General features: G+C 38.6%; 1 protein-coding gene and 1 pseudogene across 2 annotated transcripts; both read left to right on the top strand.

Moving 5' to 3' along the window:
• Positions 1-25,475: 25,475 nt before the first annotated feature.
• LOC143629696 (polygalacturonase-like) lies at positions 25,476-28,608 on the top strand (annotated as a pseudogene). Its single transcript, XR_013153012.1, has 9 exons — positions 25,476-25,777; positions 26,150-26,280; positions 26,505-26,672; positions 27,047-27,067; positions 27,171-27,378; positions 27,484-27,565; positions 27,677-27,785; positions 27,891-28,007; positions 28,135-28,608. The product of XR_013153012.1 is annotated as a polygalacturonase-like (transcript).
• Positions 28,609-52,450: 23,842 nt separating this feature from the next.
• On the top strand, positions 52,451-58,723 carry LOC143629776 (villin-2-like). The gene is made up of 22 exons (XM_077098955.1): positions 52,451-52,622; positions 53,131-53,260; positions 53,374-53,473; positions 53,575-53,643; positions 53,732-53,968; positions 54,047-54,224; positions 54,315-54,447; positions 54,528-54,687; positions 55,561-55,714; positions 55,800-55,900; positions 55,985-56,143; positions 56,219-56,287; positions 56,361-56,429; positions 56,494-56,631; positions 56,711-56,839; positions 56,922-57,080; positions 57,156-57,296; positions 57,375-57,500; positions 57,562-57,630; positions 57,711-57,963; positions 58,035-58,264; positions 58,338-58,723. The coding sequence occupies exons 2-22, from the start codon at positions 53,205-53,207 to the stop codon at positions 58,449-58,451; spliced, it is 2,844 nt and encodes a 947-aa protein (XP_076955070.1). The 5' UTR covers positions 52,451-52,622; positions 53,131-53,204; the 3' UTR covers positions 58,452-58,723.
• Positions 58,724-72,089: the final 13,366 nt, after the last annotated feature.

The following is a 72,089-nucleotide window of genomic DNA, read 5'->3' as shown; positions in this document are numbered from 1 at the left end:
GCGTGCCTTGCCGGAGGAAGCTTTAGTGTGGGCAGGCATGAGTCGTTTGTGGCCAACGGAGTTCATGGAACCCATTTTTGCGGATTTGAATGAGCGTAAGTTATCTTTTATTGTCTCTTCTCTTCCTTTAATATCTTTATGATTAAGTTTCCCTCTTTTTCAGGTCGGAGTTCTATGTTCAATGCTCTCTTTGAGGACAGGGGTTGTGTCCGTAAGAGTATCCGCGAGGCGGGAGATCAACCTATTCTTGAGAAAACCAACTCTCAATTTCTTTTTCCGAAGAAGGTTCGAGCTGAACCTGTAATTTCGAATGCCACCTTTGAAACAGGTGCGTATGTTCTAAACCCTCCTCCCCTTTACTGCCATTACTCCCGACGGAACGATTGCCATCTTATCGTCAAGCGATGATGATGGCGATGCTTCTACGTTTTCTGCTTCTGAAGAGGAGGGAGACTTTGATGCTTCTGAACTTCCCTCTGTCTCATCTTTATTGGCAGAATTGGAGAAAAAGAGAGCTTTCCTAGTTTCTCAAGCGGGTCCAATAGGTGTGAAGGCTGCGGATACTGAGGCGGGGCCGTCGAAGAAAAAACGAAAAATTCACCGCCCTAGGAAGCCGCAGTACAGCCTTGATGACCGCATTGATACTGTCGAAGGTGTGTGTGAACCTTTAAGTACATTTTATTATTTTATATATATATAGGAGTGTTTGGCTAAGTATAACTTTTTATCCAGATCCGTTAATCTTTAGTTAAGACATATATGAGAAGATGCCCGCCTCAATTCCTCATATCGAAAAACAATCATCTCCTCCTTCAAGGGGAGGGGCGGGAGATAAACCATCTACCCCGCCTAATGTTGCTGATACGGAGGACCGGCCGACTTCTCCCCTAATTGAGGTTACTGTAGATGAGAGGATGCCGACTCCTCCGATTGGTGCCTCGACGGAAGGTCCCGACGACCAGTCTAATCGTGATACTCGCTTCGACTATCTTTTTCTGACTGGGAGTGTTACTGGGGATCAGCAGGACAACTCCTGCTGTTAATGAGGAGGATTCCAGGACCGAAGAGTTTCCTTTTGGACCCCCTCCACAACAGCCTTCTTCCACCCCGGCTCGTCTTAAACCTTCGGGTTCCCGTTACTACTGGGATACAGGCCTGGGTGACAAACATGAGCTATTTGTCCCTCCATGGGGCATTACTAACTGGTCTCGGTTTTCTCAACCTAGAACCTGTATGGAGTTCATCGAACATTGTGCGCCACCTGCTGAGATGTCGTATCAACGTGACCTTTCCCGCCATGACCTTCATACGAATGTAGCTTATCATCGAGCTAATGCTTTGGCCGGTAGCCTGGAGGTCTTAAGTGAGTGGCGTACTCTAGGCGGGAAGGTGGGAGAGGCTCGTCGGGCCGCTGAATCTGCAAGGAAAAAAGCTGAGGAATATCGTATTGCTGCCCAGACTGCTAAATGGAAGCAAGCCAACGCGGAGAATGCTCTTAAGAGTGAGCAAGATCGTAATGCTGACGCTGCCCGCTGATGGAAGGAAGCTTGTGAAAGGCAAAATTCTGTTCTTGAAGCTGCTCGGGCAAAGGCTCAAAATGAGAGAGATGATTTAGCCCGGGCTCAAGAAGCAAACTCGGTTTTAGAAAATCAAGTGACCCTTCAGGGCGCTCGAATCCAAGAGCTTGAGGCGGAATTAAAGTTGCAGAGGGAGCAAACTGAGCTTAAAGACAAAAGTGTTGTTGAGGTTCAAACTACTTATGACTCCCTCTTGCAGGCTTATGAGGAAAAGGCCGCGGAGTCTCAAGCTTCTCAAGTGCGAACTGAACGCGCGGAGCGGGATTGTCAGTGGTTCCTCACTCGAGGGGTTGATGCTGTAAGTTATACTTTGACGCTCGTTGCTTAATTCTCATTTTTGATAATGAAAACTTATATTTTTGCCCTGACAGGTCATCCGCCATATCAAGGGAAGTAAGGAGCTTAATGACAGTTTTGCCAATCTGATGGCTGCTTCTTCTTCACTTGGGCGTGTAATGGGTTTTCATGAAGGGATGAATTATGCTCAAAGCAACTGCACATTTAAGGATCATCCGCTCCATGGTTTAGACGTCAAACAAGATCGTGCTAAACGGGTTAAGGAGCATGACACTTTGGTCTTCCCTTTACAAGATATGCTTCCGGAGTTTGCTTCCGCTGATGACGGCGTACAACATTTGAAGAATTATCTTGGTGAAGAATCTGAGGATGATTCTTCGGAAGACACGTCCTTGAAGGCTCCGGAAGACCAAACGGCTTCGGACCCTTAGAATAATTTAGATGCTTTTTGTAATTTGCAATTGTTCTTTCTCCTTTTGTAACTGTTTTCCGGATAATTAATGAGAATGAGCTTTTTGTCTTTTGTGAATATTCTACTTGTTTGACGAAAATATCTTTAAAAGATTATTTTGAAATTTACAACGTTTTATAGTGTTTGAAAATTTGGATAACTATGTTGACGTGGCGGAGAGAGAAACTTCTTGAGGACAACTGACAAGACGTGTATGACACCATTGACAGTCTGTTTGCACTATCTTGAATTTCCCGCCTGACGTGTCGGTCATCTAGTGGTCCGCGGTTTCTCTATCCTCTGGAACTTTATTGATCGCATTAATTGCGATGGGTATAAATATACCACTTATGATTTCCATTCAACCTTTATCACTTTCAGATTTCCTTTCTTCCAAACACTTAAGACTTTACAATATTTTCTGAGATTTCATCATCTTCTTCTACTTAAATGGCTAAAGAAAAGAAAGGTGCTCCTACTATCAACGAAGTTGTCGTAGCCCTTAAATAAGAAGATTTTAATGACGTTGTTCACGTATATGGGTTGGCGACCGAATGGGACCCAGAACGTCCGGCTAGTGGTTCCATTGCTACTAGTCCTCCTCCAAAGAAAATGGCTGTATATGTAGACCATTTTACTACAGGGAACTTCCGGATTCCGGTGACGAAGTTTGTACAATCAATCTTGACGACTTTTGGGATTCATCTCTCACAAATCCATCCCTTTGGGATGTTGAGGATTCGACATTTTGATTGTCAAACTCACAACTTTGATCCCTCCGTTGGCATGTTTTTCGTGTTCTATAAAATGACCTTCCGCGACGGGTGGTATAGTTTTGCATCTATCGAGAAGTGGTCCATAGGCACGGAGTGGATCTGTAGCCTTCATGGCTGGAAGCCAAAGTTTTTCTGGATCCGAGAGGATGTCATTCCTTTCACGATGACGAAACGCAAGGCGGAGTCTCCCATGCCTGTGGTTCCTGCCTCCGCTCATGAAGGTCTTCCATGTTTTAAGATATTGACTTCTACCTCAACTCCCATGCGTCCCATTCACGAGGGAGCGATGGTGAGTGTGAAGATGAGCCGTTTGTGGCCATTCCTGAGTTGGAACCGTATTATGAGAAGACCGACAAGAGTAAGTTTGTTTATCTTTTTCTTTGAGAACGAGTAATTTCTGACTTGTTTTTTCTTGTTTATATAGATGAAGGTTCTGCCTTCAACACTTTATTGGATCATGAGGGGGGCATGATGGTACGTCGTCCGATTGAACCGAGAGATGGCCCCTTTTTGGAGAACTCGCAACAATTTTTTGTTCCTACTGCCATTCGTCCGGAGCCGGTGGTCTCCGAACCGATGTATGCCAAAGGTGAGAAGTACATTCAAGAAGCCATACTCAAAGGTGAGGGCATTCTACAACCCCGACCTGTAACTGCCATTACTTCTAGCGGAGTGATTGTACTCTTTTCTTCTAGCGAGGAGTCATCATTTTGTGAAGAGGTTTGTTAAACTAATGCTAATAAAGCTGTGGACTCAACTGCAGGTCTTACCCGTCAATGAGCCACGACTAGTCAGGCCGCGGGTCAAAATGATGTTGATACTACTGCGGAAATTAAGGGTCCGGGACCTGATGATGTTACCGCTGAGGACAAGCGTCCAGTTGTTGACGTGGGCATTTCAAAGGTGGCGGGCAAGCGCAAGGTTAATCCAGTCAAGATTTTCTCAAAGAAGAAAACATCCAAGAAAACAAATCCTGCCACCTTGGAAGCTCGTTTGGATCAACTTGATGCAGACGACCCTTCATTAGGTATGAAACGTCTTTTTTATTTGTTAGATGTTGTGGGTTAGAATATTTCTAACCCATTATTAATGTTTTTCAGTGAACCTGGACAACCTTTCTGAAGGTGTTTCTGGTTTGAAAGATTCACCTCTTTGTCCGCCACCGCCGCCTCCTAATACTGCTAAGGATCCGGGTATTGTGGCGGATGACTCCCCTTTGAAGAATAAGGATGCCGACACAACTGATCATGCCAAGAAGTCGCCTTCTTATTATATTCATCACTTTAGGGATCAAGGGGGTATGAGCATGTTTCCCCATGCTCCACGAACCTCCCCAGATCCTCTGGAGGAAGATTCCACTCCGCATCAACCAAATTGTTCCTTACGTCGGGATTCTACATTCCGCGACGTGGATCTCTGTTCAGAATTTTTGCGGGAGAGTCTTCCGCACGGTGAGAGGGAGAGACGTCATCGTAGTATTCGCCAAGAATTACTGAACTCCAATTCTTACTACGTGGCGAATGCTATTTCCACTAACCAGGACATAACCAGAGACTGGTTAGCGATGAACGAGCAATGGGACGAGCTGGAGGCCGCTGCATCTGATGCTAAAGAGGGGGCTCTTAAAGCTATAAATGAGGCTAGAGAAGCCAGCCAGGCTCTGGAAGCGGAGAAGGTTGCTCGGTCCGCTGCTGAGGAGACCAGGGTTGTTCTTCAGACACAATTGGATGAGCAAGCCAAACTGGTGGAAGCCCTTCGAGCTGAATCAGTGGCCAAAGGACAAGCGTTTATCTGACCTTAACGCCAAAAACCGTGACCAAGCCTTGGAGTGTGCTTGTCACAAAATGGAGCTTGTCCGGGTAACAGCGGATCGAAAATGGCTACTAGCGGAAACCATCCCCAAGGTATGTATCTTACTCTTATCATAAATAATCTAAGTGTTTAAGGTTATTAAAGCATAATTGTTTTAACATGTCATCGCCGATGTTCAGGCTAGTGATAAGCTTGAGAACTGTGTTGCTGTTCTCTTAAAAGCTTCTAAATAAGCTGGCCGCCAACTGGGTTTTCAAGAAGGTTACCAGTTTTGCTCGACTTCCATGCTCCCTGAGGAATATGTCTTGGCTGGCCAAGATACTGCTGCCATTCTTATACAGAAATCAAAGGATTTTGATTCTTTGAAATTTTCTTTGACGGAGCAGATATCCGAGCTTTCCGACAAGGAGGACAACATTCAGCAGTTAAAATTCCATCTTGAACTTTATGAAGAAGAGAAGAAGAAGAAGAAGAAGAAGGTACTGGCGGCGAAGGTGCAGGGCATAACGATGTCGCGCCATAGATAGATTTTTCTTTTTCTTTTTAGTTAAGCACTTCTATGTCTTGTAATCCCTTTTTGTATGAATGAAGAAGGCTTATTTTTATATCTGGTACACTTTGTTTATTTTTCATAATATAAGTGTTTGGAGGATCTTCTTTGTGTACTAATAAAGGATTACATAACAATACAAGATTTAAATGACTGAAATAGAAATTTCTATAACTGAGGCATAAGTCAAATTACAAGAAGTGAAATTACATAGGTTGTGAACGTCTAATTAGGCACGCAGGCCAAAAAGGAAGAACAAACTACATGTAGCACTTCTTTAGTTGGGCTCCATTCCAAGTTCTGGGGATCTCACTCCCATCCAAATTTTCTAACTTGTAGGCACCTTTGAATAAAACTTTTTGGATTTTATAAGGTCCTTCCCAAGTTGGGGCCAACTTGCCCGGGGGCTCTTGCCCGGAAGCTTCGTTATTGCGGAACACAAAGTCTCCGGCGTCAAATTCACATATTTGGATCCGCGAGTTATGATATTTTTGCAATTGGCGTTTATAATTGTGCTCGCGGATCGATGCTAACTCCCTTCTTTCCTCAAGGAGGTTGAGGTTCATCCGGAGTTTATGATCATTATCCTCGATCATAAGAACTCTGGCGGATGGGATCCCAATCTCGGCCGGGATCATGGCCTCTGTGCCATAGGTTAAACTAAAGGGGGCTTCGGAATTACTGGAACTCTTTTGGGTGCGGAAGGCCCATAATACATGGGGTAATTCATCGACCCACCCCGTCCTTTTAGTTCCTAATCTTGCCTTAGTTCCTTCTTTAATGGTCTGATTAGTTCTCTCAACTTGACCATTTTCTTGCGGGTGAGCTACAGAGGTGAAGATTTGAGAAATATGTAGCTCTTTTAACCATTCTTGTAACCCACTGTCCGCGAACTGAGTTCCGTTATCGCTAACGAGTTCCAGAGGAAGACCAAACCGGCATATTATGAATTCCCACAGGAATTTCTTAACACTTGCTGCTGTTATGGAGGCGATCGGTTTAGCTTCTACCCACTTTCTGAAGTAATCGATGGCTACTATCAAGAATTTGACACGTCCGGGGGCTTCAGGGAAAGGTCCCATTAAGTCAATCGCCCATTTTTGGAACGGCCAAGCCGAGGTGACTGGAACTAACTCGTTTTTTGGTTGTAGCGTGTTAGAGGCATGACGTTGGCATGAATCACACTTTCTGATTTCTTGCACAGCATCCAAATGCATTCCTGGCCAATAATATCCGACGTTCAATAATTTTGAAACGACCATGCGCGGGCCAGCGTGAAGACCACATATGCCTTCGTGAACCTCTCTGATCAAATAATTCGCGTCCTCGACATCCACACATCGAAGTGGTGGTCCGAGGAAGGAACGTCGGTATAAAACACCGTCATGTATTTGATAGTTCAAGGCTTTGTTTTTTATCTTCCTGGCTGCTGCTTTTTCTTCTGGGAGGATTCCGGATGACAAATAGGCTGTAATGGGTGTCATCCAAGATTCCGCTCTGGTTTGAATTACCAAAACTTGGTGTTGTATAACCGATGGACGATCTAACACTTCGACACGTATGTCTTTAGCAAAGTGTTCGAAGTTTGTCGAAGCTAGTTTGCTAAGAGCATCTGCCGGTTTATTTTCGCTTCTCTAAATATGAATGACTTTGCATGAGGAAAATTGATGCATTAAATCTTTCGCCTGTGATACATAAGAAGCCATGACATCATTTTTTGCTTCATATGTACCATTGATCTGTCCCGCAATCAACATGGAATCCACCCGGGCTTCCAAGTGGTTAACCCCAAGTTTTTTTGCTATCCGTAAGCCTGCCAGAAAAGCTTCATTCTCTGCCTCATTGTTAGTACTTTTAAAGTCTAACTTTATGGCGTATGTAAATTCATGGCCTTCGGGATGACTAGCCTGAGGCCTGCGTCGGATCCCTCACTGCTCGAAGCTCCGTCCGTAAATAAAGACAGAATCTGTCCCAATTCCGGAGGTACTTGGGGTTGCTGCTCAATCAAACATTCTTTTTCTTTGTGGTGTGGGACTTCTGTTACAAAGTCTGCCAACACCTGCCCTTTGATTGCTGGCTTAGGGTTATATTCTATTGCGTACTCACCTAGCTCGATAGCCCATTTGGCCAATCGCCCAGACAGTTCCGGTTTACTGAGAACGTTCTTGAGCTTGTATCCGGTTAAGACATTGATGGGATGCCCTTGGAAGTATCTGTGAAGACGTCGGGTAGCATATACCAGTGCCAAAACAAGTTTTTCGAGCATAGAGTATCTTGTTTCTGGGTCTGATAGCGTTCTGCTGACAAAGTAAATCGGCGTTTGAACATTCTTTCTATCTGTCAGAAGGACAGCCCCGATGGCAATGTCTGAAGCCGATAAGTATAACGTTAAAGGTTCTCTCGCATGAGGTGCTGTTAACGTGGGCAATTCCATCAAAGATTTTTTAATCTCCAAGAAAGCTTGTTCCTCTACCACGGTCCATTTAAATTATGCTTTCTTGAGGCAGTTTCTTAGTGTTGAGATAAAAGGATGAGATTTGGCTGCATGGTTTGCCAGGAAACGATTCAAAGCAACCAATCGACCATTGAGTGTCTGAACTTCCTTGAGGGAAGAAGGAGAAGGCATGCATTCTATAGCTTGAACTTTGTCTGGGTTAGCTTTGAAGACCGCACCCGTGACAATTACTCTAAGAAACTTTCCTTCCTCCATTCTGAATGAACACTTGGCTGGATTTAGCTTCATGTTAATGCTCTTCAAGGTTTCAAGTGTCTCTTCAATATCTCTCAACATATGGTCTTCCTCAACACTTTTAATTAAGAGATCATCCATGTAAACCTCCAGATTTCGACCAATTTGATCTTTAAACGCTATATCCATTAATCGTTGATATGTGGCTCCCGCATTTTTCAGTCCGAAAGGCATCATTTTATAACAAAAGGTACCTTGATCAGTACGAAATGTTGTTTTGTCTTCATCGCCCGCTGCCATGCGGATCTGATGATAGCCTTTGTAGGCATCCAGGAAGCATTTTAATTTGAATGGTGCCACAGCGTCAACCTTGAGGTCTATTTCCGGCAGAGGATAACAATCCTTAGGACATGCTTTATTTAGATCTTTAAAATATATACACATCCGCCATGTCCCGTTGCTCTTGGGGACGATAACTGGGTTAGCGACCCAAGTCTGATTACGGATTGAACGGATGATCCCAGCTCGTAAGAGGTCTTGGACTTGCTCATTCATTGCCTTTGTTTGTTCTGGACCCATCTTACGTTGTTTCTGAACAATTGGAGTAAACAACGGGTTTACCCTTAATTTGTGTTCCACAATATTCCGCGGGACGCCAGTCATGTCCGCGGATTGCCGTGCAAAAACATCAATATTTTTTTATAACAACTGTTTCAGGAAAGTCCGTACTATCTCGGAGATAGCAGGTCCAATTGTTACAGTTTGATCGGGAAATTCTTTGTTCAAAACCCATTTTTCCGGTTCAGTCCTCAAAGTTTGTTTTGGAATCTTGCTGGGCTTTGAACTCTCGGTTGCAAAACAATGTCGATTGACATGAATTATTGCTATGCCAGTGCAAGTTGGAACTCCAACTGCACCGTGTGCTGTGGATGGATGCGCATTGAAGTCACCAATCGCTTCCCGTCTGAGAATAATATCGTGTTTCGATGTTGCTGGTAAAACCAGAAATTCGACCTCCTCGGTCCTCGAATGAATTCTGTCACTTAGGGTAACCGGGAATGAGATTACCCCTCACGGATGCATTATTTCTCCTCCAAACCCTGATACTGGAGCATGGATAGGTTTTAGTCTTTCCTTATCTTCTTCGTCAAGCTGGTCGAAGCATTGTTCATACATAATATCCGATGTACTACCGGCGTCGAAGAAGACATATTGGGAGCGATAGTGTCCAAAGAGGGCAGTGATGATCAAGGGATTCTTGTTGTTTGGGCCCCCCTTGATTCGTGGGAAAATCACTGGCTCATTCTTCCACTCCTCATCATCAGATTCCTTCCTCTTTTTCCCTTTATCGCACCCGCCTTGTATCATGTGGACGTTTAAATATTTAACTTGCTTTTTGCTCGGGCCCTGGTTGTCCCGAACGGGAGCTTTACCGTTATCAGGTTTCCCATTTTCACCAAGTGCCCGAGTTTTCCAAACTTTACGGCTGCCTCAATTTCACTTTTTAATGTTCTACAATCGTTCGTATTATACCAATGTCGTTATGATACGAGCAATGCTTCTTGGTATCTAAGAATGCCCTTCTAGTCAGTGGCTGTGGTTTTCTAAAACTTATATTTTCTGTAGTGAGAATTTCAGCGGGAGTATTTGAAAGAGGAGTCCAGTTGTTGGGACCTTGGTTCGAGGGTCCCGCTTTGTTCTTGTTGCCTATGAGGGATCGTGCATCGAATGGTTGTGACACTTCCACACTTGGCTGAAGTCTTGACCAGATAGGCCCTCTCGCCTGTTTATTGGGTCTTGGTGTCTGAAACTCGACTATAAATTTTTGTTTTGGATTACCATTCCTCTAAGTTTTTTCAGTATTAGCATACAACTTTGTCGCAGTCATAAGATCGTCCCATTCTTTCGGCATTCCATCTCTGCCAGTAAGTATGCGGACTAGATCATCACACTTGACATTCTTGCGGAAGGCACCGTGAAGCATGTCTTTGCTTATTCCGCCAATGTTCAGAATTTCGTCGTTGAATATGGTGATAAAATCTTCTATAGATTCGTTATCGCGACGAACGACATCTAAAATTTCTGATTGGTCGCGCGTATGTTTCTTTTGCTAGCTAAACTGTTGAGAAAACTTTTTTACAAGGTCATCCCAACTAGAAATTTGACCATCAGGTAACTTTTCAAACCATTCTCTTGCTGCCCCTGTTAGTGTCAATGCGAACATGTGACACCAATAGGGGAGCGTCCAACCACTGAAACCACCTACTGCCACGAAGTTTTGAAGATGATCACTTGGATCAGTCATACCATTGTATGTACCCACCGATGTAGGTATTTTAGCGTTAACAGGGAAGGGTTCTGTAGCAATACTTGCTATGAACTCTGATTTTTCGGCGAAAGCCGCCAAACGATACGGTTTAGTAAAGTCTCGTTCGCATTACTATGGTACTCGGTGTGGCGAACTATGTCCTGCGGACGACTGCTTCTCGCCCGGGAGTTCATCCTACTGTCACCGGTATACATACTGAATTCTCCCGGTTGGTAGGTTGAATCATAACTATCAAACTCTTCCAAGTAAGATGGCATCCGCAAATTTATGCGAGGACGAGGGCGTAGCCTTGGTAATTCGCCAAACTCTGGCTCCGTCTGTTGGCTGTGACGGATCTGACTTCCTTTCATCGTCGATGGGGGAAAAGGAGATCTCCGGGGAGATTCTTCGTAAGTCAGAGTGCGAGCATGAAATTGTTCGTTTTCTGCGCTCGCACTCAGCCACCAAACTTTGTTGTTGTGCGTGGAGCCACTCTTCAGGAGTTAGCTTCCCTCTAGATCTGGAATTACGTTGATGAGACCTCGCCATGTCAGAATTGCCTGAATCATCCTCCAGGTCCAATACTGACTGGTTTCGACGAGTCTCTTCCGTAATTCGTCTAAGATTGCCCAAATTGGAACCTTCCGGTGTCGAGACACGTCCCATGTCTATGGGAGTGGGACCGGTTGGTGTTGTAACATTTTCTAGGGTAAAACTCCCAGGTGTTACCTAAGTGATTCGTGACCCCGGAGCTGTGACACGTTCAAGAGTACGGCTACTTTGAGTCGTAAAACGTGCAAAAACACTAAGACCTGGGGGTGCTTCTGTGTTAGTTACACGTGAATCAGGTGCAGGGGTTCCCGTCGGCCCTTCAGGAAGTTTACTCATATCGAACGAACCAAAAAACCAACGAAAACTATTGATGTTCTAACACCAAACACGGATGGCGCCAATGAAGAAACACGGATCCGTTCCCCGGGTATGGGTCCTAGATCCGATGAGTCCACAGGGTAAAATACGATAACTACTACCAAACTATGAGTACAACTTCCCGAAGTCCAAATACCAGAACCTGCAAAACAGACACCGTGAGTCTCGTTACAGGAAGGACAAGAGGGGGAGTCTTCCTGTAACCACCCTCCGGCGTGAGAATCAGTAACCTTCGTAAATGGAGAAAGTACTGAAGCAAATAGACTAAGTGTAGTCAGAATGTAGGTGAGTGAATGAATACCTCATACCGTTTGACAAGGTATTTATAGCCGAATGATGTAGGAAGGTTATTGGGCCAGCTGCTCTCTTCTAGAAGTTCTTTGGTAACTACCTGGATACGTGTCTTCTCATGATAGGTTGAGCTATACGTCCCATGTGCATGGGTATAACAACCTGGACACGTGTCATCCAGTGATAGGATGGATCGCACCCTGGCCATGTGCACGGTTATAACAACCTGGCCAGGTGTCCTTCGTTCATTGGTTGATATGTCACGTATTCCCCAAGTAAGAATCGTGATCCTCCTTCTAGAGAGTAGTTTATTGGTGACAGCTGTCCCGCTGGCATTGTTTTTCAGTTGTTTAGGCAGACATATGTCTTGTCCTGCGGATGTCTTTTGAGGGTGTCAGGATGCTTCGGCGCGTGTAATGAGTACGTTCTTCCTCTACCGTGATATGCGGGTGATCCATATGTCCCGCGGGTGGCCTATTAGAGGTTCCTCTGTGGCCCGCGGGTGGTACTTAAGGGTATTTGGGTCTTTTTGGTACCCTACCTCTATAACAGCGAATCCAGGAATTTTAGCCAACGAATGCCAAGAAAGGTTAACCTAGAGTGGGTCTGATCAAATTAAAATTGCATCAACCCAAGATGGGTTAGGTCAAACAAAATGGAGCGGGTAATAAAAGGTTTACATTAAATAAACTATGTATAGAAATTTAGGCAACAAATTTCATTAAACATATAAATAAAATACATATTCCAATTGACCTTTACGTGATTATATCTTTTGAAAACAGTCAATTATAGCCTCTTTCATAACACTTGAAAGTGTTTTTTCTCATCATTTAAATAGTTTAGAATTATTAATCATTAAAAAATGATGCTCATAATAAATTCATATTCCGGACTAATTATTATAACAGTCATATTAGACTCTAAATTAGCTAGAATGTTTTAAAATCTAGAACCCAAATTATCGTTTCTCAAATGACAACAAAAATCTCATGGCTTTTGAATTTTAAGAAACACATAAAGAATTAAATCAAAATGAAACCAACAGAAATTAAAATAAAAATTTAAACAATTGATGAGCGCGTCTTGTATTTCAAAACAAAAACAAGAAACTGAAATCACAAAAAAAAAATATGAACGTCATGTACCTGATCAGATGTGAAAACCTTTTCATCTCTCACCCTCGTATAACTTGCGAATTCCAAATTTTCAATTTATGATGTGGTTGGACAATTAAGCAATTTGGGCTTAATTGTTATTTTTCAAAACAAAATAGAATTTATGCTTGGAAAGTTGAGCTCAAAGGTTGGGGTTGGGACACTGAAAATAATAAGGATGGTGCACATGGGTCGTTGTGCTTACTATATTAGAAATTTATAACATAAACAAGAATTTGAGTGGTTGTCTTCGCTCCCCTTGGCGCAACACTAGATCCGCCCCTGGATATACTCGTATTTCGATCTGTGAAAACCCCTCACATGTGGCCAACGCCTGTGAACACCCGCTCGAAGGCACGAAGTGCGGAGAGATAAAACTTGTTCAGTTCAAGAATTCAACTACTGAAAGTCACCTACACGTCTAATCTTCCATCATCACTCTAGTGTCTCTGAAACTAGATACTAAAAGCAGTAAATTAAACCGTGGTCACACCAGAATGTTACAACATGGAATACCGATACTCTCAATTGCCACTCCACTACTAGGCTACTAGCTAATTGACGGATAATATTTGTTTTATTGTTGGTTTTGTAGTCGTGTGTTCACATATTATTATTTCTGTATTTTTAAAAATTGGCATAACCTTGTGACAATCTTGTCAAAGGCATAAATTGTATATTGTATTTGATTTTATTAAAATGTGAGTGATAACAGAAAACAATATATTGATTTTCAAATTTTACAAAATGGCGTAACCTTGTATCAAACGTATATGGCCCATTTACATGGCCGGGGCTCGCCTTGTCTGATATGGTAGCATCGAAAACCCAGCCTGCACGATACTTAATTTTATAAGCCCATCTCAATGTGAATCAGTGAATGTGCTATTGACAATTGACTTGTACATTCTGTTAATGTTATAGTTATTGTACCTATTTAAAAGATGGTTTATCACTTTATTGGTAAGAGGGATAAGAAAGATTCATGTTCAATGTTAGGCTATGCGTAATGGACGGCAATTGTGAGTGAGAAATGACGATAAGGGTGCTGGGGTGGAACACCGCCCCCAGACGACAGAGGGGGCCTAGTTTTTGTGGACGGTTTGTTTGCTTGGAATATTATTATGTGTGATATATAACTTTCCTACAATAAAAAAAAATAAAAGTTCAAAGAAAAATAAATATAAGAAACAAATTATATAAAACAACCCTTCCGTAATACGGGAGATAAAAACTAGTATATATATATTGGGCTATAAATCGTCTCATTTTGTAAAACAAAAATTCATCATTTGCTGACTAGGCGTCACATGACACAAATCGTCTCATTTTGTAACCCATGCACTACACATAGCTTTAGAGATGGTTTATGCCTGGTTGGACGGTAAATGAATGAAAAAACTGATGTAACACTGATGTGTTAGAGAAAGAGCTAATGTGAAAGGCACACCCTAGTCCCCACACTTAGGGTGCAAGAGAGGAGATCAGGAGGGACAATCGGGATGGGTTTCTGCTAGGTTCAGCTCAACGAATGTAAAGGCCTATATCAATATAAGATTTTGAGGCCTTTTTAAGACAATTATTAAAAAAATAAAAAAAATTGGTTATTACAAGTTTTGAACTCATGAACAACTTTAGTAACAACTAAGCATACCATCACACCAATATGTTAACCTGAACTTACTTTACCATTTATAATATATCTACATATAATGTTTTTTGAACTTGAAAGCCTTAATTATAAAGTATGAGCCTAAATCTCTAACTTGTTTTCCCTGACACATGGCCCTAGTTTCAGCGCCCACGTGGGTGAGACGGAGACGGCGTGGAGGGAAAATCATGAGTGAAGAAAAAAAGAATACCAAGAGTTCAAGGATGGCCATAAGTTGGTAACACCAATCCATGGATGTGGCGACAACAGTAGTAAAGAAGGTGGGAAATAAAGTGGCAACGACTGTGGTCGTGGGGGTGGTGGCAGAGATATTGCGGCCGGGATTGCAGTGGAAGTGGTGGTTGTGTTGTCGATCGTTGTTGAAAGATTGTGGTGATACATGATGAGGGTAGGCGATGCTTGTCTACTTAGGGTGTTTGGGATTGCTTATTTTTATCAACTTATAACTTGTTAACTTTTTAAAAAGTAATAAGGTGTTTGGATTTGCTTTTGGTATGAACGGGAAAAGTTAATAAGTTACACTTTTATAACTTATTAATTTATTAAAAAAGTTATAAGGAGATTTCATAAAGAATCCCAAACACCCCCTAATACTTTAATAGATCCAAATGGATTCACTATGTAATTTTTGTCCCATTATCATTTTAGGATAAATATAGTAAGTTTCATTCTTTGAATCAAACTTGCTATCTGGTTGGTATTCCTATGTGTTTCAAACCTACGGGTCCATGTTCAACAACTTTTTTTCCCCCTTTAACCTATGCTATTTAGAATTGGTTCTGATTTAATTTAACCACACTGACAAGCCCTTGTCAATAATTCTTTTTAGATATTATATATATACTAATTTTTAGGTATTCTCTTTCGTTTTAAATCACTAAATAATTTTTTTGTCATTAGATTTTGATGTAGAGAGCCGTCATTGCAATGAATGAACGCACGTATGTATGTAATCTTTTGATCATATCACCACTTTATATTTTAGGGTTTCTTTTCCCATAATGAACCTACAGGTTTAATCAACATCGACCGAGTTCCCATCGCATCCCCACCACAATGCGCGGTACGTGTAAGAAAGTAGTTATCTTTGATATGCAAAACTTTGCCCTTACCTGGACATTCTAATATTAAGATGTATTTCCTACATCAACATAGCGATGATTCGAATCATAGAAAATGTACAAAAAAAAACATGTTTCACGCATCTCGTTTCTTCATTTTCAAAAATTGAATATTAATATATTATATTTTTCTTTCTTAAACAGTTAACCAAGAAGTGAGATCTGAGACTCTTTAGAGGCTTCAACTTGGACTAGAGGCCAATCCCAGATGCTGGCCCATTTTGAAACATGTGACATACGACATATTTGCAAGAGATCCTTAAGCTGGCCCCTTTATTGTTTATAGTAGAGGTGTATAAAACCGTTTTTTTTTTTAAATTGAACCGGTTTGGACAAAACCAGTTTGACTTAAATCGGTTCAGTTTAGAAACCGATTTAGGAGCAAGAGAGGTTGACTTGGTCCAGGGGAGGCTCGGAGGGTGTGCGAGCTGCACCATCGGCAGAGGCACATAAGTATCGGAGCACAAACTTTTCTTATATATATATATATATATATATATATATATATATATATATATATCTCTTTGGTGTAAAAAATAAGGTTATTTGCAATGACTTATGAGATAATTACATGCTCAGAATGGTTTCTGCTTATAATAAACCGGTCGATAAAAGTTTTATCCATGTACGCTAGCGAATAAAAATTTTTCGTTAAGGCATGCGGGCCTTTTTATTTTGGCTCGGCAGAGGTATATAAATTCTCGGAGACGGCCCTGACTTGGTCCAGCTTTGTTCAGTTCGGTTTAGAACCGGTTTTTCCTCAAACCGGTCCGGTTTTAAAACCAGTTTGGTTGTTCAAAAGGGAAACCGGTACCAAAACCAGCGGTCTAGGTGAAACTGGTTTTCTTGTCAAACCGGTTCAGGTCGGTTTGCCATGATGATCGATGTCGAAAGGTCAATCAAAAAATTTTATAAAAACTACCTTTACTAGCTAGGGCAAGTAAGGTGTCGAATCTACAAAGAATCAGTGGAAAATGCTAATCAAGTTTATTGTTTAATAATAATTATGTTAGGTTGACAGAAGATGTCAAGCGGTTTGATTATTGATTTGTTTGTGAAACAATTAGAAAAACTGTAACACACTTCAGGTTCAAGTAATGCAATGAACTGACCGAACAAAACTTATACCAATTGGGGAATTACAGAGACATAATTCATTCATTGTAATAGGCAAATAATTACTAGACACTTTAGTTTGGTTATGATGATTCACAGAACCTAATCCGACAAATTGACACAAATGAATGTGGTCTACCTAATTACTAGTTTGTTAATATAAAACCTGCTAGCATCTATAAATGATTAATGGTAAATGGTTCAATGACGATAAAACTTATCCTAGTTATTAATTAACACAAACCAAATAATTGATGACAAATGTAAATCCAGAAACACAGTTGTTTAACCGATTCAAACAAACATAAAGGTTCAATCAACCCAAATATTAATCAAAACCAAATCCCAATTCTGTTAACAATCATAAAATATTCAGTTTATATGTAAACCTTACACCTGAAGTGGTCACGAGTGATATAGCCTTGCCACTGCATCACGATTGACTCGAGTATGAATATGAAGGATGGAACCATGGATGATTTTGGTGATTGATAGATGTTAAGATGGTAAAGAATTGTTCCCAAATCATCTAAGGTGGCTAGGGTATGAAGGATAATCGACTTTAGGGTTTTATGGGCTTAAATATAAAAAAAAAATCAAGAAAAAAAGAATTCCCGTCAGACCCAGTCGTAGCCTACAACTGAGAACCGTAGCTTAGGACGAAGTCGTAGGCTACAACCTTCTGCCTTTCTTTTACTCCCTTACGATCACAAGTCATATGCCAGAACCATAGGCTACGGTCTGGGAACCGTAGCCTACGATTGCTACAGTACCAGAACATTATTTTCTTTATAAAATCTTCATTCCAACTTCGTTTTTCTTCCCGTTTGCGGCTACGTCTTCGTATTTCAACTCTCTTTCATATCATACATCAATACTTTCATTTCCACTCCATTTTAAATGCTACAAATTAGTTTCTTTAAGCTTCAATCACCTACAATCATAAAATCAATAAAAACTACTTGTGTTCAATGCATATAAACAATTAACACACATGAAATTAGACATTTAAAAAACATTCTTTTACTCACAGATCATATAAATCAATCTTAAACCGATTCTTTGTACACCTCTAGTTTATAGGCTACGTTCTTTTAACCAACAAAGAGTACCAAATTATATTATAATATATATATTTTAAATGATACTTTTGACTCATTAAAATTATGTCACAAAAGTTTAATATATATTTTCTGGTCGACAACTTTAGTTACAAATTTTGGTTCATTGGATTTTTGTAATGAAAATTTACATGTATACTTTTTGGTCTCTCAATTTTGATAATGAAATTTTCTCCATTTTAACTTTTAAATTTACTTTTTGACCTATCAACTTTTGTAATCAAACTTCTGCCATAAAACTTTTATGGTAACGAATTGAACCGACACCGACCAACTTTTTGTCGTGTATACGCCACAACGCAGAGTATCCTTCTAATATGAAATGCACTTAAGCAGCTCTGCTTTAACGCGCGGATAGAAATACTTGATGAAGTATATATTCATTGGTGAATATGAAAAAACAAACAAAGCAATAGTGCTAGATTTTTATCAATTGATACTGACCTAATTTGTGTCGACTCACCGCTTTAATACCTGATTTTACCGAAAAAATAAACATTGTTTTAATACATTCAATCTTTGTATCATAAGCTATAACTATAAGAGTATTTTGGGCGTTTACTAATTTATCTTTAGGGTATTGTATCAATATTGTAATGAAGCTAACAGATACCAATCGTTTCGTGTCGCTTTAATCATAAACTTTGTTTTTTTAATATGTTAATTTTTTTATTCTAAGCTATACAAATGTCGTTGTATTATGTTTTGATAGATTATTTTTTTTTCATAATATCAATGGTTGATACCAATCGTTGCACATTAATGCACTATTGTAACGTGAGGGTTGGCAAACAAAAAGTTTTATTATGTTTAACAGGTTGGTGATAAGTGATAACGTGATTAACACATGTAATAAACATGAATACAACGCTTTATATCCAATGTCTATAACATAGTTATATGTTTTATGTATCAAAAAGGAGAAAATGATGGACTCCGCGAACCTGCTAATTTTAATTACGGTATTTAATAAAATATTGAATTACATAGTCTATATTTTATTTAATTGTGTCTTTAACAAATTAGGAATGCCAGCTGTACAATGGATACAAACCTGCATAAATGACTCTTTGTTGTGGTCAAAATTAATATATTTGAATGATGTTTGAGCTCCATAAAATCTCTACCACGTGCAAAGAGCTCGAGTTGCATTTTTTAGTTTCAAACTCTAATCTACGATGGCTCACGACAGAGTTCAAAATTTGTTTACAATAACCAAAGTCAAATTAAGTTAGCAATGTTTCACAATCGTTCATGATTGTTCATTTGTTCACTATGAATATTTCTCTTGACATGATATACTCGTACACGACCTCCATAACGATTATCATTGTGCTTGAGTAAACTTTTACCATGTAACCAATAACAAGTTAGCATATGTCGTGGTTGAAGAAAAACATTCCCTAATGGTTGACGTGTACAATATTTCCTAGTGAAATATAGGTAATTACAGGACATGATATTACGTAAACGTTACTATAATCAAGATACAATTATTTGAGCCAAAAATGATCACATTTAGTAAATTAATTACGTACCCTTGACTTGACCACCATCCCTTAAGTATCAAAAACTGGAATAGATCACACATCGTCTCTTATCAAAAATAGTAGTGTTATATAATCAACTGTTTCTACTTTCTACTCAATTTTAAATACATCAACCATATTGATGTGATGAGTTGAAGTCTAAATGTTCACAATTATGAAGTACAAAGAAATTGATTAATTTATTTTTGTATTATTAATTTATTTATTATAAATGTGGTTTCCCTTTTATAGTTGTATTTAGTTAAAGGTGTATAATTATTATATATTATAATTTATAAAGGTTAGGGAAATATTAAAGGTGAAAAGGAAGAAGAAAAAAAAAGATAACCATCGTCTGGCTAGGTCATTCTTTGAAAAAGCTTTGAATGATTCATATTACGTGTAACAGTTGTTTCGAATCTCATGAATAAGTCGATAAAAGGCTAAATACAATATTTACTTAAAGAAAACGTATAGAATAATCTTAATACATCATTCAACATAGTAATCATAGTTATCGTAATGTAGAGTCTTTAACTTAACTTCTTCAAACTTGTCACGATGCTTTGTTCCCTGTCATGTCTCTAAGGTGGTAGATCATTTTCTTAAATGATTGATTGCATGATATTATCTTGTACCTGCTTCATGCCTAAGCCATGTAAGTTTAATTATTTGGAGAAAAAAACTATCCTATAATTTTTAGTTAATCAGCATATGATAGCTCATGAATTTACAAAGAAAAAAAATTATACACCGGTTAACAATTAATTAGTATAAGAATCATGATTAACACTTGTCGTGAAGATCATGCTAGCTTAACACGTAGTCAATAATCATGATTAACACTTGTCAATTAGCATTCCACTTAACAGAACCAATTAGAGATCATAATTCTTAAAACCGACTTTATTCATACAATTGAAATGACAAGTTGAAAACTAACTTAAAGTTACCCAACTTATTTACGACTCGTCATCTTTCATAATCAAGTCGAAAGGTTTTCCTTTTGATGATGGATTGATATCTAGAACATTAGAACAAGAAATTGGTACCTTGTAGATAGGAAACTTTAACTAATTAAAATTATCGGCAATGTTAACAAATAAAGAAATAGGTACCTATTTGACATATGTGTCATTAGACAAAACTCATGATTGTATCAAAATGATAATACGTATAATCTTATCTATAATCACTTGTGTTAAATGTAATAAGTGCCGCTATGGTGTAAGCAAGCCGAACCGTTGGTCATCTCACGTCTTGATGAGATCAACTCGCAAAAAACTAGAATCAAGTTTAGGGTAAATGAGTTTGAGCTAATCAAATTAAGACTAAATAGAACACATTTTAACATACAATCTCAAACATGAGCTCAAGTTAATTTGATTAGGCTAAAATTAATATACACAAAATTTGAAAACAGTCAAACTCAAGTTTGAGCTCTCTTATTTTCAACAAGATGAGTTTGTGTTTAGTTAAACTCCCTTGAGCTTGACGGTTCATGCTCATACATCCCTTGTGTCGCCATATGTATCGTACGTCGTTATCTTGTTTAGTTAGACAGGTGAATGTTTTCTTGATAAAACATCTTTATCAGTTTATACTATACATATTCACTTAATTATCATACACTGTGTATAAGTATGAGTTAACACATCATTTACTTGATAATACTTGGGTAGCTCGACTAGCTTTGTCATCGGCCCGTTAGCTTCGACAGACTTGATTCTATCCGATGTATACTGGACCAACTAGGCTGGTGGGCTAGCTATGGCCCAAAGTGTCGAGATAATCATTAAATGGCTTGGATGTTTCTAATAATTAATAAATCAAACTTAAAAACAGTATTTGAATCAAAGGCTTTTTGACCCCAGTATATGAAAGTTTTATCTAGCTGTGAATTCTTATTTCAATGTAAATGAGTTTCAACACACACACACATATTATATTTGATTATATGTATTATGTTGAGCTTTTAACAACCGTTATTCTGTTTTTTGCTTGCTAGAAGTTTGCATTTGTTATGTTCTCATTCATTAAACATATTTGGCTGTAGAGATCTCCCATCATTCGAAGTCAAACTGTATTTGAGGCGAGACATTTTTATTTTTTAGTAAACTTATCATCTCTCGTGTCTACGGTCGGTGTGAGGTTTTATATAAGTATTGTTCGCACAATCCAAGTGTGGAATTGTTGTTAATACAGGTTAATCTGTAGTTAAATTCAAAAACATGTCATTACATATTTAAAATAATTCAAAAGACACAGTTAGAATAGATATATATTATATTCATTCTGAAACTGTAGAAACTGATATAATATTTGACACGATCATGAAAGAGATTATCCAACCAACATAAACATAAACATCATCATTCACATATATAGTTGAAAATTTAATAAAACTGATTTCTCATAACGAAGTATTTATACCATAAATTTCTAAAACTTTAATTGGTTTATGTCTTAATTAAGTTATGCACTGATATATCTTTTCGACATAAACCTATAATGATTGTTTCACGACCGGCTTGTCAGTAAAAAAGGAAAACAGAAAAACAAAGCTTGTGATCCCAGTCTATATGACAGTAAGAACAAAAGTTTAAAATATTTAAAAGGTTTTTTTTCCCACCAAAACCAGGGGCGTCTTCGAGAATTTATATACCTCGGCTGAGCCGAAATAAAAAGGCCCATAGACCATAACGAATAACGAATATGTAAGCTAACTATTTTTTTATAACGGGCAGTTAATGTTATAACAATAAACATAGTAAAAATATAGTTGTAATATAATGCCCCAATTTTCGAAACCCTAAAATAAAATGTTTATACAAATTATTAATACAGAAATTATGAGAATTAATATTGTTATTTTAATAAAAACTTAAGTTTTTTAAATTGTTTAAAGGATTACAGAAATTGTTTGTTGTTGAAATAAAAGTAATTAAATTAAGGGTGGGCATAACTAAAACAAAATAAAAGGTGGCGGGTATGTAAATAATAAATATAATAATGAAATAAGGAGCATATGCTATTTTTGTCGTTCTTTAAAACTTGATTTTGAAGTCCTCTCTACTCGATTTCTTTTTTGGATTAGTAGGTTTAGGAAAAAACTTATGGATACTTGGTGTACGGATGCGTTAATGATAAAAACTAGGTATTTCGTCATCTGAAATGGTGGAATATGACACTTTATCATGTTTTAATGTTTTCAAACTAGTAATGTTAGTAAAAAAACTATACATGAATCAATATTATCTTTTAATTTATAAAGAAACAATAATTGCACGTCAATCGGTTTCAAATGTCATCCATTTTAGTGAGGATTCATAAGTAAATATTAGTTACAAATCTATTTTATTACTTTTTTTATAAATCAAGTACAAGGGTTAGTTAAACTTGAAGGTTAACACCTTTTTTTGTTTAATTAATATTTTTTGTATGTTAATATTAGAAATTAGTATTTACTTTATGTAAAAAAAAGATGAAAACACTGTATGTCGAGATTAGAGATGAGTAGATGACAATATATTATAATATTAAAAATTTAAAATAAATCAGGGACCAGTTTTGCCATATCCTTTAACTTCATTTGAAACAAATTACATCTTCACATGAGCCTTCGTCGTCTCCGGCTCTCTAATATTCCGGCGCACATGAAGTTTTCCGGCGAGTTTTAGACTCCATAATTAACGACCAATCGACCAATTGATAGCGTTGTTTGATTTAGGATCATTTACCGATAAGTATATATATACACATAAAAGAATTTTGGCCCCCGAAAATTACGTGCCTGAAGAAACACTAAGTGACCCCGGCAGATTACGGATAATCTTAGGGTCAAGTAGATGTTTCCCATGAGGGTTATGTCCGGCAAAGATGGTTATTCTTCTGATGACCTGCAAAACAGACACCGTGAGCTCGTCACTGAGAAGGGGGGTACCTCCTTGTGACCACCCTCCGGCGTGAGAATCAGACTAGATTGCTCTGAATATAAATGTATATTAAGAGAAATAGCTAGAGCAGATAAGATATGTGATGGTATCAGATAGTATATGATACTGTTCCAAGGTGTTGGAGTATTTATAGCCGAAGGTAGGTTTCCAAGCAGGTACAGCCAGCTGTATAATATTCCTTTTCTACCAACTGTGGGCTACGCACGTGCCATGCTGGTGGTTGGTGGGTAGGCAGCGGCTGATAGTGACATGGCCGGCTGTGTACTATTCCTTTTCCACCAACTGCAGGCTATGTACGTGCCACGACAAGGGTTGGTGAGTAGGCAGCGGCTGATAGTGACATTTTGTACTAGAGCGTGCTCCTCGTCGTACTGTTGTCAGTGAGCTGTCACCCTGTGATTGGTTCATGGGCTGCTTTGGTCAGATCTTGTCTATTTTGTCCATACCTTGGCAGGTATAGTACAAAAGATCCTCCAGAAGCGTACGGATTGGCTCATTTGGGCGGGAGTATTCCCGCCTTGCTCATTCCTTCTTCAGGTGACATTACTGAATTATTGAGAGTTAGTGCCTTGTGCGTGTAGCCTTGCTATTAGTGCGGGTAGCCTTCCCTGATGGCTTGTATTCGCAGCTGCGGGAACAGGCGGGGTACTTCACCATTGGGAGGCTTTTCCTGCGGGAACAGCTGGCGTACTGCGCGTAAGGTCTTCATCTCTCTGAGCATGGTGGGTCCTGCGGAACCAGTTGGTCTTTGCGCAGACGTCCCTCTTCAAGGTGAGTCTTGCGGGTCCAACTGGGCCCTGCTGGGACATACCTCTTCATTATCCTTGTTAATGAAATTATGTTTTATTAAACTAATTATTAAGCTGTTTTTAATTATGAAAAAAATGTTTTTCGCTACACAAAATTGTGAAATGTCAATGTCGTCTGAACAACATCAACAGCAACAATGGTATTAGTGATGAACCGAACCGATGTTGTCTGAACAACATCAAAATCGGTATTAGTATTATCTGAACCGCTACGGTATTCGTTTTTATTGTTTTCGATCAATGTAAAACATGTGTCGGTATTCTTTTGAGCATACACGACTTTATCTTTTGAAATTCGCTTTTGGTTGCTATATCGATCAAGTGTTATTATTGCACCAGCTCGAACCTATAGCATAACGGGAATTTATTTTTTGTGTTGTTATATCGCGTGTCTGTATCGTACCGGTACCATAATAAACTGAATCAGTATTGAACAAATATTTGCCACATAGTGCATGGATATCATATCCGCTAGATATAATAATTGAATGTGGTCGTTTAGAGCTATCAAGCAATCCAACATCAGTTGAAACTTTTCAATTGCATATATACACAAGCTAGCTACCAATAATAACCAATATAACACCGCCACCCGGTCCCACCCAGGGGCGGACCCACATAGGTCCGATCGGGGTCCCGGGACACCGATGTTTTTTAAAAATTACTTAGAGACGGTATATTAAATTTTGTAAGGACCCCATAAAAATTAATACTTGGAACCCATACTATTAGGATTGAACTGGTACAGTGGAAAGTCCCTTGTTTTACTTGTGAGAGGTTGTAGGTTCAAGCCCCACCATACTCCTTTTTTGTTGTTTTTTTAATATCCTAGTCTTAGTTATTCAGTTAGGGTATTTGTGCTTTTTGTTAGTTTCTCTCATATAGTCATTATCACCATGTAACATATATAATGTTAACATGGATTTTGCATATTCTTTTATTATTTACCTTGTGTATGTATATTATAATTAATCATTTATTTGTGTTAGAGTTATTTTTTCATGTTTTGGTCAATTATGTAAGACCATATATATAGATTACGTTCATGTTTTTCGGGTATGAATTAAAAGTGTATGTTTCATCTAGTTTCTAATTTAGATTCTTTCTACTTACTCGTTTCCAATGACACCATAGTTCCGTGTTTTATTATGTTCCTCGCCTCGACCCGACCCGAATAACGACCGACCCGAAAAATTTTGTAAACCGAAAAAATTGGGACCCCATTGACAAAAAATCCTGGGTCCGCCACTGGTCCCACCCCACCACCTTTTGCACTATAAATTCAAAACCTACATCATTCTCGTACTACTACTATAGTACCATAAAGTAACAACCTTAGCGTTCGGATATGGCTCCACAAAGATGCATCACATTCCTCTCTTTTGTCATGGTCCTCAAATTTTTCTCTATCTCATGTTCCTCTTTTAGCTACCATGAAGATGCTGGCAACTACGAATCTGGCTTTTCGAGAGCCAGTATTTGGTATATGAAAACCGTTAAAGATTTAATGTTTCAAGAGTCGGACGCTTTTGATAGTTTAGATCTCGTTGCTACCAAAACATTCGATGTCGATTCTTTTGGTGCTAAAGGTGATGGCAAAAAAGATGATACAAAGGTACACATACTTATGATTTCTATCTTGGTTCTAAGATTTGCTATTTATGGTTTTTCTTAATTCTTACTCATGCATATGCTCCCATTAAAATAGCAACATTTCATATGATACAAAGGTTCAAACATTTTTGCTAGTGCTTATTAATCATTACACACTTAATTCATGTACATCGATCTAAATTATAATATGTATGGCCTTCGAAATAATATAATCATATAAATCGAATTATGTTTAACGATTCTCTTATGCCCCTCATTTTCAAGATAAGTACAAATGAGAGTGTATAAAAATCAAAGTAATTAAGAAATGCATGTATGTATGTGTGTACGTACGTGTGTGCGCTTATAGTTCTATGTACATGTATTATGTTAGGCATTCAAGAAATCATGGGAGGAAGCATGTTCCTCTACCACGGCAGCCGTTTTTCGTGTGGCTAAGAATAAGAAGTACCTTGTTGCCCCATCAGGTTCAAAGGTCCTTGCAAAGCTTCAATAACCATGCAGGTTAGCCATAATTAATTTTCCTCAAAATATTTCTTTAGGGAATATTCTATTTCATTTACTAAGGTGTTAAAAAGCGACCCAAAATGTTATAATTAAGTTGCTGTTTTATTAATTTAGGACATAATTTCATTATAAGAGTTAACCCATGGCAATATGGCATGCACAACATTATTTCATAACATATCAATTTTAAAGAAAATAATGTACGTGTCGGTTTTTTGCAGATTTCAGGAACAATTTTGGCATCTAAGCAAGAATCGAAATATAAGAAAGATGAAAGACATTGGCTTAGGGTGGATAAAGTTGATAACTTGGTGATCGAAGGAGGTGGTGTCATTGACGGCAACGGGGACTACTGGTGGAAGAAATCCTGCAAAGTCGATGAGAAGCTTGTAAGTAATATTCCCAAGTGATCATGAATATTTAATAACTGAAACATATAACATGATACAAAATATATCAATAAAAAGAAAAACCCAATATGGGTGATTTAAGTAATCAATGATTCGTGTCAAAAATCAAATGGTTTATAAGTTAATCCGCTAATTTCGTTTAAGTAGACTTGTCTAAAATCCAAATTATAAAGTAAAACCTTGGTCCTTAACATTATATAAAAATTTACAGAAATTGGGCTCAAATATTTAGATTTTTATTTACATTGTCACTAAACAACAATTATCTTGTAGTATACATTTATCATGATAAATCATTTATTTACTAATTCACTGTTTTGGTTTTTTCATTTTGTGGTGATAAACAACTGCAGCCATGCACAGATGCCCCAACGGTACGCTGCATATCCATTTTATCATTTGTGTTTATCTTTTTGCTAATTATTAACATTTAATCATGTTTTAATCATGAAAAACTAAAAGCCAAACGTTTGGCAGGCTTTAACGCTCTACAAGTGCACATCTTTGACGGTGAATAACCTAAAAATTCAAAATGCACAAAAGATGCACATTTCTTTCGACCACTGTGTAGACGTCCAAGCGTCAAATATTGAAGTGACTGCACCCGAACACAGCCCTAACACCGATGGAATTCATGTCACACACACCCAAAATATCACAATATCTGACTCCGTTATAGGAACAGGTTCTTTCTTTTTATGTTATGTTATGTTATGTTATGTTATGATCTTTTATAAACGTAGAGTTATGTGTTCAATCATTAATTTGACTGTTTTCGTTACTAATGAAGGGGATGACTGCATTTCAATTGTGATTGGATCAGTAGGTGTTCAAGCTACCGGCATAACATGCGGACCTGGTCATGGGATTAGGTACATATATGCCACATATTTTATTCTCACAGATTGGTGATCATGTCTCATTTATATATCAATTATATATGATCATAATTAATAATATAATGGTTGGTTGTCGATATGTAGTATTGGAAGTCTTGGGCAGAAAAAGGCAGAAGCTTATGTTTCAGATGTGACAATTGATGGGGCTACACTTACTAATACCACAGATGGTGTTAGTATCAAGACTTGGCAGGTAATTAGGATGTTAGTTAGATCGGCGTTCATATATTGTCGTGTCCTTTGTAACTATAACTTTAATATGTCATTGACATGTAAATGTTCATCATGTTGATTTCAGGGAGGTTCTGGAAACGCAAGCAATATTATTTTTCAAAATATCATTATGAAGAATGTTTCAAACACTATCATCATAGATCAAAATTATTGTGATCAAGATAAAGCGTGCAAAGAACAGGTCATATAATTCAACTATGTCATATTAGTTATAATATTTTTTTTGGCCCAATTCTCATAATGTTTGTCATTACATTTAGTATCAAGGTTCGGTTGTTTAAAATTTTAACAGAAAAAATGATTTACAGGATGACGCCGTTGAAATAATAGATGTGACTTACAAAAACATTACTGGAACTAGTGCTGATGACGAAGCAATAATATTCGATTGCAACATCCATGTGAAGGGATTGTGTTGAAACAGATAAATCTTACTCGAGTCGATGGTGATGATGCTAAGGCCGTTTGCAACAATGTGGACGTGACTTATAGCAAAACCGTTATCCCAAGGTGCCCGAAAAATGATGGTCTGTATCAACTACTATTTGGGACTATAGCTGTTGATTAAATAGTTGTGTATGCTACAAGAATGTGATAGGTATTAGTACGTGTGTAATACTTTGCAATAACAATTACACTTGGTATGAAATAATTTAAAACCATATATTATTATGGTAAAGTGTATTTGATTACTAGAAAGAAGGATGTATACAGGAGGAGACAGTTTGTATAATGCCTGCTAGTTGAGGCAAAAATGTATGTTACATGTACAAAACCCAATAAATATTGATTATTTATCTATTTAAAGTCTTTAAGAAAAACTACTTTATAAATGTCTGTTTGGGCCATTTAATTAAAACTAAAGATATATGATGTTACATTAATTGAATAATCTTTCAGTATATAGTAAGTACTAAGTAGGCTTCAAAGTATCAAACGGTGTGTATCTTGTTTACATTATTTGAACACAGAGATTGTAATCCAAGGGAACACGAATATTGTAAACATATAGATTTGGACAGGTTCTGTTCACGAGTCAAGTCAAGTCAATTTGAACTATATTCAATTACGAATCAAGCTGAGCTGAATTGTTTACAACAAAATGGATTGTGAGCTAGCTGTTTTCGAGTGTGATAAATTCCAAGCAGTCGATTAAAAAGAGCGATTGATGAAATCAGGGCACCAATATTCACACTAGAACACATGAACAATAAGCAATGGTTTGAATACTAGACCACGAATTAATGAAAAATGAAACTATGCCACCCTTAGCTAGGCAGTAAAATGAGGGTTGAGAAAGAGTAAAAATAAATTAGGATATATATTTAACGTTAAAACTTTAGCTAAACTTAAATAAATCGAACCGAGATGAGCCAAAGTCAGCTCAAACTTGATTCATCTATAAACTAAGTTGATACGAGTTGACTTGTTTACAACTGAGTTGACTTCGAACGAGTTATTTTGAGATGCCGACGAGATTGGAACTATTTGAACAATATGAACTCCAATTACAAGATGTATCATGTGAATGAACTAGAGGTGCACATTGAACTAGTTTGAGATACAAAACCGGTTTCCAAACCGATCCAAAAGTCACCGGTTTGAATGGCACTGGTCCCAATCTTATCTAATACGTTTATTTGAATCGGTTTGAGGTACATCCGGTAGAAACCAGTTAAAAACCGAATCACACTAGATTATTTTCTTTGAAGCCGGTTTTAAACCCAAACTGGCGTGATTCGTTCTTGTTTTTACTTTCTTTGACAAAATCCGAACCAAGTTTAAAATCGATTCGTTTTTACAAAAATCGGGTTTAAATTGACTCATTTAAATGTTAATAATATTTGGACCGCATATCAACAGCCCAAAAGTATGAATTAGTCTCTCAATAGCCCAAAATAAGTTGGACCGCATATTAACAAATCCGAACCGTTTTAGGAATATAATGATTTGCTTGCAAAGGCAAAGTCCACCAAAAAGACAATTGCGAAGGAATATAATGATAACTGGTTTTTATGGTTCTATTGTGTGCATAAAATAATTGATATCTTTCACTTACAAGTTACAATTCATACTTTTGTTATTAGTTTTTTACTGCTACAATTTATAATATGTGAATTATGTTTATTTGCATGATATATTTGGTGGGCTCAAGAACTTCAATATTAAATGGTGTGGGCTCTTTATGAAGAAGTGGGCTGAAGCAGTAGATAAGTGCTGGATAGAAGAAGTCAGGCCCACTTGTAGCCCATCATTAAATTGTGGTGAATAATATCGTGAAGTCTAACAAATTAGATGAGACCATTTTATTTTGTGTCATTTTCTCTCTAGTTCATTCGTATCTACGAATTAGGTTTCATACTTTCGATCTATGAAGTTATCGATTGCTTTGTTATTTTTGTTATTCATATCATCATCATCATATTGATGATATGATTGTTGTTCTTCTGGTTGGCGTTTGATTTCACGGTTTGAATAACATGAAGAAATAATTCTGTGTTTGTAACGATAATCAAATTAACATAACCAAGAATTAAAACCTCAATATATAAGTCATTAATATTTTACTTAGAAACAATATATAAATAGTTGTATCAACTGATGGTTAATCTAGTTAACCGAACTAACTAAACCGTTTACACTTGAAAGTAACTAATATGGTATTAAAAGTATTCCCAAACAATAAGCTATTATAATAATCATCAATCAAGGCACAAACTTTTGGGTTGCATGCTTATACTGATCATAATTCCTTTGACAGAAAAGCAAGCGTGTGAGAATTTGCAAGCTTTTTTAATATTAGAAGATTATAAATTCTAAGGCAATATTCGTAGTGTTGAGAACTTTGGAGTTAAATGTTTAGGTTTGTGTTGTTGTGTAATGTTAGGACCATTGGTTTTGTACATTTCCTTCAAAAGGTATGTCTGGGATGTTATGTTGTCCTGGAGTGAATTTTGATTTTAGGATTTTTCATAACTGCCAAAATAGTCATTAAATTGATATAGATTGATTCCAGAATCGCATATGCATGTAAATTTATTCTCCCAAGTCTTCGTTTTATATATTATTTGATGTGGTTTATTCTCCCAAGTCTTCGTTTACTTATTCCTCCCATTTTATTTATTTTCATGAGAAAATTAATATATTATTGAATATCTTAAGTATTATATCTTTTTTAACATCCATTTGGATAACTGACGGACCATAATCCACCTGATCATTTTCATTTCATCCTCAGGAAAAAACCCACCATAGGTGAGAAACCTTCACGATATATAATCAGATTTATATCTAAGAATCTAACTACATTTAAAAAAAACTGAAATTGGCTTCATAATAATTAAATTAACTTCGTAAGTAATCATGCTAAGTACTCACATATAAAGTTCAAGCGTTGTAACATACAAAAGGAGATATAAATGCTAAAACTAAAAAAAAAAAAAAATCCTTTTAAGTTCAAAATTAGGTATCCAAAAAATGGAATTTATATCCGTCATTAGGGAAAATATCCAATGACGTTTGTCACATGTCCATTCCATTAAAACATTCTCGCCCATTATCTATGTCTCCATACTAAACATATTGACAATTATGCGGTTATTAAGTTGAGTTGTTTTATAACCTAGTTGGTTCAAGAACAAGTACGCTAACCGATGAATCAACCACATATCACTTGTTATGTAGACTTTTTGATCGATCAATTATGTTTCGAATATTTCTCTATTTGAAGTTTCTTTGTGTAACCTAACTAAACCTAAAAGAACCTTAATTAATAAATAATAGATGAAATAGTATCACATGATTTCTTAGGCTATGTAGTTGAAAATCGAAGAATTATAAGTTGAGTAGTGATAGTTGAGAAAACAGCCTGTTTTTGATAGTTACAACTGCAGAAAGTATGGTTTAGATATTGGAACAAAGGCCCTCCCTTCTTTTTCACATGAAAAGCACAACCCCACTTTTCCTTTTCCACATCCCTCAAATATATATATTTATTTTATAAGAAATAAAATCTCTTCATTTTATTTATGAAATAATAACATTTAAGATTTAGAAAATTCTTTTTCCTAAACTAAAATCAAACTTTCATAACTGTTTCATTTTACTGACACGTTGCAAAAGTCAAGGTTGCTGAAATAGCTAGATTGATTATATGTAATTATCCATTATTGTTATAAGACCATGTTTAATCATAACTTTTCAACCTTAGATATCATGTGTCATATGACGCTCAGTCAAAGTTATGATTTTTTTACAAATAGAGATGTAGTCATAATTTTCCACCCCTGGGCGTTATGCACCATGTGACACCCAATCACGATTAATTTTTTTTTTTTTGAAAATAATAATTCATTAAATAATTAAAAATAAAATTTAAAAACTACATTAAAATTTAAAAAATACATTAAACTCACATATAAAAACTAAACTAAAATAAAATAAATACATTAAGTTAAAAAAAATACAACAACAATAATAAGACTAAATTTGTATTTTTCAAAAATTTTCTCTTGTCGAAATTGCTTTTAAAGATTGGACTATCGGGTCGTCTTCGGATAGCTCGTTTGTTAAAACCTCGATGTCGTGGTCCAATTCATTCATTTTGAGTACTTCGATGGTATCCAAATTTACTTGAAGGCGTTGAGCCTCAAGTTCTTGTATACCTATGAGTCGAATGTTCATTTATTTGAAATGACTTTCCATTTCGGCATTTGAACCCGTTGTCGACGACGACGCAACCCCTTTCCCCCTTCCCTTGCTTCTCCTACCCCACGGTTGAGGGATCTCAGCAACATCTGCATAGGGATCCCGTCTTCATTATCGCTTAAGTTGAAGTTTCGAGCATCGAAACTTGGCGTTTCTGGATCAACCGAAGACGATGTTTTAGACCTTTTGTTAGGCCTAACACTTTTGATGCCGGCCTCCATAACCGGGCCCCATTTAGGGTGAAACCGCAGGTATTTTTTCCAACAGCCAAAGTAATTGAAGCTCCCTGAGTTCCGTTGATACTCAGTCAACGCCCTTTCCATGATTTCCGCGTCAGAGACACCGCTACTCCACGTTCGATTCATCCGAGAGTGAACGCATGGTAACCCATGCATTTTCATGGAACAAATCTTTATTTTTGTTTCAAAATACGCCCGATGTTTGATACTTCGCTAAACAAAATAAAAATATTACAAGTTCAATGTTTGTTTGAAATTTTAAAAAAATATATGTTTTTTAAAAACTTACCGCACTTGGGATCTTCCGATATCACGCACCAAGCACGAGTAACTAGTTCACACTCGTCGGTAGTCCACGGTATAGTGTTCTTTTTAGCCCGAGCTTTGCCGGCGGGTTTCTTTACGTGTTTTCTCGGACCTCCACGTTGGCTTGAACCGTCGCGAGTCTCCGGGACGGGTTGTGGCTCCGGGTTGAATTGTGTCTCCGGCACCGTCTCGTCGTCGGGTTGGGAACCTGAACCGGCCATTATGTTTGTGGTTAGGTTTTGGAACCGGGCACCGTATTTAGATTAGGGGCTCCGAAACTTAGATATTGCATGTACGCGGCCATATGCGCTTCGAACGGATACGGGGATTGAGGGACAGGGATTGTTGGCATAGGGACGGTAGATGGTTTCGGTTGTGGATTATTCGGGTCGGGATTGTTTGCGTTGCCTTGTTGGGCGAATTGACCGAAACCGAGAATTTGGTTGTTAAACGGAAACATTTTGGTTGGTGTTCTTGAATATATATGTGATAGAGAAGTAGTAGAAGTGTGTAAAAAAATTAAGGTTTGGGTTTGTTTTTATAGTATATTTGTGTTAATATTTAAAAAAGGTTTTTTTTTTAATTGCAACAGCTATTTCCAACAGCTTTTTTTTTTGAAATTTGTGCCACATACCGCGTTATGTATAAAACGCTTAAAAAAACCCCCCAAAACGCGAAGGGGGGGGGGGGGTTGTGCCTCCAGCGTTATCCTCCATGACGCACTTCATAACGTGCCAATACGCTTGGTCTAACAAAACTTAATGTCAAGTAGATGTCATGTCATTATTTTTATTATATTATGATTCATGACTCGTTTTCCTATTATAACTCATGACCCATAAGACTCTATAAAATTTTGTAAAATAAATTATTGTGTGAAACGGGTTTTGAATGAACCTAAGACCTTAGGTTTCAAACAAAAGGTGCTTACCAACTCTGCTAAAGTGGTAATTGTGTTTGATTTCTTGACTTAACATATATAAATGTGATTACAAAATTAAATTATTTATTTAAAAGCTATTTTGGTCAAACTTAACATTTAAAGCTTTGAATTAATAACTTAACATTTACTTTGACTTTATTACAAGAAGACATACGCTAAATGGTAAAAACTAATTATAAATAACAAAATGATCACAAAAGTTTTTTTTAATATTACTAAAATCTCGGTTTGACAATGCATTTTGATTTAAATTAGTAGTTCCTTCTATTTTGAGTTTTTACTTTTTAGTATCTCATATTTAGATATCACAATTACGATATATGCAGTTTAACTGAATATTATTTTTTAATGAAATTTTGGTAAAAATAATCATTTTATGTATTATGGATTTTAAAACTTTAAACACCACTGTATATTTGAATTCATTACTCTAAGTATAATTGAGTTTGCACTACACCATATGCTAAATTTGTTAAAAAATTAATTATAATTAATGAAATGATCACAAAATTATTATTATTACTTATAATTTTCACTAAAATCTTGGTTTACATATCTATACTATATAATAAATAAAGGTTGTTAATGACACATGCCATTATTTAAGATAGCTTCTTACAAATTTTTCTCACATATCTCTCTTATTAAATACATTTTCTTTTTTTATGAATAGTTTTATATTTAACTATTTTTTTCCTTCTTAATCAATTAGTTTCTCTTTTTAATAATTATTTTTTAATTTAAAATTTTAATACAAACATAGATATAATATTTAGTTATGTATAAATATGCTGTATTAGTTATTAATATTAAGCTTTCATAAGTAACAAATTTTCGCGTTAATTTAGATACAATAATTAATTTCAAATAAAAGAATTTAAAACTTTATGTTTGCTTTGCAATGAAGATTAATAAAAGCTAAAGTCGATCACTATAGATGGTTTAATTTGTTTTTGAGACAGCCTATTTTAACGCATGATAAGTGATGTGTTTCATTATCTAAAGTTGAAATAAAAAATAAAACGAAACTACTAATTAATTTTGATATTTAGGTTAAAATTACAAATATTGTATACGAAAAAATATTTAGAGATTTATGAATTTTCAACAACTTTTTATTTCCGTATTGTGTAATATGTAATTTATTCTACCATATATTATATCTTTATATCATTTGAACATATTACATTCACGAGTCTTAATGTCATATGCCATTACACAAAATTTGATTCTTACAAAATTTTCCCATTTCTCTCATGTTAAATATACTTTTTTCTTATTAATATTTTTATATTTCATTCTTTTTTTTTCTTTTCAATCTATTATTATTAAGTGAACTGTGGTTTTCTTCCATATGGTTTGTTGAAATCTGCGGTTTTAGTCTAATAGTTTTCTCTCCTCTCTCATATTAACTATGTTGATCCTTACAAAATTTTCCCTCATCTCTCTCACATTAACTACATTTCTCTTTTTAGTATTTCATTTTCAATTTTTAATAATTCCATCCTAATTTAAAAGAATTAATACTATCATAAATATGTTAATTTGTTTAACATAAAATGTATTGCATTAGTTATTAATATTAGATTTTTATAAGTAACCAGTACGAAACAGATGGGTTTCTTTAACCGATTAAAGTATCAAACATTGTTCATGTCAAAAAAGTTTAAGATTAGAATTAGTTTTGGTCCACGAGTTGGTTTAAAAGAGTTGCCATTTACAACTAAGTTTGATATAGAAAATAACAAACAAATAATTTATGATTTATGAATTTTTTAACAACTTTTTATTTCCAAATTACGTAATGTGTAATTTTTTTACTGTATAATATATCTTTATATATGTGATACATTTTTTTTTGTATTTCTCATTATGTTATTATTTAAAAAAAGTTATTTATTATAACCCGTGTACTACACGGGTAACTAACCTAGTTTAAGATATATACGCATTTACATTAACAAGGTTTGACAATTCATTTTTAATTTTATTATTGTTTCCAATTTTATTTTACTCATAGTAATCCTCTCACATATAGGTTTCAAACTTTGAAATTAAAATGAATCAATTTGAAACAACATTTCATATTTAATCAATTAACAAAAAATATACATAATTTTACCTCCCTATATAAAATGTATGACAAGGGAGTTCTCACACCAACATCGATCGATCTAATAAGCAAATCCACGGTCATTGTAAGGTTAATTTTTATTAATCATTGTTTCATTCATTGTATTGTTGTTAATATGTCTACATTTATATTAATATCAATATACTTATTTGTATACGATCTTATTATTTCACAAACGGGGGAATGGAGCCACAAAACATTCTGGTTGATGTTGATCGTTTGTCCTCTGTTACAACAGTGCTTTTAAGTTTTATCACTTCTCAAGATTATTAATATTCTGCTTATCGATAATCTAAGGTACGTTCTTTTGCCAATCCTTTCGACTTTTGTAACTTGCATCTATTAAAATTGTTTATGAGATCCTCCATATTAACATGTTGTTGAATAAATATAAAACTTTCTACACAATCTGTTTATTACATGCTATGCATAATATCGTATTATCCTGCTTTTCAATCAACAAACATGCGTAACCAATATTACATCAGAATCTTAAATTTATTATTAGTAGTTCTATTATTTAACATAAGATAATGATAATTTCATAGTTATGTTATTATGGTGCATTTTTTTATGATACAAGTTTCTAACATTTGTATATGCATTAGGATATATTGTTGCGAATTTTGTATTAAGATTGTTTAACATTAATTTAAACATAAATTAGTCAGTCAAATTGAATACTACATAATGGTTTTTAATTACTATTATTTGTTATGGCAGGTTGCGAATGAAATTGCCTTTTTTTGGTTGACATTTATCCAGCATGTGATGCTGATGTGTTGCATGGTGAAGTTTTTGGATGATATGTTACTTTTGATGCAACTTGTAAAGGGTTTTTGATCTTGGTTATGTTTTGAATGGTCTGAAACTAAATATTTATGTTTTTGTATTCTAAATACTTTTGAAATGTTGTTTGGGTTTACGAAGTTATATTAATGTTATGATGGTTAGTAGGATATCTTAAGGGTGTGTTAATGCATGTATAATCTTTCTAGTTTCATTTTATATCTCATGTATGTTCTATCCAACATTATAATAATTAATAATTTTGAATTATATAAATCATCATTTGAATAGTTATTCGTAAAATCATATTGTCCTCATATTCACTAACAATAATCTTACTTCCCCCCTCCCTCCTCCCTTTGTGTTTAACATTGTTTATATTCCACATGTGTCGTCCACAAGTCAATAACCTTTAGTACAATAAACAAACAAAGGATATTAGTCTCCAAATAAAAAATAAATAAATAAAACAAATCAAATTCTCTTAATATTAAAACATAACAATGAAAACATATCATTCATTTATTAGTCAATAAATGCTAATCATAATTTGAATTTGATGATGAGATAATTTGAAGAAGTCATAAATTACATCATTTGATGATAAATTGAAGAGCAAACTTGTGGATTTATTTGACGTTGATGATGAATCTAGCATGCCAGCAATTAAGTGTAAAACATCAAATGTGAAAGAAAAGACCAATGTGTTTAATGGTGTTGTTAAAGATGAAGTTGATGGTAAAATGACATATGACGTCAAACTTGTAGCTCCTAAGTTGGAAAAAGGTTTCAAAAAGAATGGTTATGATTACCATTTATTGATTAATAAATAAAGACAATGATATGTTTATTATTATGTATTAAGATTTGGAGATTTTTTTTTATTTGGAGACCAATTTCATTTGTTTGCTTATTGTACTCATGATATAAGTTATAAAATGTTTTAACTTTTCATTTATCTCATTTATCTTTGTTAGTTTTCGTATGTTTTTGTATTTGAATTAAAATAAGTTATGATGTATTTTAATCCATGTAAGATTATCATTTATATATAGATAACATATATTTGCATTTCATTAAATTTATATGATTTTACATATATATTACGTTTTATATATGTTTCATCCGTGTGTAACACGAGTACTATCCTAGTAAAATATAATATTAACATGGCGTGTAAGCTCAAATAGTGTATTATGCTAAATAAACTTCTTGTTTTTTTAAATTCTATATATATTTTTTCAAAACATGTATTCTTAATGTTAAACTCAATTACTCAATTTATTTAAAGCTCAGTAAAGAAACACTAAGTGATCCTGGGCAGATTACGGATAATCTGGGGGTTAAGTAATGTTTCCCACGAGGATGAGGTCCAGCAAAGAAAGTTGTTCTTCAGGTGACCTGCAAAACAGACACCGTAAGCTCGTCACTGAGAAGGGGGGGTTCCTCCTTGTGACCACCCTCCGGCGTGAGAATCAGACTAGATTGCTCTGAATATAAGTGTATATTAAGAGATTGCTAGAGAGGATAAGATAGAGATATCAGATGATCTCCTTACCATTCCAAGGTGTTGGAGTATTTATAGCCGAAGGTAGGTTTCCAAGAAGGTACAGCCGGCTGAATAGTATTCCTGTTCTACCAACAGTGGGCTACGCACAAGCCATGCTGGTTGGTGGATAGGCTGCGGCCGATAGTGACAAGGCCGGCTGTATACTGTTCCTTTACTGCCGGCTATGCACTGTTCCACCAACTGTAGGCTACGCACGTCCCATAGTAAGGGTTGGTGAGTAGGCAGCGGCTAATAGTGACAAACAGTACTAGAGGGTGCTCCTCCTCGTACTGTTGTCGGTGAGCTGTCACCCTGTGATTGGTTCATGGGCTGTTTTGGTCAGATCGTCTGTTTTGCCCATACCTTGGCAGGTATTGTACAAAAGATCTTCCAGAAGCATATGGACTGGCTCATTTGGGCGGGAGTATTCCCGCCTTGCTCATTCCTTCAGGTGACATTACTGAAGTATCGAGTTAGTGCCTTGTGCGTGTAGCCTTGCTTCAGTGCGGGTAGCCTTCCCTGATGGCTTGTATCCGCAACTGCGGGAACAAGCGGGGTACTTTACCATTGGGAGACTTTCCCTGTGGGAACAGCTGGCGTACTGTGCGTAAGGTCTTCTCTGAGCATGGTGGGTCCTGCGGAAGCAGTTGGTCGTTGCGCAGACGTCCCTCTTCAAGGTGAGTCTTGCGGGTCCAACTGGGCTCTGCTGGGACCTACCTCTTCAAGTCCCCCCAGTCCAATGTTCTTCTCATGAATTATTAATAAGTGAGGTGAACTTTTGGACTTTAGCAAGGGGTTTTTAGTTTTAAGGTCTTCCGTGGGGATTCTTCCCGCGGTTTTCCTAATGTCACGCAGAAATTCCCGACTTTCCTGCTTGATCTTTGGGTATGATGCGGGTAGGTCTGTAACCTCCTCGCAATTCAGGAGCGTTGAGTCACTTGTGTGGATTCTCCATGAGGTTTTGGTAGTTTTGAACATAGTGATCAATTATGTTAAAACCACCAATTCCATCTTGAAGCTTCAAACAATGTAGTTCTCGACGTTCCCGCTATGCGGGGATGTTATTCCCGTTTCCGCAAGCATTGCCCAGAAGATCCTTCTTGGTTTCAATTCCTTGCGGAGTGCTAGATATGTGAAGGGTTTTGCCTTGACACTGTACCCGCACTCGTCTTACGGTTACTTTACTTCCAAGGTATTCTTGGTGTCAATTCCCTGCGGGTGCTAAGTATGTGAAGGGTTTTGCCTTAACACTGTACCCGCACCCGTCTTATAGTTACTTGGTTGCCAAGGTAAGGGGTATTTTCCCGCTTTTGAATCTTTTTGAAATTTTGAAATTCGAAGAGTTGGTGAAAGGATAAGAACAGTCCAAACTATTGAAACGTCGTCCGACGGTTTCTTCTGACAGTGTCAGGACGTGCAGGAAGTTATGGCGACGTGACAGTATATGGTCATTCCAGGCGCTTTTTCAGGCGCGTGGGCGCGAATTTTCGGGCGCGTGGCCGCGAAATTACTGGCACGCGTCCTTTCAACAGCTGTTGCCAGCTTGCTTTTTGCCACGTGTCATAGTTTCATTGCACCTGCGATTTCTCTCTCTTCCGCATTAAATTCATCGCATTAATTGCGATTAGTATATAAAGGGGGAGAGGGTCCTTTGTAATCCACACTTTCACTTTTCTCTTCATCTCCAAAACGATTTCCGGCGAATACTCACCTTTTCAGTCGAGCATTCTCTTGAAATCGTACTCTTTTTCATACCTGCAAGATGTCTTCTGTTCACGATCTTGAGGCTACAGCCCAGGAGGCTGGGGTGTACGCCGAGCACCCGTCATCCACGTCCGACAAGGATGACAAGAGTACTGCTGGCGAGTGCCAGTGTGCTCTGCCTGTCGATCTATATCAGTACATCGTCAGGAAGTTCATGCTCGAGTCTCTCGAGCCTGAGTTTCCTGAACCTCATCAGACGGTGTATGATGCCCCCAGAGGCAAGATCGGGGTATATGCCGCATTCTTTGTCTATGGGAATCTTAGGTTCCCTTTGACAAAGTTTGTGTACCGTGTCCTAGAGAGGCACGGTGTACACCTGACCGAGGTGCACCCGATGGCGATCGCGAAGATTCGCCACTTCGAGTGGGTGTGCCGGATTCTGGGCGTTGAGCCCTTCGTCGACCGCCTGATGACCTTCTACTCTTGGAGGTGCATCCAGGGGTGGTATACTCTGATAACCCGGATCAAGGGTTTGAAGATTTGCGCGACCGAGCGCAGTCTTCGTTCATGGAAGCGGTAGTTCTTTTTTATCTCCGCTCGCGCCATCCCCCTTGCCATGAAGTTCAAGAATGGGCAAGCACTCCCCAGCCTTCACGCCTCCAACTACCAGGAGGCGGAATGGTTCTCAAAGATATCCCGAGTCCAATCTCCGGTTTACCGCTTTGCGGAGTCCGGGATGGTGATGCTCGGGATGAGCCGGGTGTGGAAGGATGCGGATGCGCAAAAGATCCCGATCGTCCTTGAATACGGTTTGAACTCTGTCCCTTACGGTACGCTCTGTCTTCTTTGTTTATATAGGTTTGTCTTCTAACTGTTTTTCTTTTATTTCAGAGGGGAACGACTTGCAGTCGCTCCTGTATCCGCGGGAGGCTGATAGTCCCGCTCGGATGGGTACTCGTGCTCTAGATGAGAACGAGTTGCCCATCCTTGCACAGACGGCGGATCGGTTCGTGGAGGTCTACCCGCCAGGCCACGAGATCCTGAGCGCCAGGCGGCCAGGTAAGGCGTTATTCAACCCTCGACCCCTCAATGCTGAAACCTCTGCTGGAATTCCTCTAATCTTGTGTTCTGATGAGGAATCCGCAGATGGTCCTCCGTTGGTGCGGAAGAAGAAGGCTGCCGGCGGGAAGGGGAAGGAGAAGGTGGCCTCCACTGCCGATCCGGTGCCTCGGTCTGATTCAGAGACCGAGAGCGAGGAGGTGGCGGGGAACCCCGGTGGTGATAAGACCACTGCTCCGGAGGCTGCGGCGACTGTCACCTCCGGAGAGCCCAGGATGACAACGGTGAGCGGCGCGAAGAGGCCGGCTCCATCGGGTTCATCCCCGTCTGTCCGCACTTTTAGGCTCAAGAAAACCCGTAAGTACAAACTTTATTTTTAACTTCATAGCTTTCCATCATTAATACTTATCTTCTTTGTGCAGGCGTGGATGCTACCGCATTCCAGGGTGGAGCGGCGAGGAGTACCTCCGGACCCATGACGGTAGGCTTGGTCAGCCTACCTGAGGCGACGACCCAGGCGGCTGCGCCTGCTTCCGTTGGTCCAGTTGCTCACCCAGTTGAGCCAACTGTTCCAACCGCGATGACATCACCGCCGGCTGTCAGTGCCATATTCACCACATCTTTCACTGAGCCGGCGGTTACTTTTTCTGCGGACTCCGCAGCGGCGACCACGGTTGTGAGTTCACCTACGGTGAGTTCACCTCCGTTGGTTTCTACCACCGCGGCGGCCTTCACCATGCCTCCTCCGTCATCGGCAACGACGGCCGATCCTTCAGGTATGCATGGGGCTTCTCGCCAACCTCTGCCTCCTTCTCATCTACCTGACCTCTTGGACGGATTTCCCTTGGGTTCAGGTGATGGGTTTGGCGGCTATCGGCCTGTTGTTGACCCTACAGGTGCGTAGGGTTCTTTTGGCCTCTTTTTTTTTTTAATCTTTTCTTAACTGCTTTTTGTTTTTTGCAGTGTCGGATTCCAATGAAGTGTATGTTCCACGATGGAATATCCGCCGAGGAACAACCCTTCGCACACCTGTGGAGTGCGTGGAGTGGGCTCGTCACGCAGCTCCCAGTGGTGCGTTGGGGGAAGCCATGGCTAGCTACCAGGAGGGTAGGCTAACCAATGAGCTTCGGGTTCTCCTGGCCCGGATGCAGCCGCGCGTCGAGCTGCTTTGTCGTGAAAACGACAAGTTAAAAGCAGCTCGTATCCAAGAAGCAGCTCAGGCGCGGGCTGTCCGGGAGGAGAATAGGAGGCTCTCCGCCGCTGCTGCGGAGAATAAGAAGGCGTTCAAGGCCCTTGAAGTTGAAGTTCAGGCCCGTCTCGAGGCCCGTTCCAAGGCTGCCCAAGCTGTTAACGAACAGCTTCGGCTGGCTAAGGAAACTGCTAGGAACGCAACTGAAAGGGCCACCAAGGCTGAAGCTGTTGCTGAGCCTCTACGCCTCGAGAATGAGGAACTTAAAGCCAAACTAGACGCGCTCCAACAGGCTCATGATGCCTTGGCGATGGAAGACGCGAGGAAGCTCCAAGAGATCCTGGACCAGAGGGGGGTGCTTGACCAGACTGAACGGAAGCTAAAGGGCGTTGAAGAGGCTGCGGCTAAAGAAGTGTTGCTTGCCAACCTCAACCAAAGTGAAGCCGAACGCGCCCGTAACCAAGCTCAAGATGCCCTTCAGGAAGCTCTGGTTACCAAGGAATGGCTTCTTCGAGAAGCGTTGTCTCAGGTATGCGTAATTTCATATCTTTACTCTTTTCTTTGCACATGGAAGAGATTTTGACACTTGTATTTTTTTTTTCTTTTTGTAGGTTGTGCATCGGGTCTTCACGGAAACGTCTTATGACGATGCTATGAGCACAGCCCTCAACGCTTCTCATGAGGATGGGGAAAAGGCCGGCTTCCTGCTTGGTCTAGGGTTTGTTGAGAAAGGCATCCCGCCTTCCAACTTCCCTTTGTATGATGTGGATACTGAAGCTGTTTATGACCAAGCAGTGAATCAGTATGCCGCCTTCCCGCATCCGGTGGTGGAGAAGGTGAACGAAGTCGCTGCTGCTGATGATGGGCTAGCTATCCTTAAAGCTTTCCTTGAACCACCACGCTCTACTGATGGTGCGGGTCCAAGTGGAAGTGGTCCTAAAGCTTGATCCTAAAGATCCCTTTCCACCATTAGCGTAGATTTTTGTTTTTGTATAGCTTCTTTTGTATGCGGGTATGCACCCAGCAATCTTTGTAATATTTGAATTTTGATGAAATAAAGATTGTTAATTCCTTGCCTTGTTTATTTTACGCATGTTTTGATTTAACTTAGCAATTTCTTTAGTACTTAGATAAGTTAACTTTTTAAGTTTGCAAATTATAAGTTTGTTTCGCTTCCTCTTTCATGATTGTGCGGTTATGACCGTCACTTACACTTAGTAGGATGGCTTAACTTTACTTATATCTGACCTGCGTGGAAGTTTTCCTCATCTTTTCCTTTGAAATTTTCTAAGTGTTTAGAATAAGTTAACCTTTGAACGTGGTAGATAATAGGTTGAAGTTTTGCCTCCTTGTTCGTGATTGTGCGGGTAAGACCGTCACTTGCACTTAGGATGGCTAAACTTTGCCTACATCTGACCTGCGTGTAGGTTTTCCTTAAAACTTTTGAAATTTTTACCGTTGTGTTTATGCGGGTTTTGCCGCCTTCCACACGTAACGACTTACTTCTTCCCATATTTATGCGGTGAATACCGGCACATCAGTGTGGGAAGTTCTTAAGTATAAAGGTAAGGCTATCAACACATTGTGAAAGGAGAATCATTTCCATTAGAAGTGGCTCTAGGCCTTTACAAGTTTGGAATTGATCTACATATAACATTTGCGTAATTGAGCTCCATTCCATGTTCTTGGGATGGGAGTGCCATCGAGCCTTTCGAGCCGGTACGCGCCCTTTCCCAGAACTTCTTTGATAATGTATGGCCCTTCCCAGACCGGGGCCAGTTTTCCTGGGCGTTGTTGGTTCGAAGCCTCGTTGTTACGCAGTATGTAGTCTCCTACATTGAAGTTGCAGAGTTTTACCCGCGTGTTGTAGTACTTTTGCATTTGTCGCTTGTAGTTCTCTTCACGCACTGCGGCTAAGTCTCTGCGTTCCTCGGTTAGCATAAGGTCTAACCGTCTTTCCGCATCATTGTCTTCTGGCTGAATCAAGACCCTTGGTGAGGGTAAACCAATTTCGACCGGGACCATGGCTTCAGTGCCATAAGTGAGACTGAACGGGGTTTCTCCCGTACTGGCCTTTTTCAGCGTTCTGTTTGCCCAAAGGACGTGCGGAAGCTCGTCCACCCAGCCGGACCTGTGTTCCAAGAGTCTTTTCTTTATGCCTTCGACGATGCTCTTATTTGCTCTTTCCACCTCACCATTACCCTGCGGGTGCGCCACTGAGGTAAAAGTGTGGGTGATTTGAAGTTCTTCCAGCCACTTTTGTAGCTTCTTGTCAGCAAAGTTGGTGCTGTTATCGCTCACCAAATTCTGTGGAAGTCCAAAACGACAAATAATAAATTCCCAAATAAATTTTTTGATATGTTTCGCGGTTGTTTGGGCTAAGGGTTTTGCTTCTATCCACTTGGTGAAGTAGTCGATGGCTACTACTAGGAACTGAACATTTCCTGCTGCTGTAGGGAATGGGCCTGTCACATCGATGGCCCACTTCTGAAATGGCCATGCAGAGGTGACTGGAATAAGTTCATTCTTCGGGCGGTGCGTGTTGGGTGCGTAGAGCTGACAAGACCTGCATTTTCTGATGTATGCCAGCGCATCCGTATGCATCCCCGGCCAAAAGTATCCCGCGTTGTTTAGCTTAGCTACAACAGCGCGTGGACCTGCGTGTACTCCACAGATGCCTTCGTGTACTTCCCTTAGGAGGTAGTCAGCATCTTGGTTATCCACGCATCTTAAGAGTGGGCCAAGAAAGTTACGTCTGTAAAGGATGTTATCGATGAGTTGATAATTCAGTGCTTTACAGTGTAGTTTTCTTGCCTCTGTTTTTGACTCTGGTAGTGTACCTGCCGCAAGGTATTTTATTATTGGTGTCATCCACGTTTCTGTGCCGGTCTGGATGACACAAATTTCCTTGCGCGGGACCGAAGGTGCCTCGAGGAGTTCAATGCGGATGTCCTTTCCCAAGTGGGTGAATGCTAATGATGCAAGCTTGCTTAACGCATCCGCAGATTTGTTTTCACTACGCTTGACGTGTATGACTTTGCAATCGTTAAAATCGCGCATAAGGGTTTTTGCTTGTGCGAGGTACAGAGCCATTGTGTCGTTCACGGCCGTGTACGTCCCGTCGATTTGATTGGCTACTAACATGGAATCCACGTGGGCTTCCAAGTGTTTCACTCCCATCTTACGCGCAATTCTCAGCCCGGCCAAGAATGCTTCATACTCGGCTTCGTTATTCGTACTTGGAAAATCCAGTCGAATAGCGTAAGTGTATTCTTGACTTGCTGGGTTGGTTAGTTTCAGCCCTGCGCCTGAACCCTCGTTACTGGCTGCTCCATCAGTATAGAGTCGCCAGACATCATTGATGTCCTGTGCTGGAGAGGGTTGAGCCTCTTCCTGGCACTCTTTTTCCCGCGATGCAGGCACTTCAGCAATAAAGTCAGCCAAAACCTGGCCTTTTATGGCTGGTCTTGGCTTATACTTTATCGCGTATTCCCCCAACTCAATTGACCATTTGGCTAGGCGTCCCGATAACTCGGGTTTGCGTAGAACGTTTGCAAGTTTGAAGTTGGAGAGAATGGTGATTGGGTGACCCTGGAAATATCGTCTTAACCTGCGTGAAGCGTGTATAAGTGCTAAGACTAATTTTTCGAGGGTAGAGTACCGGGTTTCTACGTCTGTTAGGATACGGCTGACATAATAGATTGGCATCTGGATGCCTTTTCGCTCTACTAGCAGGACTGCCCCGGTTGCTCTATCTGTTGCGGAAAGGTATAGGATTAACTCCTCTCCCGCTTTTGGTGTTGTGAGCGTTGGGAGTTCGATCAAGCGTGACCGAATCTTCTGAAAAGCTGCTTCCACTTCTGGTGTCCAGCGGAAGTGCGTTTTCTTTAAACAGTTTCTCAACGTTGACACGAAAGAAAACGACTTATCCGCGTGGTTTGCCAAAAAGCGATTAAGTGCCACTAGTCGTCCATTCAGTGTCTGAGCCTGTTTGATGGTAGTAGGTGATTCCATTCTGATAATGGCTTCGACCTTTTCAGGGTTCGCTCTGAAGCCATCTTTAGTGACGATGACCCCCAAGAACTTCTCTTCTTCCATTCCAAAGGCACACTTGCTCGGGTTGAGTTTCATGTTTATCTTTCTAAGCGTGTTGAAAGTTTCTTCGATGTCTTTCAACATCGCTTCTGCGTCAGGGCTTTTGATGACCAAGTCATCCATGTAGAATTCTAGGTTCCTCCCAATTTGGGCATGAAACTGGTTGTCCATCAGGCGTTGGTATGTGGACCCGGCATTCTTAAGTCCAAATGGCATCATTTGGTAACAAAATGTGCCATCGGGCGTCCGAAAAGCGGTTTTGTCCTGATCATCAACGGCCATGTGGATTTGATGGAACCCCTTATACGCATCCAGGAAGCATTTAAGGCGAAACGATGCTAACGAATCCACCTTAAGATCAATTTCGGGTAACGGATAACAATCTTTTGGGGCATGCTTTGTTTAAGTCCTTGAAATCTATGCACATGCGCCATTGTTTGTTATTCTTCGGTACCATAACGGGATTTGCAACCCATGTTTGATATCTGCTAACGCGTACGATGCCTGCGTCAAGGAGTTCCTTGACTTGGGTTCTACACGCGTTAGTTTGTTCTGGCCCCATTACTCTGCGCTTTTGTACGACTGGCGTAACAGCCGGATCGCACTTGAGCTTATGCTCTGCCTTACTTCGGGGTACACCAGTCATGTCAGCTGGTGTCCACGCGAAGATGTCAGCGTTTTTCTGTAATAAGCGTTTGAGTAAGGTGCGTGTGGGATCAACAACTGTTGGGCCAATGGAAACGGCCTGGTCAGGGTATTTGCCGTTGAAGGCCCATCTTTCCGGTTCGGTGATGGTTGGTTTAGCCATCTTTGGTTTGGGTTTAGATGAGACAGATGCGATGCATACCTGGGGAATGCCGGTGATCATCGCTACACCCTCAGCTGTTGGCCATCCCATCATGCCGTGGACTGAAGATACCACGGCGTTGAATCTTGCCATCCCGTCTCTTCCGAAGAGAATGTCGTATGTGTGGTGTGGCTTCCTCATCACGACAAAATCCACGTCTTCTGTGCGTGAGTGATTCCCGTCCGTAAGAGTGACGGGGAAAGATAGGATACCCAGGGGGTGTTTGTGCTGCCGTCGAACCCTTCCATCGAGGCGTAGATCATTTCCAGGCGTTCCTTGTCTTCGTTATCTAGCTTGTCGAAGAACTGCCTGTACATCACCATTGACGAGGCGCCGTTGTCAGCAAGAGTGCGAGAAGTGATGTAGTGTCCCAGCTGGCTTTTGATGACGATAGGGCCTTCTTTGCTGGGTCCTCCTGGCACTCGCGGGAAGCGCACCTCAGCTTCCTTCCACGCGCATGGTTCTGTCGCTCGCCTTTTTCTTCCTCTGATCTTGCCATGAACCATGTTGATGCTGATGTCAACGGGCTTTCGTCCGTTGCCTCTGTACCGGTTATCATTCCTTCCTCCCTTCTTGATTGATGCCACAAGGTGTGCAAGTCTTCCATCCTGGACGAATGTTTCAACAATATCCTTCAAGGATGTACACTCCTCCGTACTATGACCTTTTGTCCCGTGGAAGTCACAGGATTTGCTTTGATCCGCATTAGGTCGCTGCCGGATCATTGGAGCTTTTGGCCATGGTAGTTTTTCGGTGGCAAATATATCCGTGACGCTTTTGGTGAGTGGCGTCCACCGGTGTTTTCGGCTTGAAGGGTGTGTGTTATCTCTTCCGCCAACAAGAGGGTGAGAGCTGGATGAGGTGTCAAAGTTTACCCTTGACTGCCAAATACCTAGCTTCCTCTTTTTGTTCTGCCGGGCGATCCGAACATTGTTTTCTCTAGTCCTTTGCGTGTAGAGGTGTGTACTCTGGGGAAGATCCCTTCCCGGTTGCTTCTCCGTCTCGGCAAAGCGCTTGGCCGCCGTCATGATGGCATCCCATGTGGATGGCATGCCGTCCTTACCCGTCAATGTGCAGATAAGCTCTGGGTATTCGGCGCCCTGGATGAAAGCGGCGCGAACAAGATCTTCACTTATGTTGCCCAGACTTAGCTTTTTGGAGTTGAAGCGAGTGATGAAGTCTAGTAAAGATTCATCCTCATCTCTAACGCAGTTGAGGATCGTCCACTGTTCTTCAGTATATTTCCTCTGTTGGCTGAAGTGTTGGCTGAACTTGTTTTGAAAGTCCACCCAATCATAGATGTGGTGGACCGGTAAACGATCGAACCATGCCCTGGCCGCTCCAACCAGAGTCATCTGGAACATATAACACCACGTGGGTTCCGTCCAGTTACTGACGGTTGCCCCTGCAATGAATCTGTTCAAGTGGTCGTCTGGGTCGGATAGACCATCATAAGTGCCGATGTTGGACATTTGTTTGGCACTTCTCGGGGCGATTGCTTCCGCAATGTCCCTTGCAAACTTAGACTTTCCTGCATTTGCAGCAGTTGGTCTAAAGGTTTTGGAGAAGTCACGCTGGTTTCTCCCCGCGTTCGTTGGTTTAAAGGTTTCTCCAAAGTTCCTTGTCGGTTGGAAGTCCGTTTCCTTACGCTTCCCTTTTGCCTTATGGCGAGGGTTTGCGTCGGTATCGGATTCTTCCCGCTCATCGTCTGAGTACTCGCACTCACTGTTCATGTTGAGATGTTGGCGAGTACTGCCGAATTCGTCAGCCTGTTGAAGTGAACGCAAGCGTTCATCCAACTCAGCTTGGAACTCTTTCTGACGTGCTTCGGCCCACGCCTTAACTTGATCTAGTGTTTGGCGAGGGACCCTCGTCCGTTTCTCCAACTGGGCATCAGTGAACCCCAGTGAAATATTGTTTACTGCACTTGTCCAGGCTTGGGTAACCGGGGTAGTGTTCGTAAAATTTGTATAACCGCCGGTGTTCCCCCCAGTTGCTGGGGTTGTGGTCACCGGGGTTTCTTGGTCACTTACTGGCCTTGGGACCAGAGTAACGTTAACCATTTCTTCAGAAATTTTGAAAAAACTAATTAGTTCTATCTTTTATGCACGGATGGCGCCAATGAAGAAACACTAAGTGACCCTGGGCAGATTACGGATAATCTGGGGGTTAAGTAATGTTTCCCACGAGGATGAGGTCCAGCAAAGAAAGTTGTTCTTCAGGTGACCTGCAAAACAGACACCGTAAGCTCGTCACTGAGAAGGGGGGGTTCCTCCTTGTGACCACCCTCCGGTGTGAGAATCAGACTAGATTGCTCTGAATATAAGTGTATATAAGAGATTGCTAGAGAGGATAAGATAGAGATATCAGATGATCTCCTTACCATTCCAAGGTGTTGGAGTATTTATAGCCGAAGGTAGGTTTCCAAGAAGGTACAGCCGGCTGAATAGTATTCCTGTTCTACCAACAGTGGGCTACGCACAAGCCATGCTGGTTGGTGGATAGGCTGCGGCCGATAGTGACAAGGCCGGCTGTATACTGTTCCTTTACTGCCGGCTATGCACTGTTCCACCAACTGTAGGCTACGCACGTCCCATAGTAAGGGTTGGTGAGTAGGCAGCGGCTAATAGTGACAAACAGTACTAGAGGGTGCTCCTCCTCGTACTGTTGTCGGTGAGCTGTCACCCTGTGATTGGTTCATGGGCTGTTTTGGTCAGATCGTCTGTTTTGCCCATACCTTGGCAGGTATTGTACAAAAGATCTTCCAGAAGCATATGGACTGGCTCATTTGGGCGGGAGTATTCCCGCCTTGCTCATTCCTTCAGGTGACATTACTGAAGTATCGAGTTAGTGCCTTGTGCGTGTAGCCTTGCTTCAGTGCGGGTAGCCTTCCCTGATGGCTTGTATCCGCAACTGCGGGAACAAGCGGGGTACTTTACCATTGGGAGACTTTCCCTGCGGGAACAGCTGGCGTACTGCGCGTAAGGTCTTCTCTGAGCATGGTGGGTCCTGCGGAAGCAGTTGGTCGTTGCGCAGACGTCCCTCTTCAAGGTGAGTCTTGCGGGTCCAACTGGGCTTTGCTGGGACCTACCTCTTCACTCAAACTTTTTCCTCTTCAATCCAAAAATTTTTGTAATTTTCGAAGACAACCCTGCTCGTAAAGTATACCATTGTTCATTTCAAAAACTTAAATCAGTATATGTATGGCCCTTTTAATATTTATCTGGAAAGAAATCATCCATGCTTTTTACTTTTTATACCGTCTTCTCAATTTACCATCAACATATATAAAATTAATCAATCAATAACCAATTGACTAAATAGAATTTTAGTCGGGCAAAAGATAATATAAAATAAATACCAAACCAAATAAACATTTTAATAATCCACAGTCCACACCCATTTTGAACCACACAAGCTCATTTCCTATTTGTTGACATGAAAGTAGCAAAAGGCCATCAAATAAAAGATAAAAATAAACCAAAAGGCGGCATGGCCGGTGCCATTGTCACCGGATCTTTGCCTTAAAATTCATTTTTTATTTTCTTTCCAAATATTTTGTTGGCTTGTTAAAAAAATATATATATTAGTTTTTATTAACCATAATTTTTTGATCGCTGCTGATCCTAACTAATGAATTGTTTGCCAACGGTCTCATCTTTTAATGTATTTGTTTTCAACAATCCACGACTAACAGAGTCCTAGCGACGTTACTTGTAGGTCGTCGGAAAAACGCTTTTGACGGAAAGTCACATTTTTGCCGGAAAACACCACCTGAACACCGCCACCACCACCACTACCTGAATCACCACCACCCCTTGAGCAACACCAACCGATTCCGACGATGGTTTTGTGGTTCCGACGAACTCAGATATTGGGTTTTTACCAAAAAAAGGTTACTAAAGCTCCGATCCAATGCTACAAAGATGTTTGGGATAAAAATGATGAGTTTTCTAGAAAAAAACGTGAGTTTTACGACCAAACACGTTTTTCCGTCGACCTGCAACTAAAGACGTTATAATTCTGTTAGTCGCAAACATATTGAAAAAATATAATAAAATGTTAGATCATTATCATCCAATTTATTGATTAAAACTAATAGTAACCAAAAGATAATAGCCATTTTCGTCCCTGTGGTTTGCTACTTTCGCCACTTCAGTCCAAAGTTTGAAAATTTGTCAATTTAGTCCTTATAGTTTTAAACATTAGCCAATTACGTCCTCTCGTCTAACGTCATCCAACTATGCCGTTAGTTTAAGGGGTATTTTTGTCTTTCTCCTGTTTATGTTTAGTTAATGGTCAATTTCGTCCCTGTGGTTTGATACTTTTGCTACTTCAGTCCAAAGTTTGAAAAATTTTCAATTTTATGTTTAATTTATTCGGTTTTTTTTTTTTTTTTTTTTTTTTTTTTTTTTTTTTTTTTGCTACTTCAGTCCATGATGGAATTCATTGGTAAAGTCAGGGTAATTCCCTAAAACTGAACTACACCGAAAAACTAAAATCGTTTCTGTGATTAATGCATAATAGTTAGGGTTTGGAGATTAACATATCGTAGCAAACATCTGGGTCGAAATTAGAATCAGGAGGTCGAATATCCCGCATTTCCATGTTTGCTTAAGAAATCGATGCACTAAATCGCATGTGTGTTCTTCAAATCGTGGTATTGTTATCGACAGAGTAAACGTAAACTTGTTTTGGTCGATGCTCGATGGTTTTGGGCTTGGATTATGCTCTTAAGGGCTATAGACAAAAAAAAAAATTGAATAAATTAAACATAAAATTGAAAAATTTTAAAAATTTTGACTAAGGTAGCAAAAGTATCAAACCACAGGGACAAAACTGACCATTAACTAAACATAAACAGGAGAAAGACAAAAATACCCCTTAAACTAACGGCATAGTTGGCTGCCGTTAGACGAGAGGACGTAATTGGCTAATGTTTAAAACTATAAGGACTAAATTGACAAAATTTCAAACTTTGGACTGAAGTGGCTAAAGTAGCAAACCATAGGGACGAAAATTGACATTAACTCCTTGAAAAAAGTTAGAAAGAGAAAAAAGAAAAAAAAAAAAAAAACATAAAACCCAATAATAATTATTATTCATCTTTCTTTTCAGCTTTCTCTCTCTGTATCCCATAATATAACTTCACTTTGCCAGCTCTGTTGCAGTTTCATTTCATCATTTCATCATACTCTGTTTTCAGAGCCACAATCAATCAAGATCTGAATCAAGGTCTGTGTTTCTTATTCCACTGTTCTTGGCTTCTTGCCTATGTAGATCTCTCTTTTATTAATTCAATTTTGATCTGTGAACTTGTTTTCTTTTAATTTGGATCTTAATTTGATGACCCTTAACTTTGATTGACTAATTGTTTACTTTTTTTGACTTGAATCATATTTCAAAATTGGGTCTTGAAATTCTTGATTGCTGATTGATGCAATTGATTGGATCTGTTGATATTTATAACTGTGTTATTGAGCCAATTTTTGGGATGATTAACTGATTGTTTAATAAAGTTCTGAAATTTATAAATAGGATTGATCAAGATCATATATCTGTTATAAGCAATGTGCATAATTTGAAGCAAATCTTTTTTACATCTTTTTGAGTAATTATATGATAAAATCACTCATTTAATAACATATTATCAAAGTCATAGCTGTCATTTATTTACATAAAATAATCTAGAAATATTATTATGATCAAATCACATAAACTGTATTTCATTTGAACTTTACAGCAACGCGCAATAAAGATTGCGTCACGAGACTCTTATCGTTATCTGAAGAAAATAGAAGTTTAGAACATTACACCATGTCGTCCGCTGCAAAAACTTTGGAACCAGCATTTCAAGGAGCCGGTCAGAGAGTGTATCTTTCTTGATATTATTATTACATTAATATTATTATTTATTAGTTAATTTGCATTTGTTGAATTGCCTTTGAAAAAAAATGCACTTTTTGTATCACTTAACATATTTTAGAGGGACCGAAATATGGAGAATTGAAAACTTTCAACCCGTACCATTGCCAAAATCTGATTATGGTAAATTCTACTCGGGTGACTCGTACATTGTATTGCAGGTGCTAATTATATTCAACACCTTTGTTACTGTTCCTTTATGTGCATCTCAATAAAAAAGTTTCAAAGCTTCAAATTATTCACCTTTGTAATGTATCTGTAGACTACTTCTGGCAAGGGTGGTGCATATTTGTATGACATACATTTTTGGTTGGGAAAAGATACTAGCCAGGTGGAGATAATGTTTTAAATTCATTAATTATTTTTTATATGTTATAATTGGGTAAGTTAATATTGTTTTATTTTATAATATGAATCAGGATGAAGCTGGAACAGCAGCAATAAAAACAGTTGAACTCGATGCGGTTCTTGGTGGACGTGCAGTGCAATATAGGGAACCACAGGGTCATGAATCTGATAAATTTTTATCTTATTTTAAACCATGTATTATACCACTTGAAGGGGGCGTTGCTTCCGGTTTTAAAGAAACCGAAGAGGAAGAATTTCAAACACGATTGTACACGTGCAAAGGAAAACGAGTTGTCAAGTTGAAGCAGGTGTGTGATGCCAACTGTATTTTTTAACACATTTAAAATATTAGAAAAAGTTAATTTCTAATACATGTTTTTATTCAGGTCCCGTTTTCTCGATCCACATTGAATCATGATGATGTGTTTATCTTGGACACGAAAGATAAGATTTTTCAGTTTAATGGGGCGAACTCGAATATACAAGAACGGGCTAAAGCATTGGAAGTTATTCAGTTTTTAAAGGATAAATATCATGAGGGGACGTGTGATGTTGCAATTGTTGGTAAGATATGTTGTCTGTGTGTATATACATAATTACATATATATAATTTGATTATTTCATTTATTTATGTTTTCAATTTATTGTATTTAGATGACGGAAAGCTACAAGCAGAGGGGGACTCTGGTGAATTTTGGGTTATATTTGGTGGTTTTGCTCCTATTGGCAAAAAGGTTGTAAGTGAAGATGATGTTATTCCTGAAAAGACTCCTCCGAAACTTTATTGGTATATTCCTAAACTACCCTTTATGTTTATATTTATGAATGAACTATCTATGCTAACTTGCAGTTCTTGTTTTTTTGCAGCATTAATGAAGGTCAAGTTAAGGAAGTAGATGGTGAACTTTCAAAATCTTTACTGGAAAACAACAAATGTTATTTATTGGATTGCGGTTCAGAGGTGTTTGTTTGGGTCGGGCGAGTCACACAAGTGGAAGAAAGAAAAGCTGCCATGCAGGCTGCTGAGGTAGGTCTTTGACCGGTTAAACGGGTTGGGTTGACCCGTAAACAAAGTTCTCTCATTTAATAATAGTTAATGCATTTTTATTACAATAGTAATCTTAATCTTGGGATAAAATAAATTTTGGGTGACTTTTTGCCAGTTTGACTTATCTGGCCGGTTCCTCTTTTATCTATTTTGTTGGTTTGACCTGTTTGACCAACAAATAAATAAACAAATAACCCAAACTAACTGATTTACAAGTACACGGATTGAAACTGTGATTAGGCCTGTAAACGAGCCGAACAAACATGTGCTGAGCATCTTCGTGTTCGTTCGTTTAGCTTTAACTAAACAAACGACCGAACATGAACAATTAATGAATTAAACGACCGGGGTTTTTTTGTTCGCATTCGTGCATTAAGAAAATAAACATGTTCGTGTTCGTTTATGTTAGCTCGTTAATAATATAAACGAACGGTTCACAAACGTAAAACAAACATAACTGGACATAGATTACGAACATAACTGAGCTAAAACCAGTTAAAGTAAATGTAAGCAACAATGTGTTGGGCCTAAAAGTTTATTTAAAACTAGACTAAATTTTACCAAGCCTAAAAAATTTAAATTAGTATAGTCAGAAATCTGAAGAACAAATTTAAATAAAGGTAAACTGGCAAACATAAACGAACTAACATAAACGAACATTTAGGAACATAAATGTTCATATTATTTCGTTTAACTAATTAATAAAAAAATTTGTTTATGTTCATTCGTTTATTAAATAAATGAACATAAACGAACTACCCGCCAAATGGTTCATTAAACGGTCAGTTAGTTTACAGGCAACTGTGACCTCTAATATCCATTACGCATTCTCACCTGTAAACACTTTTGTAGGAGTTCATAACAAGTCAAAATCGACCGAGGTCAACGCGTGTAACTCGGCTTATTCAAGGCTATGAAACGCATTCATTTAAGTCAAACTTTGACTCATGGCCGTCGGGTTCATCAGCACCTTCTGCTCCCGAGGAGGGTAGAGGAAAAGTAGCAGGTAAATATACTCATTTAATATAAAATTCTACAAATTTATTTTCATCGTAGGGAATAATTTATTATGTTATATTTTATGTTATAAGCTTTATTGAAGCAACAAGGTGTTGGCCTTAAAGGCCTTGCAAAAGCCTCAACTACTCCTGAAGAAGTCCCACCTTTGCTTGAAGAAAATGGAAAAATTGAGGTTTGATTATAATATATAGACAGTTTATGTAGCTCGTTTATTTTTCTGCTATAAAATTTTAATTTTATATTTATTTGTTTTTAGGTGTGGCAGATTAATGGGAGTGCTAAAACACCCGTAGCAAAGGAGGACATTGGTAAATTTTATAGTGGAGATTGCTACATTGTTCTTTACACCTACCATTCTAATGAAAAGAAAGAAGATCATTATCTGTGTTGTTGGATCGGTAAAGATAGCATTGAGGTATTTATACGTTAAACGTTAATTATTTTGAATTTTATCTTTCTTTTGCGTTCTTATAATTATAGCTCGCATCAGGAGGACCAAAACACGGCTGCTCGGCTCGCAACAACAATGTTTAACTCACTCAAAGGAAGACCGGTTCAGGTATTGTATTTATTGTTACAATGATGATAAATAATATATTTATGTATAAAAATCTATTATTTCATTTTTTTAGGGTCGAGTGTATCAAGGGAAAGAACCACCACAATTTGTTGCAATCTTTCAGCCTATGGTTGTCTTGAAGGTACTTTTGTCAAAATTTTGTGTTATTGCAAATATTATAAAAATGACAAATATTTTGTTATTAGGGCGGGTTAAGCTCTGGTTACAAGAATTACATTGCAGACAAAGGATTAAATGATGAAACATATAGTCCAGATGAAGTAGCCCTCATTCAAATATCTGGAACTTCAGTGCATAATAATAAAGCCATTCAAGTAGAACCTGTATGATACACTTTTAACTAATATTAAATTTAATCAAGGTTTATAATATGTATAAATGTTTGATCATGATTTCTTTCAGGTGGCAACCTCGTTAAATTCTTATGATTGTTTTCTTCTTCAATCTGGTTCGTCATTATTCACCTGGCATGGAAACCAAAGTGCTGTTGAGCAGCACACGCTAGCCGCTAAAATTGCTGAGTTTTTGAAGGTATGCTTTTAAGCCAGTATAATCATATTATTTTTGGTTCATATTTTTGTGTTTTTTATTTAAAAAATAAATATTATTTCAGCCTGGTGCCAACGTGAAGTTTGCGAAAGAAGGAACCGAGAACTCGTCTTTCTGGTTTGCACTTGGAGGGAAACAAGGTTACACTAGTAAAAGAGTAACACAAGAAACCGTCAGAGATCCTCATTTGTTTGCATTCTCATTCAATAAAGGAAAATTTGAGGTTGGTGCTCATTAGCTTATTTGTTATATTTCAAATTATACAAAAAGATTAAATTATGTTTTACTTGTATCACAGATTGAGGAAATCTACAATTTTTCACAAGACGACTTGTTGACGGAGGATATTTTAATATTGGATACACATGCTGAGGTGTTTGTTTGGGTTGGTCAATCCGTTGACTCCAAGGAAAAACAAAGCGCCTTTGAAGTTGGCCAGGTAGTTGTTTTACATATTTTTCTATGCTTGTTTTCCATTATTAAATATATTTATAATATAGTGAACTTTTATTTTCAGAAATACATAGAGTTTGCTGCATCTCTCGATGGACTATCCCCTTTTGTCCCCTTATACAGAGTTACCGAAGGAAATGAACCAAACTTCTTCACAACATTTTTCTCATGGGATTCTGCAAAAGCTAATGTAATATATATACACATTTATTAGTATTAAAATTTATATATTGATTTGGATTCTCGTTTAGGCTCATGGGAACTCATTCCAAAAGAAGATTTTACTAATGTTTGGGCTCGGTGGAAGCCATTCTGCAGAGGTAATAAACTCTAAAAGGAAACCATTTTGTGCACCGAGTGTTGTTCGGTTGTGGTTTATAGGACTTTGGTTTGTTTGCAGAGTCAAGATAAGTCAAACGGGACAAGTGGGCCCACACAAAGAGCTTCAGCATTGGCAGCCTTGAACTCGGCTTTTAAATCATCACCTCCAACTGCTAAGTCCTCGGCTTCTCCAAAGGCACCGGGTCGGGGTTCACAGAGAGCAGCTGCAGTTGCTGCTTTATCTTCAGTTCTCACTGCTGAAAAGAAGGGCCCGTCTGATGGTTCTCCAGCCCGACCCATTAGAAGCCCACCATCTGAAAGTGGCCCACCTGGTAGTTGTTATTTTAGCATTACCAATATTGTTAAAACTTAAAGAATTAGAACTAAAGTATCCGGTTTGCAGCCGTAGCCAAAAGTGAAGAACCTTCTGTTAGTTTGGAGAGTAATGAAGGCTTGGAAGTTACAACTGAGACATCTGAGCCCGTTCAAGAGACGAATGGAGAAGGGTCAACGACAAAGTCAACGGAAGAAAATGAGTGTGATAGCATCGACAGTCAAAGCACTTTCAGTTATGAACAACTTAAGGCTAAATCTGAGAACCCGGTTACAGGAATCGACTTTAAAAGAAGAGAGGTTCGTTTATTTAGTTTAATTTAGTTTTCAGGTTTAATTTAATGTAATAACGTTGTTGTTTTTTGTTATTTAGGCTTATTTATCAGCTGAAGAATTTGAGGCGGTGCTCGGGATGACAAAAGAAGCGTTCTACAAAATACCAAAGTGGAAGCAAGACATGATGAAGAAGAAAGTTGACCTGTTCTAGGAATTGAGAAGATTAAGGTTTATTCTTTCAATTCTTAGTTTTTTTTATTGCGTTTGTGTTTTGATGATTATAGAAGGTTAGTATGGGTTGTTTTATACATACCCCGACCGAGTAAAGAGTGATTTTTTTTGGCTCTATGTATCTTGATTGATTCTGTTATTTATATTGTTGCTTTGGTATGGTAATGTATCTGTATCTGGTTTTGACTTTTATTTTGTTTGTGGACAACGACAGTAAATGATTATGTGTTCGTATTTGGGAATTTTCACATAGTTAGCTTCCTAGATCCTACTGATAGCTTGCTATGAGTGTGACTCTATTGGGTACATTAGTTTGTTTGTCTACATATACAAGGCCAATGTTAGTACAACATTTTGTTCTTGCTAATCGTTCTTTCAATGATGACCAAAAAAAATGTATTTTGAACCCACTTTTAGACGAGTTTTGTTTAATGGTTAGCTGGTTATTTGTACCGAGTTTACAAATTGTATGTATTCAATGGAAGAGGGGAGGTGGGGTTCATACATACAATCAAATCATTGACCAAATCTAAAAGTTACAAACTTTCATCTGGCAATGTCATAAACAATGTTGTTGAGACCGGACTTGTCTGACCGGGATTTGGTCCACTGACCGGTCCGGTTCTGTGTAGTTCGCTCGGCTCCTAGTGAACCGGCCGGTCAACCGGTTCAACTGGTTTGACTGAAAAACCTGATCAGTTGAACCGGTTTACTATGAAAAAAAATAAAATTTGAAACTTTTTTTTTCCAGTCATACCCGCCATTCTTTTTGAATGTTGGTTAAAATTTGAAACATGCATATTATGTACTTGGGTTATTTAAAAAAAAAAAATCTTTTTAACCAACAATATTTCGTTGGAAATGCCATATGTCATGATGTTTGGTTGTTCACGTTGTTGGTATATGGTGTACTAATTGGTGTCCAAATATGTCCATGTATCAATGTTTAAAAGTAAAAAGTAGAAATTCAATTATATTTTTGAATGTTTGTGCAATAAATTTTGGTAAAACTTTTTTCATGTTATAAGCAATTACTAATATATATATATATATATATATATATATATATATATATATATATATATATTATATATAGAGAGTTTGGATTAAATACAAATTACATTAATGTGCTAAACGTGAGAATCAAGTAGAGTAATTATATATACAAATAGAGTAATTATGTAATTATATCATAGAGTAATTACGTAATTACCACTACTACAAAAACATGGTCTTTGAAGCGATATTTATTCTTCTCAAAAGCGGTTTCCAACCGCTTTAAAGGGAGTCGTTGTTAATAGTCCAACTTTTTAGTTAGAAGCTGTTGTGTAGTTTTTGGTAAATTAAAAGCGGTCCCGTGTTAAAAAGCGGTTTCTTACTCCACTGCTACAAACAATCAAACTTGATTATTTTATTAGGTGACATTATTTTTATTAGTGAATATTTTTATTCAGCTACTATTTTATAAGAAGAAAAAACTGCTACATTAACAAGATATACAAAAACCTGCTATGTATTAAAGGATCTATATAAATTTTTCGAATTCGACAAAATCAAAATACATAAATCTAATTTAACGTGTGACGCTTACAAACACTTTATCAAAATCCACGGCATTACGCTCACAATCGTATCATCTCTGTTCGTGAGCGTAACATATCCCGATTCTTGCCAAATCTAAAAAACAAATAAATACAGTTAGAATAACCCGAACAAACCACAATCTTATATCTAAGAACCCAACAAACCTCAACAAAATAACCCGAACAACTCGAGTAGAAAAACCCATAAACGAAAACCCATAATAAAAATCCGAAACTTTGGTTTTTTCATTTGACCTCTAAAACTGAACTCGACCCGAACTAACCCAAAAACCCCACATACCCGGAAATATTTGTTCTAAAAAATAAAATGCGAACTCTTCTTTTTCTTTTTGGTGCTCAAAAGTAAGAAAATAATTGTTTTGGTTATTCGGGCTTGGGTTAGTGCGGGTCGAGTTGTTCGGTTTTTGGGTTAGTGTGGGTCGGGTTATTCAGGCTTGGGTTAGATTTGCTTATTTTTAAATAGAGGTTTCTCATGCATTTTACCCGAATTCACGAGTATCAGTCTTACCAAACCCAGACAGTCTTTAAACGGGTTATAACATCTAATTAAACTAAAAAACTAATCTCACCAATATTGATACGAAAATCCTATAAAATAGGGATTTACTAATTAATATTTATTTTTTTAAAAGATATGAAACATATAAAATATATATATTATTTATAATTAAAAAACCGTTTTATAGTAAAAATAAAAATAAACGGGCTATAAGTCTCATCAAACCCATATAGCTTTTAAATTGGATTATAACAGCTCATTTATTTCTAAAATTCTTTCATTATCAAACCATAAGTATATTATTAACTTTCATACAATAAAAAAAATAAAAAATTAAAAAATAAATAAATATTATAAAAAAATAATATAAAACAAACCCGTAATACGGAAGATAAATCAAGTGTGTGTATATATATACATATAAATTTTTTTACATATACAAATGAGTTTTTTTACAAATGTAAAACTCATGATTTTTCAGTCATCTATTTTCTTTTGTTTTCACAGTAAACCTCCTTTCTTTCTCTCACTCCCACTCTCTCTCTCTCTCTCTCTCTCTATATATATATATATGGAAGAGATATTTTAAAAACTTGATTAGTTTTAATAACTTTAAGAACTCAATTTTGGATCACACATTTAATTAAATGATATGAAACATGTGCCTGAGATTAAATTTGATTAAAAAATGAATCAGGAGAGAGAATAAATATTTTGATGGTTACACAAGTTTAAATGTTAGCTATACATTTGTAAAAAGTCGATTCGGTGTGTAAAAAAATACTGTAATTTTTTGTACATTACTTACACTTACGTATTACACATGTGTAAAAAATTTCAAAAAAAAAAATTGTAACGTTGAGTTCTTAAAACTCAAAGCGGTTCTCAAAAGAAATCAATCATATATATATATATATATATATATATATAGAGAGAGAGAAATAGAAAGGGAAGGAGGGAGAGGGATAGAGTAAGGTTAACGTACAATAACTCTTAATGTACAAAAGCGTACGCTGATTACGCTCAAGCCAAAAATACAAAAAAAATGCTCAAAGCCAAAATACAAAAACACTCAAGAAAAATCATAATACGCTCAAAACGGGTTTCGTGAAGAAAAGTAAAAAAAAAATGATCGATTAACGATCCAAATCTGGCTTTTTCTGTGAATCGATGATTAATTGGTTTTGCATTGATGTGTGATTTCAAAGATCAATTTCGTGAATATATGTATTTTTGTATGTTAAGAATTATTGTATTTTATCATTTATATATTTATACATACCATATATATATATATATGTTTGATTTCTTTTGAGAACCACTTTGAGTATTAATTACTCGAAGGAACTCACCGTAACAAATATGTTTTATGAATTTGTTTTTATATATATGTAATACGTAAGTGTAAGTAACGTAAACAAATTACAGTATTTTTCACATACCGAATCGACTTATTACACATGTGTAACTAACATTTAAACTTGTGTAATCATCAAAAATATTTATTCTCTCTCTCCTGATTGATTTTTTAATCAGATTTATTCTCAGCCACATATTTCATACTCATTTAATTAAATGTGTGGTTCAGTTGCAGTACGAGTCTTTCATTCATCTCCTGCCCTTTATAGTCGTAATCGCTAGAAACTCTATATCATTGGCAATTAATTGGCATTGACGTAATCTTCTAGAGAATGTTTGCTATCCTGAACTATTTTTGTCTTTTCTAAATGATAAAAAAAAAATAGGGTCAAAAGAAAATGCTATTTTGGAATTTTATCAACAATTTGCTTGTGTAGAGGGAGATCCGGTATTTTCTGAATCCTTATCTTATATTGAGTTCTTATAACTCATCAAGGTTTTCAAAATATCTCTCCCATATATATATATATATATATATATATACACACACACACACACACACATAGGATTGATTTCTTTTAATAACCGTTTTGAGTTTTAAAAACTCGAAAGAACTCAACGTAACAACTTTTTTTTTGAATTTTTTTACACATGTGTAATACGTAAGTGTAAGTAATGTACAAAAAATTACCGTAATTTTTTACACACCGAATCGACCTTTTACACATGTGTAACTAAAGTTTAAACCTGTGTAATCAACAAAAATCTTTATTCTCTCTCCTGATTCTTTTTTTAATCAATTTAATCTCAGCCACATATTTTAACTCATTTAATTAAATGTGTCGTCCAAAATTGAATTCTTGAAGTTTTACAACTCATCAAGTTCTCAAAATATCCTCCTATATATATATATATATAGGTTTAAGTTCAAGAGAAAAATGATATTATTGCAAGAAATGTGAGAAATGAATATGGGCAACTAGTTTTGTTTTAAGTTTTAAATGCTTAAAAATAAATAAAAAGATGTAAATACAACAATAAATGTACCCTCTCTCTCTCCAATTAATACAACTAATATAACAATAATAAATCTCTCTCTAACTAATATATCTAATTAATTTAACTATAATAATTAAAAAGATAAAAATACTACTTTAATTTTGTTTTTTATTTACACAATCTTCATTTTATTCAACATAAATACAATTTATTCATATAATAATATTTCTTTATATCAAAAAAATAATTTCAACTCAATATATTAGCATATATCAACGTATTTTTTAGTACTAAATATCAAAACATAATATATATTTTTTTCCAATTGGTATGGCTATAAAAATTATTGTCATAAATAATAATAAAAAAATATCATACAAATGTGTTCATTAAATGTAAACAATAAATATACAATATACACAAAGATATATAGCATACACTTGTTGTGAGCAATAAAAACGTACAACATATAAAAAGCATATAACTTACATATGTAATTCCACATCAACAATTATATAAACTACACAAAGATACACATACCCTACATGTAGCATCTGCCCCGATCCGACCCGACCCAGGTACCCGTTTCTCTGACCCGATCTCTTTCTTTTATGATTTAATATTTATACTTATATTTTACTTTTAATAATAATATATATATTTTCCTTCCCGCCTCTTTCTCTCTCTTTCTTTCCGCCGTCCCGTCCCTCTCCTTCTCTCTTTCCGCCTTCTTTTCCCTCTTGTCGCCGTCCCGCCCTTACGCCTTGTTTCCCTCTTTTTCTTCTAACCCTTTGCTTGTCCTTTGTTCCTTCCCGCCTAAGGTTGTCTGCGCAGCTCCACGCGCCAGACCCCTTACAAGGAATCCTGCGTGAAGACCACCTGTTTCAGCGATACGCGAGACGAACTCTTCTCGCAGCGCGCTAAGAATTGTAATTCTTCTCGCAGCGCGCTAAGAACGGTAGTTCTTCCCACGACGCGCTAAGGATTTGTAGTTCTTCTCGCAGCGCGCTAAGAATCGTAGTTCATCCTTCGACGCGCGAAGAATTATAGTTCTTCCCGCGGCGCGCTAGGAATTTTAGTTCCTCCCGCGGCGCGCTAAGAAATGTGATTCTTCCCGCGGCGCGCTTAGAAATGTAGTTCTTTCCGCGACGCGTTAAGGTTGTTTCTGTCTGCCTTCGCGCTCGAGCTCTCTTGACCTTCTGTGTCTGCCTTCGCGCTCGAGCTTTCTCGCGCTGAACCCTTTGAGTTTTCTTCTGTTTAATCTAGCCGTTTACTTTTGTGTTGTCTTATCTTTTGTGCTGTTGACCTAATCTGCTTTATGTCTGAAAAGTTACTTTCGGCGCAGCATGCGCACCAACCCCATTGGTTGGCAGAAAAAGTGACTGACATTATCTTTTGAGATCTGCTTTTTCCTTGCTTGACCAATACCTTTATCTGAACTGCCCATGCCTTTTTACTGTTCCCTGTCAGCTTTTTCTCTTTTTCCCTGCTGCCATATCTTTTGATATCTTTTGCTTTTGGAATCTTTTGCTTTTTGAGATCTTTTCCCTTTTTTCTAGGGATTGTGTTCCCTAGGGTTTCTCTATAAATAATAGTGTTATTTTTCCTAACACTACACACACAAAACACTTAATCTCTCCTGTTCTCCTTGCTCTCTCTGCCGCCTCCCTCTCTGCCTCCGTCTTCCTCCCTGTTCTGTCCTGCTTTTCCGGTAATATATATATATATATATATAATAATTTACTTATGCTAACTTATATCAAGACTTAAAACCGATCATTAAAACAATAATCTTATTTATAGGTTAACTTGTGCTTGTTTAAAGTTGGTTCTTGCTTTATCTTACACCGCATCGTTTATCAAGTGAGTAATCTCGTACCTAGTCCCTTTTTATTTTTAATGTTTTGGGATGTTCATGTGTTCATACAAACTTAGAGTCTTAAACTTGTTTATGAACTTTAGTCGCGCAGTATCCCATGTGTTGAGGACGTAGACTTGGCTGTTTATTTGTATGTGTGGATCATTAACCGTCTTGTCGGTCTATTCCGCAGTTCTCATGGTACCATTAGATGAACACGGGAGAACTATCGTTTATGATTTTCTCTTTTGTTTGCACATGCACAGTTTGTTTTGTTTGTGAGCTCAATTGTGAGCACTGGCAGTCTATGAATCTTAGAGTTGGTCCCGATCAGATTACACCCTTGTTGAAAACCAGACATACACATGTTGCGCGCAGATTTATTGTTATCTATGTATTGTATTAAACTTGATTTCTCACCAACACGCAAGTGTTTGACGTTTATTTTAACACATGTTCAGGTTTGCAGTAGCTGTTTTGGAGCTTGTGGACACATAGGAAGTTTTCTTTATTTTGGACCTAGATTAAAATGTATCAAGACAAGTTTTTGCTGTTCGAATATTATGATTTATAATATATTGATTTATGATGATTTATGTTATCTTATGTCTACTTTGCGCGTGCGCGAATGAATGTATTTATTAAATATTGACACCCAATAGTGTCACGAGTAATGAAACAATATGTGGCGCCCCGATGTATAATCCGCCTTTGGTCGGGGTGTTACAGATTGGTATCAGAGCTCGTTGACTTTAGGATAGGTGGTTAGACGTAACGGCCTAGAATACCTAAGAGTCCCTTCTCGCGCATGAGAGAAATCTCATGTTTGCGCGCTTATTGTTAATTACTCGTTATTTATGAATATGCTCGCGCCTGCGCAGTATATGATTTTATGTTTTATTCCGCGATATTTCGATTTTTGTTGAATTTCGATTTTTATTGATTTTACTTACATATTCGTTTGTTGGATTTGAAAATCCGAAAAGTCATGGTGATACATGAATAGTTGATTTTCAATTTCCATTTACGATTATGTTCTGAGGTTGGAGACTTGAAAAGTCATGGTGATACATGAATTGTCAACCTCCAATACTCATTTTCTTGTATATTTTATATTGAAGATTGAAAAGTCATGGTGATACATGAATCGTCAATCTCCAATACTCGTTTGCTCGTATATTTTAAATTGGGAATTCGGAAAGTCATGGTGATACATGAATTGTCGATTCTTGATTCGAATTTGTTACCTTTATTAAGTCTGCATTTAGGGTCATTTATTTTACTTTAACTTTTGACAGTAACTGGCTCCGCGAAACCAAGCTTTTCGAGGTTATACTTTGCGCTAAAACCAAGATATTAACTAAAAATTAAAACTTTTATAGAATGCCTCCGCTATCAGCTCGCCATCTCAAGAAGAAAGAAGCCGCGCGCAGACGTTCGCTGCAACGTTCTCAGGAAATGGCCGCTGCAATAGCCCAAGCCTTAAACCAAAACAATGCTAACACCTCTGGTTACAACATTAAGTCCTTTAACGCGGGTAACCCTCCAAAGTTCACAGGTCTTGAAGGAGCCACCGTGATGCTCCAGTGGCTTGAGAAAATAGAAAACACTTTCCTCCACACCCAATGCCCCTCAGACAGACGAACCCTGTATGCTTCCAGTGTCCTGGAATCTAGAGCGCTTACATGGTGGAATGGAGTAGCTCATGCGCGTGGCGCAGAAGCTGCTTCTAGCATGCTCTGGGAGGAATTCAAAGAAATTCTGACGCGAGAATTCTGCCCTCCCAACGAAGTTAAGCGCCTGGAGGAAGAATTTTGGAATCTTAAGCAATACAGTGGCGAAGCGCGCGAGTACGCGACGCGCTTCCATGAACTAAGCCTGCTTGTCCCTCACCTTGTTACCCCTTCCCGCCGAGCCATAGAGAAATTCCTTGGGGGTCTCCCCATGGAAATTCAAGATTCTGTATGGGCTAGAAACCCAGTTACCCTCTCTGACGCCATCGAGTTGGCCGCTGTGCTCAGCGACAACCATGTCAGAGCAGGAACCCTGTTCCTGCGGGGATCTGAGAAGACCAAACTCACCAAGACTGTCCCTGAACCAACAGAAACCAAACCTGAACCTCACACCATAACAACCAGAAACGTAGGCGCAGACAAGTCTACGCGCTTACCAGCCCGCCCATTGTCCAGCAACCCATCTACCAACCCCCAGTTTACGCGCCTAACCCTCTGTCAGCTTACCCAACACCTCCTGTAGCCCACAACTATGCCTTAACCAATCCAGCACTCCCTGCCCCGCCAACTAAGAAACCTTACACAGGAAACCACCCCTTCTGCCCAACCTGTAGACTCCACCACCCACCTCAAGTCCCATGTCGACTTTGTAACCGATGTGGCCGCGCTGGTCACCTTGCAGAAAACTGTAGAGTCCTTCCCGCCAATCCAATTGCGCCAACACCACCAGTCTACCCGCAAAACCCTCAACCAACCTACCAAAACCCACGACCTAGATCGTGCTTTAACTGCGGTGATCCCAGTCATTTCCGGAACGCGTGCCCGAGACTACAAGTGCAAATCACACAAGCGAATCCGGTAAACCAGATTTCAAACCAAGTAACGCGTGGACGAGCTTTTAACATAACCGCGCACCAAGCGCAAGCGAATAATGACGTAGTTAATGGTACATTTTTGCTTAACGGAAATTATGCTTCTATACTTTTTGATACTGGCGCCGATCGAAGTTTTATCTCTCGCGCCTTTGAGCAGAAGCTTGCGCGACCGCGCGATAACTTAAAAGAAGATTTTTCAGTTGAATTGGCTAATGGTGAAACTATTTTAATTAACTCTGTGATTAAAGATTGCACGCTTAACCTTAACGAAAACGATTTTCTGATCGACCTCATCCCCATGCCTCTTGGGAGCTTTGATGTTATCATTGGTATGGACTGGCTCTCGAAGAATCGCGCCGAAGTTATTTGTGCCAAGAAGATGATTCGCATACCTCGAGAAAATGGTGATCTTCATATCTACGGCGAAAAACCCTCCAGTGGTCTTAAGCTTATGTCTTGCGCCGAAGCCCGAAGGCTCATGCGGAAAAGGTGTATTGCATTCTTAGCCCATGTGGTTAAACCTGCTGAAGAAAAGAAGCTTCGCGATATCCCTGTTGTGCGTGATTTCCCTGAAATTTTTCCTGATGATCTTCCTGGTATCCCTCCCGCTCGTGAAGTCGAGTTCCGTATTGATCTTGTCCCTGGTGCTTCCCCCGTAGCTAAATCTCCTTACCGTCTTGCGCCCGCTGAGATGCAAGAATTGGCAAGCCAACTTCAAGAGTTGACTGCTAAAGGATTCATCCGCCCTAGCTCTTCGCCCTGGGGTGCTCCGGTGTTGTTCGTTAAATAGAAAGATGGATCGTTTCGCATGTGTATTGATTACCGCGAGTTGAACAAACTCACCATTAAAAACCGGTATCCCTTACCACGTATTGACGACCTCTTTGATCAACTCCAAGGTGCCTCTTGTTTTTCCAAGATTGATCTCCGCTCTGGCTATCACCAGTTGCGCATCCGCGATGAAGATGTTCCGAAGACTGCTTTTCGAACTCGTTATGGCCATTTTGAATTCTTGGTCATGTCCTTCGGTTTAACCAACGCACCCGCCGTTTTCATGGATCTAATGAATCGGGTGTGTAGGCCTTTCTTGGATAAATTCGTGATTGTGTTTATCGATGATGTTCTGGTGTATTCTAAGACCAAGGCCGAGCATGAACAACATCTTCGGTTGGTGTTGCAAAAGCTTCGAACCGAGCAGCTCTATGCTAAGCTTTCCAAGTGTGAATTCTGGTCTGATGAAGTACAGTTTCTTGGCCATGTTGTGAACAAGATGGGTATTCATGTCGACCCATCCAAAATTGAAGCAATCAAGAACTGGATTACGCCATCCTCTGCTTCCGAGATCCGTTCCTTTCTGGGCTTAGCTGGTTATTACCGGCGTTTCATTTCAAACTTCTCAAAGATCGCTTTGCCTTTAACAGCTCTAACGCACAAAGGTAAACCGTATATTTGGGGCTCGAAGCAAGAAGAAGCCTTTCTATCGCTCAAGCGATTGTTGTGTGAAGCTCCTGTTCTTGCGCTACCTGAGGGTAATGATGATTTTGTCGTGTATTGCGATGCATCCAACCAAGGTCTCGGTTGTGTTCTTATGCAACGAGGCAAGGTTATCGCTTACGCATCAAGGCAACTCAAGATTCACGAAAAGAATTATACAACTCACGACCTCGAACTTGGTGCAGTTGTTTTTGCCTTGAAAATCTGGAGACACTACCTTTATGGTACTAAGTGCATCCTTTACACTGACCATAAAAGCCTTCAGCATATCTTTGATCAAAAGGAACTCAACATGAGGCAACGCCGATGGAACGAACTCATCAGCGATTACGATTGTGAGATCCGGTATCATCCTGGTAAGGCTAATGTGGTAGCCGATGCGCTCAGCCGAAAACCCTGCCAGCTTAACTGTATCTTGCCGCGCACCCAGCTTCACTTCGCGCCGATTCAAAGCAACCTTGAATCGCGTATTCGTGGCGCGCAGCGCGCATCCATCAGTAATGGTAACCTTCGCGCCGAGTTAGCGTGTGGCGCGGAAGCGCATTTTGTCCCTAATCTGAGTGGAATTCTCTGCTATCTCAATCGCATCTGGATTCCCTTTGATGAGAATCTTCGCGCTGATATCCTGAGTGAAGCGCACAAATCTCGATATTCTATTCATCCCGGCGCTGATAAGATGTACACGGATTTGCGCATAACTTATTGGTGGCCCGGTATGAAGAAGGATATTGCTATGTTCGTAGCTAAATGCCTGACTTGTTCTAAGGTAAAAGCTGAACACCAACGCCCATCTGGTTTGCTCGAACAACCAGAAATTCCTACGTGGAAATGGGAATGTGTAGCGATGGACTTTATTACCAAGTTACCTTTGACAGCAAGCAAACATGATAGCATTTGGGTAATAGTGGATCGTTTGACTAAGTCTGCTCACTTTCTGCCCATTCGTGAAAACTACCGTGTTGAGCAACTCGCGCAGCTTTATGTCAAGGAAATTGTCTGCCGCCATGGCACTCCTTTGAGCATCATATCCGATCGCGATGGCCGTTTTATATCCCGCTTTTGGAAATCTCTCCAATCTGCGCTAGGAACTCGCTTGGACATGAGTACGGCATATCATCCTCAGACTGACGGTCAGTCTGAGCGAACTATTCAAACTCTTGAGGATATGCTCCGATCTTGTGTTCTTGATTTTGGAGGTAATTGGGATTCGCACCTGCCTTTGATCGAGTTTTCTTATAATAACAGCTATCATTCCAGTATCGGTATGGCCCCATTTGAAGCACTTTACGGTGGTAAGTGCCGCTCCCCGATTTGTTGGAACGAAGTGGGAGAAGCTCAAATCACAGGACCCGAACTGGTTCAAGAGACAACCGATAAAATCGCCAAGATCCGTGATCATCTGCTGACTGCCCGAAGCCGACAGAAGAGTTACGCAGATCGTAGGCGGAAGCCTCTCGAATTTCAAGTTGGTGATCTTGTTCTCCTCAAGGTGTCGCCCTGGAAAGGTGTTGTCCGCTTTGGGAAGAAAGGTAAGCTTGCTCCTCGTTATGTTGGTCCATTCAAGATTCTCGCGCGTGTAGGAAAAGTTGCCTACAGACTTGACCTGCCGCCCGCGCTCAGTAATGTGCATCCAACGTTCCATGTATCCAATCTCAAGAAGTGTTTAGCTGACGAGAACCTTCACATTCCACTTGATGAAGTTCAAGATGATGAAACTATGCATTTCGTTGAGAAGCCTGTTGAGATTATGGATCGCGAGGTAAAGCAAACCAAGCGCAGTCGTATCCCTATCGTGAAAGTTCGCTGGGAGTCCAAGCGCGGAGCCGAGTTTACATGTGAAAGGGAAGATCAGATGAAGATCAAGTACCCGCACCTGTTCTCTGCGCAACCTACTTCGAGATAAATTTCGGGACGAAATTTCTTAAAGTAGGGGAGACTGTAGCATCTGCCCGATCCGACCCGACCCAGGTACCCGTTTCTCTGACCCGATCTCTTTCTTTTATGATTTAATATTTATACTTATATTTTACTTTTAATAATAATATATATATTTTCCTTCCCGCCTCTTTCTCTCTCTTTCTTTCCGCCGTCCCGTCCCTCTCCTTCTCTCTTTCCGCCTTCTTTTCCCTCTTGTCGCCGTCCCGCCCTTACGCCTTGTTTCCCTCTTTTTCTTCTAACCCTTTGCTTGTCCTTTGTTCCTTCCCGCCTAAGGTTGTCTGCGCAGCTCCACGCGCCAGACCCCTTACAAGGAATCCTGCGTGAAGACCACCTGTTTCAGCGATACGCGAGACGAACTCTTCTCGCAGCGCGCTAAGAATTGTAATTCTTCTCGCAGCGCGCTAAGAACGGTAGTTCTTCCCGCGACGCGCTAAGGATTTGTAGTTCTTCTCGCAGCGCGCTAAGAATCGTAGTTCATCCCTCGACGCGCGAAGAATTATAGTTCTTCCCGCGGCGCGCTAGGAATTTTAGTTCCTCCCGCGGCGCGCTAAGAAATGTGATTCTTCCCGCGGCGCGCTTAGAAATGTAGTTCTTTCCGCGACGCGTTAAGGTTGTTTCTGTCTGCCTTCGCGCTCGAGCTCTCTTGACCTTCTGTGTCTGCCTTCGCGCTCGAGCTTTCTCGCGCTGAACCCTTTGAGTTTTCTTCTGTTTAATCTAGCCGTTTACTTTTGTGTTGTCTTATCTTTTGTGCTGTTGACCTAATCTGCTTTATGTCTGAAAAGTTACTTTCGGCGCAGCATGCGCACCAACCCCATTGGTTGGCAGAAAAAGTGACTGACATTATCTTTTGAGATCTGCTTTTTCCTTGCTTGACCAGTACCTTTATCTGAACTGCCCATGCCTTTTTACTGTTCCCTGTCAGCTTTTTCTCTTTTTCCCTGCTGCCATATCTTTTGATATCTTTTGCTTTTGGAATCTTTTGCTTTTTGAGATCTTTTCCCCTTTTTCTAGGGATTGTGTTCCCTAGGGTTTCTCTATAAATAATAGTATTATTTTTCCTAACACTACACACACAAAACACTTAATCTCTCCTGTTCTCCTTGCTCTCTCTGCCGCCTCCCTCTCTGCCTCCGTCTTCCTCCCTGTTCTGTCCTGCTTTTCCGGTAATATATATATATATATATATATATAATAATTTACTTATGCTAACTTATATCAAGACTTAAAACCGATCATTAAAACAATAATCTTATTTATAG

Source organism: Bidens hawaiensis, unplaced genomic scaffold (genome assembly GCF_021521415.1).
Source record: "Bidens hawaiensis isolate Kalapana, Puna unplaced genomic scaffold, B.hawaiensis_p1.1 tig00005453_1, whole genome shotgun sequence".
In the NCBI taxonomy this organism is placed as follows: Eukaryota; Viridiplantae; Streptophyta; class Magnoliopsida; order Asterales; family Asteraceae; genus Bidens; species Bidens hawaiensis.
This window is presented reverse-complemented; position numbering and strand designations above follow the sequence as displayed.

Bases quoted from the DNA above. Each gene is read 5' to 3' on its own strand.
- LOC143629776 (XM_077098955.1), top strand. From the start codon at position 53,205: ATGTCGTCCGCTGCAAAAACTTTGGAACCAGCATTTCAAGGAGCCGGT. The intron at 53,261-53,373 runs GTATCTTTCTTG...AACATATTTTAG, and splicing joins CAAGGAGCCGGTCAGAGAGT to AGGGACCGAAATATGGAGAA. The intron at 54,688-55,560 runs GTAGGTCTTTGA...ACACTTTTGTAG, and splicing joins CTGCCATGCAGGCTGCTGAG to GAGTTCATAACAAGTCAAAA.